The sequence below is a fragment of the Mus musculus genome, chromosome 17 (genome assembly GCF_000001635.26).
Source record: "Mus musculus strain C57BL/6J chromosome 17, GRCm38.p6 C57BL/6J".
NCBI lineage: Eukaryota > Metazoa > Chordata > Mammalia > Rodentia > Muridae > Mus > Mus musculus.
The window spans coordinates 15,382,554-15,445,594 of NC_000083.6; the positions used below are offsets into that span (position 1 = coordinate 15,382,554).

Consider the following 63,041-nt stretch of genomic DNA (forward strand, 5'->3'; position numbering starts at 1 on the left):
GAGGAAAGAAAGGGCACAGGCCACACTTTTTCACCTCCATCAGCACATTTTCTCCATCACAAAATGTAAAACATACTTCCTCGTGTTACATTTAAGTTCTTCTGTCTTCTCTTTTCGCTCTTCTGCATCCATCGAGGCACAGAAGGACAGCCATGGATCCACCATCAACATTTGTTTTCCAAGTGTGATATTTTCTTTTAGGAAAATGAGAACCGGGCCTGGGAGCATGCCCATCACCCAGAGCTCTCAGAATAAATGCTAGCCAGGAAGAACGTGGTGATGACTTCATGATCCCAACTGTGACCTGCGCCAGTGTGCACTGGGACTGTTCCTGTCCTCAGTGATACGTTAAGACTAGGAACATCATTGTTCTCCAGTTATGAAGGTCCTCATGGCCACTCATCGCCTGTTAGCTGGTGATCCCTCATTCTTCAGCGATGGACGGAGTCCCTTGACCGCTCACCAGGTCAATGGGAAATCAGAGTGACTCAGAGGCAGGGATGGGGCCAGGCATGGCAGGAAGTGGAAGACTCTTCATTTCCCGAGTCTCAAGGCTTAGAGTCCGTCTGAAACTAGACATACTGTCTGCTTCTCTAATAGCTATAAAATGAGTTCCAAAAGGCTGTGTGTGTGTGTGTGTGTGTGTGTGTATGTGCTCGTGTGTGCGTGTTTCTATTTCCTGAAAGGGTTTGTGCAAAATTATCATGCTTCCTCAAAAGCATGGCAGAATTTGCCAGTGAAGCCATCAATGTTCAGTATTGTTTTCCTCAGAAACGCTTTGCTCCGTTTCTTTAATACACATAGGGATACTCAGCTCTATTTTTAATTTGGTCAGTTATATGGCTCAAGAAATTTTGTCTAAAATTGTTCAAAGAGCTGGGGCTGGAGAGAGAACTGTTAAAAGCACTTGCTCTTTCAGTGGACTGGCATAAGATTCCTAGTATTCACTTGGCAGCTCACAATTGCCCTTAAGTCCAGATTCAAGGAACCTGACTCCCTCTTCTGGCCTCTGCAGGTACCAGTCACACACATGAGGCATACGCATACATGCAAGCAAAACATTCACGCACACACATGCACACACGCACAAATCTTTTAAGTTGTTACATATTCTTTATTCTCTTTACTACGATAATGTCTGTGGTAATACTGTGACATTGTTAGAAGGGTTCATCTATGTCTCTCTTTTTATCTCGGAGAACCAATCTTTTGTCACTAATTTTTTCTCTGTGGATCTAGGCAGCTATTGGGACAGCCATTAGTCTTAGTTTATTCGTTTTTTGATGTCTGAATATGGTAATTTCAAATTTTGTCAAGCTTTGTGGCAGTTTAAAGTGGGAGGAAAAGTTCTCTTGGAATTATGTCTTCATAGGCGGAAGCTGAAACAGATACTTTTGATGCAAGTAACAGAAAACCCTGGTTCCATACTTAGTGTATGAAGAGACTTTGTTTTATTCTACTAGGAGGGAGGGGAGGTCTAAGTGTGGATAAATTAATGGTTCAGCTTGTTACCCAACCAAGGCTTCCATCTGCCCTGTGTTGATGAGCTCCTACATCCTGGGGAATCTCTCACACAGCATGGTCTATCAGAAAGGAAGGGTGTTGTCTCCCTAGATGATACCTTTTACCAACTATAAAACATTCAAATAACAATGTTTCTCTATATAGCCCTGCCTGTTCTGGAACTTGCCCTGCAGATCAGACTGGCCTTGAACTCAGAGATCCACCTGTCCCCACCACCTGAGTACCAGGATTAAAGGCATTCATCACCAGGCCCAACTGTGTATAATAATTTTTGTAAGCTTTAGACAAGTTGGAGTTTGAGTAAGAGTGTACTACCTACTACTATTACTGCTGCTTATTCAATCACTTTAAAATGATCAAATGCTTTTCTTTTACCACATTAATCGATTAAACATTCAAGTAGTTCTTGATTGGTAACAAAAGTAGCCCTTTGTCCACACCATACTGCTCTGCTCCCAACACCCCCTCTCTTTTCTTTCTTTTGTTTTAAAAAATTTATTAATTCACTTTTCATCCCAATTGCTGCTCCCATCCTAGTTTCTCCATCCCATTCCTCCATCCTCTCTCCCCTTCTCTGAGAGACTGGAGGGGCCCCTAGATATCCCCCTCCCGACCCTGTTATATCACTCCCTGCAAGGCTAGGTGCATCCTTTTCCCCTGAGGCCAGAGAAGCAGCCCAACTAGAAGAACATACATGGTCCAGCCCATGTATGCTCTTGGTTGGTGCTTCAGTCTCTGAGAGCCTCAAGGGCTCAGGTTAGTTAAATCTGTTGGTCTTCCTGTGGAGTTCCTATCCCCTTTGGGTCCCACAGTCCTTCCCCCCAACTCTTTCATAAGGGTCCCCAAGCTCCATCCAAAGTTTGGCTGTCCAACTGCTCCTCTTACTCTAATCTCACATCTACCATTAGAATTTACTGTCATATTATATATACAGGATTGTGTGGTTGTGTATCCTTTCCTATTAAATTACAATTTAGTATTTACCTTATAACCATGTAATTAGGGCTGGAGAGATGGCTTAATGGGTAAGAGCACTGACTGCTCTTCCAAAGGTCCTGAGTTCAAATCGCAGCAACCACATGGTGGCTCACAACCACCCATAATGAGATCTGACACCCTCTTCTGATGCGTCTGAAGACAGCTACAGTGTACTTTTATATAATAATAAATAAATCTTTGGGCCAGAGCCAGCAGAGACTGAGCAAACGGGGCTGGCCAGAGTGAGCAGAGGTCCTAAGATTCAATTCCCACAACCACATGAAGGCTCACAACCATCTGTACAGCTACAGTGTACTCACATACATAAAATAAATAAATAAATAAATCTTTTTAAAAACCATGTAATTAGAATGTATGTGTAAGCATGGTTATAAGGGGTTTTTATTGTTTGTCTTTATTGTTCAATGCATATCTGGTTTATTTGCTTATTGATTGCCATTTGTAGCTATTACTACCAAAATCTGAAGATCCCCTTTAGTGTTCTAATGTATTGTGCATTCTGAGGACTCCATTAAATGTTCCTTTGTCTGGTTCATTTTGTTTTCAGCTGGGTTCAATATATTGGCTTTGCTTTCTTTAGAATTTTAAGGCTAATGCTCCACTGTATCCAACGTCGTAGGAGCTCAGGAAGAGTTTCTTTGTCCGCATGACTTCCCGTCTCTTAAATTGGAACTTTCTGTTTCTTCTTCTAGAGATTTTATTTGGTTGGCTGGTTTGTTTAGACAGAGTTATCGCTATGTAGATCAGACATTCTTAAAGTCGAAAAGATTCACCAGTCTCTGCCTCCATGTTCTAGAATTAAAGTCACGTGCCAACATACCCAACAACTCGAAATCCTTTATTTCTGCTGTTTAGAAGTCTTGTAAGGATGTAGCTTATATAGATCTTTTGAAGTTGCCTTTTGAGCACTGATTGTCATTTTCAACATGAAATCAAGTCTTCCAGATAGGAAAGGTTTTCCTGAGAGATTTCTAAAGTGTTTTTATTCCCTTCATTTAAAGTTTTCTCTTTTCCATTTTTGGATACCAGACCACACATTTTAATCTTGTTTTTTTTTTCAGTCTCTTTGTCTTCTATCATCTTAGAGATGGCATCCTACTTATCATTAATTTATTTACATATTAGTTTATTAATAAGTGTATTTATCATTTTAAATTTCAAGATTCCCCTTTGCCAGGAGGTAGTAACCTACACCTTTAATCCCAGCACTCGGGAGGCAGAGGCAGAGGCAGAGGCAGAGGCAGAGGCAGAGGCAGAGGCAGAGGCAGAGGCAGAGGCAGAGGCAGAGGCAGAGGCAGAGGCAGAGGCAGAGGCAGAGGCAGAGGCAGAGGCAGAGGCAGGTGGATCTCTTGAGTTAGAGGCCAGCCTAATAGCTCTGAATTCCAGAACAGCCCAGGCTGTCTTAGAAAAACCCTGTCTAGAAAACAAAAAAGAAAAATAACAACGAAAAAAAAATTCCCCTTATTTTAACTGTCACATTTCTACAATGGCAGATATAATTTTGCATAATAACATCTTTCTCTTCCTTGCTTGTTTTATTTTTCCTAATAACTTTATTTTTGTTCGTTTTTCTCTTTCTTGGTTGTGTATTTTTAGGAGACAAATGCTTTAGGAAGCTCTGGGTAGTACATGAGGACTCTCAGATTGACAGTTGCATGGGACTTTGGTCTGCCTACCTCCACAGTCTACTCATAATTCCCTCTTGCCTCTCATTGTGCACCACCCCTTCTTAGAGAATTTGTGCCCCCTTGGTTTCAGTCTCATAACACCCAAGGTTTTACCCTCAGCTCTTCCTTAGAATTATACCTTTTACTTATTGGTTCTTTCTTTTCTAATTCTCTCAAACCCTCCCACAACCCATCCACCCTTCCACTGTGTCCCTTTTCCTTCCTCAGCATGCCCTGGGTCCGGGGCTAGTCTAAGTACTGCAGACAGAACATAAGCTTTTCTCGAAGACCTTGCGTTGGAGTCTGAAATCAGAGTGCCAGTGTTCTGGTTAGATCTCTGTTTTATGTTGTTTGCCTTCACCTTGTTCCCTGAATGGTAGAAATAGGGCAAGAGGGCTCACAGGATCAAATCTACCATAAGGATCCATCCACTTCCAAAGCATGCCACTTCCAAAGCACCTCAGATAACATCACAGATTTCAAAGTCTGAACTATTTGGGGCACAAACATCATAAGCCTTACTGTGTGTTTCACTGTGTTCTGGTATCTGGTGTGTTTGCTTGTGTCCTCAACCATGGTAAACTCCTTAAGACTAGAGTCCACTTCACATATTTTTAGTGGAACCCAACCATCCCCTACCAGCAAGTTCTGAGCACTGTTTGTTGATTTTACTTGAAAGAAAACTTTCAGTAGGAAATGACACTTGATTATCAGAAAGTTGTCTTTCCAAACCCTCTAATGCATCCACTGTATAACTTGTATTTAATTATGTATTTTGAGTGCTTCATCCTACCATTGGTTCTAAAGGAAATAATAGACTGTTTTCCCTACTTTACTTCCTTGAGTGAGGCTTCATTAGTTCACAAGGGACCAGAAGGTTCCCACTGGGTGGAACACATGAGTTTGGGGTGTACCTTAATCAATTTGGTATAACAATCATTGAATTTTGTCAGGAGTCTACATTAAACAATCACATTGATTTCAAGCCCACTAGGTCTTTCAAGAGGCTGAACAAATACTCTCCTGATTGTCGAGAAGAAAGGTGAGATCAAAACTACAGAGATGAGCCGGGTGGTGGTGGCACAAGCCTTGCCTTTAATCCCAGCACTTGGGAGGCAGAGGCAAGTGGATTTCTGAGTTCGAGGCCAGCCTGGTCTACAGAGTGAGTTCCAGGACAGCCAGGGCTACACCGAGAAACCCTGTCTTGAAAAAACAAACAAACAAACAAACAAACAAACAAACAAACAACTACAGAAATGAGTGAACTTGTGTGTTATCAAGAACTCAGAGCAAGTGAAATGGATATGTCTGGGAATGTCCTGAGTGTACATGACCCCACTTAGATAGATCAGAAATCAGTCTTTCTTAAACTTATTGCATGATGGAAGCTAATAATTAAGGAAATGTCCACTGAAGAAAAATGTTAACCACATGTGAAATCTTTCTATAAAGTATGCTTTAGTGTTTGTGTCTTATTTAGGGTTTCTATTGCTGTAATAAAACACTGTGACCAAAAACAACTTGGGGAGGAAAAGGTTTATTTCATCTTATGACTCTCAGGGTATACTCCATTGTAGAGGAATTTTAACCTTACAACATGGATGCTCTCACAAGGGATCACATCCAAAAACCTTCCAGGTCTATATGATCTGGCTGGAATGCAAACCTTTAACTTCTAACAATCAAGGTAAGGCTAGTTTGTAAAAGGAAGCAGCCATGTTCAAACGTGACAAAGTGACCAATCAGAGAAAGATTTGATGAATGAGTCAGAGATACAATATGCCCAACTCACATGAGAGTATAGCATAGGAAGGAGAGGCTACTTAAGCTCAGAGAGAGGAGAATGGGGGTGTATGACAGTTTTATCAGGACAGTTTTACAAAAACAGGCCGGGAGAACAAGCTAAACACAGATGAAGACAGAATGAGCCAGAAAATGAGGAGCTAGAAGATTAGAATATATTGCCAAAGTTAGTATAGGGCCAAGCAGAGCAATCCAGGAAGGAGCAGAGAGAAGCCAGATTTAATCAGTCAGAATGGAAGATTCTGTACAGAGGTTGTACAGAGGCTACAAGCTTCCAGACCTAGGCCTAGAGATAGTTAGCAAAGAGGAGTCATTCTGAGCTCAGCCCAAGCTGTGTCTTTGCACACCTTGGGTACAGCTCTCATATCATTCCTCTATCTGAAGAAAACCTGGGCAGAAACTAAAAGTCAGAGCCTGGAGCCGTGGAGGAACTGGCTTTTTTTCCCATACCATGCTTAATCGGTTTTCTTATATAAGTCAGGAATTCCTACCCAGGGGTGGCCCTGCTGCAGGCCATGCTCCTGTACACGAATCATTAAGCAAAAACTTCCCTGTAGACTTGCCTACAGGCAGTCTATGAAAATATTTTCATAAATGAGGTTTCTCTTCCCGGATAACTCTAGCTTGTGTTAAGTTAGCAAACAAACAAAACCAATCAGGGTAATTGATCTCTTATCAATCTGACATACAAATGCATTACTCTTAAACCATAGACCTACCCTTTTTTGTTTATCCCCAAGATCTCCTGTTAATATCAATATCACAATATAAAACATAAATAACGTTACAAGTTCCACACCTTTATATTTTTCAACACTTTAAAAAGTTAAAGTTCCCTTTAAAAACACGACTCTTTAAAAGTCCAAAGTCTCTCAACTGTCTGCTCCTGTAAAATCGAAACTAGTTAAATATTTTCTTACTCCAAGAGCAAAAAAAAAAAAAAAAACCAGGGCGCAGTTACATTCAAATCACCACAAAATCGAGTCCAAAGGTGTAGCGATCAGTGATAGACGTGTGGGAGTCATGATCACCTGGGCTCTAAGGGTGTGACTCTAGCTCTGCCGGCCACAGCACACATAGTACACTTCTCATGCTCAGACTGGTTGCCTTACACAGCTGCTGTTGTCCTTGGTGGTCATATCTACCGTGCTGCCATCTCCAAAATGCTTGGGTTCTTGCTGGAACTGGGCTGCAACTTTACCTGTGCACTTCTCCTGGCTTCTCACAGTGCTAAGCCTTAGCTGTTCCCCATAACTCCTTCATACCTTCCAAACCAGTACCATGTGGAAGACTTTATTTTTTTTTGGGGGGGGAGGAGGGGGAGAGAATCTTAATGCTGATATTTTTCTTAATTTTTTTATTATTTAAATGCATTTTATACATCAAACATATTAATAATATTGACTATTTTGAGAATCAAATAATATATAAAAATGTGTTCAACTTTTATATTCATATCTTTCCATACCCTAAAAATATCATTAATGGACATTTAATACTATCCACAACTCAGGATCCTATATCTAATGATAAATACTAAATTGTTCCAAAACGTATAAAATATTCTTTGGGAATTAAGCATAGTAAAATAGCATAAAATATTAAAAATGAATCATTAAGAAATATATTCAAAGCCCTTATATGATATCACCTGACATAGTAAGAGCGGATTTAAAGTGCATTTTAGATCTGTGTACATTGTCTATGTTTACCTAAAAAAGATTATCAGTATTTCTAGGAGAGAAATTACTTTATCAGTAAGTATATTTTAAAATTTTCAAAATAAAAAATTTCAAAATAGCAAAAACTCTTTGAAATTAAACATTAAGAAAATGCTAGTTTCAATCATAGTGAGAAAAATTATCAATGTTTCCATGATGTTTGTAGAAATGATTTTAATATTTTCAACTGTTAATATTCAACAAACAGAATAATGATTTTAAGATATAGTTCATTGTTATGTCTCCCTTTTCATTTCTGACTTTATTAATTTGGATACTGTCTCTGTGCCCCCTGGTTAGACTGGCTAAGGATTTATCTATCTTGTTGATTTTCTCAAAGAACCAGCTCCTGGTTTTGTTGATTCTTTGTATAGTTCTTTTTGTTTCTATTTGGTTGATTTCAGCCCTGTGTGATTATTTCCTGCCATCTACTCCTCTTGGGTCTATTTGCTTCTTTTTGTTGTAGAGCTTTCAGGTGTGCTGTCAAGCTGCTAGTGTAAGCTCTCTCCAGTTTCTTTTTGGTGGCACTCAGAGCTCTGAGTTTTCCTCTTACCACTGCTTTCATTGTGTCCCATAAGTTTTGGTATGATGTGTCTTCATTTTCATTAAATTCTCAAAAGCCTTTAATTTTTTTCTTTATTTCTTCCTTGAACAAGTTATCATTGAGTAGAGCATTGCTCAGCTTCCATGTGTATGTGTGCTTTCTGTTGTTTTTGTTGGTATTTAAGACCAGCCTTAGTCTGTGGTGATCTGATAGGATGCATGGGATTATTTCAGTCTTCTTGTATCTGTTGAGGGCTGTTTTGTGACCAGTTATATGGTCAATTTTGGAGAAGGCACCCTGAGGTGCTGAGAAGAAGCTATATTCTTTTGCTAGAGGATGAAATGTTCTATAAATATCTGTTATTTGGTTCATAACTTCTGTTAGTTTCACTGTGTCTCTGTTTAGTTTCTGTTCCCATGATCTGTCCATTGCTGAGAGTGAGGTGTTGAAGTCTCCCAATATCATTGTGTGAGGTGCAATGTGTGCTTTGAGCTTTACTAAAGTTTCTTTTATGAATGTGGGTGCCTTTGCATTTGGAACATAGATGTTCAGAATTGAGAATTCATCTTGGTAGATTTTTCCTTTGACCAGTATGAAGTGTCCTTCCTTATCCTTTTTGACAACTTTTAGTTGAAAGTCAATTTTATTTGATATTAGAATGGCTACTCCAGCTTGTGTCTTGGGATCATTTGCTTGGAAAATTGTTTTCCAATCTTTTCACTCTGAGGTAGTGTCTGTCTTTGTCACTGGGGTGCTTTTCCTGTAAGCAGCAAAATGCTGGGTCCTGTTTACGTATCCAGTCTGTTAGTCTATGTCTTTTTATTGGGGAACTGAATCCATTGATGTTAAGAGATATTAAGGAAAAGTGATTGTTACTTCCTGTTATTTTTGTTGTTAGAGGTGGTATTAGGTTTGTAGGACTATCTTCTTTTGGGTTGTTGAAAGATTACTTTCTTGCTTTTTTTCTAGGGTGTAGTTTCCTTCCTTGTGTTGATGTTTTTATCTATTATCCTTTGTAGGGTTAGATTTATGGAAAGATACTGTGTAAATTTGGTTTTGTCATGAAATACTTGTTTTCTCCATCTATGGCAATTGAGAGTTTTGCTAGGTATAGTAGCCTGGGTTGGCATTTGTGTTCTCTTAGGGTCTGTATGACACCAGCCCAGATCTTCTAGCTTTCATAGTCTCTGGTGAGAAGTCTGGTGTAATTCTGATAGGCCTGCCCTTATATGTTACTTGACCATTCTCCCTTACTGGTTTTAATGTTCTTTGTTTAGTGCATTTGGTGCTTTGACTATTATGTGACGGGAGGAATTTATTTTCTGGTCTAATCTATTTGGAATTCTGTAGGCTTCTTGTATGTTCATGGGCATCTCTTTCTTTAGGTTAGGGAAGTTTTCTTCTATAATTTTTTGAAGATATTTACTGGCCCTTTAAGTTGATAATCTTCATCATCTATATCTATTATCCTTAGGTTTGGTTTTCTCATTGTGTCCTGGATTTCCTGGATCTTTTGGGTTAGGAGTGTTTTTTGCTTTTTGCATTTTCTTTGACTGTTGTGTCAATGTTTTCTATGGTATCTTCTGCACCTGAGATTCTCTCTTCTATCTCTTGTGTTCTGTTGGTGAGGCTTTCATCTATGATTCCTGATCTCTTTCCTATGTTTTCTAACTCCAGGGTGTCTCCCTTTGTGATTTCTTTATTGTTTCTACTTCCATTTTTAGATCTTGAATGGTTTTGTTCATTTCCTTCACCTGTTTGTGTTTTCCTGTGATTCTTTAAGGGATTTTTGTGTATTGTCTTTAAGGGCTTCTAGCTGTTTACCCGTGTTCTCCTGTATGTCTTTAAAAGGAGTTATTTATGTCCTTCTTAAAGTCCTCTATCATCATGAAAAGTGATTTTAGATCCGAATCTTGCTTTCCCGGTGTGATCGTGTATCCAGGACTTGCTATGGTGGGAGAATTAGTTATGATAATGCCAAGTAACCTTGGTTTCTGTTGCTTATGTTCTTACACTTGCCTCCCACCATCTGATTATCTCTAGAGCTACCTTCCCTCACTATATCTGACTGGAGCCTGTCCTTCCTGTGATCCTGATTGTGTCAGAACTCAGAATTCAGCTAGCTGTCTCTGGGATTCTGGGATCCTGAGATCCTGAGATCTTGGGTGTGTCAGGGCTCCTGGGAGTTAAGCTGCTTCTGGGACCCTGAGATCCTGGTGTGACAAAGCTCCTGGGATCCTGGGATCCTGGGCATGTTAGAGTGTCTGGGAGTGGAGCTTCTTCTGGGTATTGTGGGACCTGCTGCAGATGTAGCGCCCAAGGCCTGCTCAGGACACCTCTGATCCTATGATTCTGGGAGTGTTAGAGAGCCTGAGAGTGAAACTTCTTCTGGGTGTTGTAGGACTGGCTGTGGAGTTCATGCCCAAGGTCTGCTCAGGGCACTGGGCCATATTGGAAGGCTGGAAGACTCTTATATATCACCAAATTCAGCTGCCAGTACAAGGTACTTGGCCCCAGCTAGACAGCACTTCTATATGATGACACTGGTATATAACACATCCTAGGTCTTGCTTCAATTATGCTGGTCAATTCTTAATCATGGAGGATCCTTCAGCACCAGCTGGCCAGTATTTAATGTCCCAGCAAAGCAAGTTTCACTTTAATGGTTTTGGTCTCTTGTTAAACATAGCCTATTCGGTTTCTGCTGAACAGGACCACAGATTCTTTTATTACTTTATGTAAATGAGTGAATTTGGATGTGTGTGCACACGTGCCTGCCTGTCTGATGCCCTAGAAATTCATAAGAGGGCATCAAATCCCTTGGGACTGGAATTATAGATTGTGGTAAGTTTTCCTGTGTGTATTGGGTATCAAACTTAGGTCTCCTTCAATAGCAACAAGTGCTCTTAATCACTGAGCCAATTCTCTACACCTAGTTCTTAATTAAAAATATGGAATGGCCCTGACAGAATCCTAAAGAGACATTCAAACCTCCCTCTGAAAATTCACAAGCCAGACTTACATCATCTGCTCTGACCTCAGCATTATCTTCTAAGTTCCCACAATAGCCCAGCTCTGAGCATTCAATAGCTTTCCAGTCCAAAGTTCCAAAGTCCTTCCATCATCATTCCCTAAACGCAGTCAGGTCTGTCACAGCAATATCCCATGAGTCAATAACCCATCAGGGTTTCTACTATTATGATAAAACACCAAAATCAAAAGCAACTTGGGGAGGGATGGGTTCATTTGGCTTATATACCCTGGGTCACAGTCCATTGAGGGAAGCCATGAAGGAATCTGGAGGCAGGAACTGAATCAGAAGCCATGGAGGGATGCTACTTACTGCCTTGCTTCCTGTGGTTTGTTCAGCCTGCTTTCCTATACAACTCAGGACCCTCTGCCCAGGGGTGGCACTGCCACCAGTAAGCTGGGACCTTCACCATGAAATCATTGATCAAGAAAATATCCTACAGAGTTGAAGTTTCTCCTTCCAAATAACTTTAGCTTGCGTCAAGTGTACTAAATTCAACCAAGACATATTGAATAGTTTGGTTTCTATACTGTCAACTGTCATCAGGCTAGAGCATCAGTTGCCTGAGGGAGAAACTGAGTCTAGTGGTTTGGATGATTATGCCCCTAATAGGCTTAGATGTTTGAATACTTGGTCCTCAGTTGGTGACAGTTCTGGTAGATTTGATGGCTTGTTGGTGGAAGTTTGTCCCTGGGGAGGGGGTAGGCTTTGGTGTTTTAAAACCTTGAAACTATTCCCACTTCTCACTCTGCTTCCTGCATGTGGAGATGAGAACTCTCAGCTGCTCCAGTCACATTTCCTCACTGGGAAGGTGGCTGACTCTGTAGTCATGATGTTATAACACAGGGACAGAAAAGTAACTAAAATACTGAGACACTACCCCAAGACAGGCAGGGATGAAGGCTGAATTGGGAGCCATTGTATGGTTTTCGCCATTCCCAAACCTTCTAAGACTGAATGATATTGCTGCCACCCCTGAAGACCTGAGGCACTATAAGGGTGGTGGCAGTTGCAGGTTTAGTCTCACCTTTTGTGGAGACTTGAGACTTGTCAATCAAGTAGCTGCCCCTGAAGGTTCCTCAGCCTGTTGTCAGGGCAACTGTAATGATTACTGCTCTATTCTAGCTACCAATGTCCAGAGAAGACTTCACGGCAACTGTAGATGCCACAGAGACTTTGTTTCAGTCAGGGGAACCATTACAATCAACCACCACCCAGCAGTTTCATGGCCTTGGGAAACTGACCATGACACCTTGAGATGGCTCTTAGATCACCCTACTCAGTGACCCCAGCCCAATGGCAGTATACAGGAGAAAGTTTTTTGTTGTGGTTGTTTGCTTTGCTTTGTTTTTCTGCAAGTTGCCCCTGTGCTGCCAATAAAATTTACTCCAAGTGGTACTGATGCCTCCTTGTAGTCTTGATCCCGGGTAGGGTAGCTTGCGTCGGTTGCATAAAGAACAGGTACAGCACCCAACAGAAACCAATAGAGGGCTGTTGTAGAGGCCATGGAGTGCTAAGACTGTGAAGGACTACGGGAGTGTTGGGAAAGTATAGCATAGAGGAGAACAGAAACTGCAAAAGATAAAACACTACTGAATGCAAGCGCCAGCTGCTCTAAAGAGTCCCAGAAAGTCACCGAGTTGCTACCTCTGGCAGCTGAGGACGCATCCTGGAGCTGTAAAGCTAAAGGCAGAGAACCCCTCTACCATAAGGCTAGCACAAGCTGTGACTCAACAGCTAAAACTGTAATCTTGAGATCCAAATGTTTCCAGCACCCCAAGTTGGGGGCTACCGACACAAAGGATGCTTTAGCTTATTGGAGATTTCCATCCAAAATACTAGACAGCCTGAATGTAGCCCACAAGGATGGCCACTTCACCCAATAAAATGACCAGCATTATTGCCTATGACAACTCTGTAAGTGGACTCTCGGCCCTTGATGCTCCTTGTCCAAGCTGTGCCGCCTTTCAGTACTGGTACTCCTAAGGGGATTCAAGACCAAACCAGGATCCTCGCAGCTTCCCATACTCTGCGTGGTTGCAAGCTGTGGTCTGTGGCATTTAAAAGGGTTTCCAGTGACTATCCGCTGCAGCCTGTGTGCGTGCATTACCGGAGCAAGGCACCCAGTGCTAGTGCAGGCTGCCACTCAGCCTGAAGACTTAGCCTATGGGACAAACACACTTTTCCCAGTCCGGCTATCCAGCGGCGTGCAGGCGTCCTAGGCTATTCCCCGGTTGCTAGGCAACGGGTTAAAGCTTCCTTCTTCCTGGGTGCCACCCACTTCGCCTCCCGCTCTAGCGCTTGCGTACTACATCCCTTTCGTCTCTTCGTCCTTTACTTCCAGTTATATAAGCACAAGCTTCACTTTGTCTAACCAGACACTTCTCCGGGCGGAAGTTCAATAACGGAAGCGGAAGTGAGCACGCCGTAGACTGTGGGTCTGAAATCTGGTTGACGCAGTCTGCGGCCACTGCTGAGCTTTGGGTAGGCCAGGCTGGGGAATCGGCCCTGGATCTCTGCTGTCGCATCTCCCTACCCCAGACTCCTTCCAGCATCAAGTCCACTATCCTCGCCGTGGCCACGCCCCTCCGCATCCTGGCTTCTCTGCGTCCTGGCTGTTCCTCCCTGGGTGGAGGGGAGAGGCAGCCATCCACTTGCAGGTGGAGCGGGGTGGAGACTCTTCCTGAGCCCAGCTGCAGGACACTGAGGACCAGCGAGGTAGACTCTCAGACTCTGGTAGCGGCTGGGGAGGGAAGAACTGGTAACTGGAAACCAGGTTGGGAGGTTGTAGGACCTTAAGTGATGGAGAGGCGAAGGGGCTGGGCCTCAGCTGTGTTGAGTTCCTCTGGGGAGGGGACCATCCGTTTGATTTCGGCCTACATATGCTCTCAGATCTTTCCACCTTAGGGACTTGCTGTTACCCACGTCCAATGTCTCTCATCATTTTCCCTATCTCCCATCCATTAGAGGATAGCTCCTGACCTCGACTGACATTAGGTTAGTGTACGAACGCCTGGCTACTTTTTTCTTTACCTGTTTTTGAAAGGCACCAGCAACTGATGCGTTATTTCTCTTGCCCCCACCTTGACTATAGCACCTCCCAGTTTAAAAAAAATATCTGTTCAGCCAGTCTTCCAGACGTTTATATCTGTGAACACCTTTGGCCCCCCCCAAAAAACTTACGTGGAGAGCATTTGAAATCATTTATTTTCCACACTCAAAGACTCTACTCTTATCTCTGAACTGGAGTCTGGATATATTTATGGAACTGATAATGAAAAGTTCACGAATCCAAGCTTTGGCTTCGGAGTCCTTGATTTCAGTGTACTGTGAATACAACACCCCTCTGTTCATAATTATAGAGCCTTTACAACTTGCTATTTATCTTATGTTGCTGCTTTGCAAGTGTTCTTGTCCCAGTTTTCCCCTCCCCATTTCCACCATCTTCAAGGTGTGCTTGGTATTTGAAAGAAAGGCCTGGTCATTGGGTAGAGCATTGTAACTTCTGTGTTGCAGATACTAAACTAATTTCATTTACTTTCTGAGTTGACTCCACCTTGGTAAGAAGGATGCATTCCACATAATGCTATCAATTGTTGCTACAGAACTTAATACCAAGTATAAATAGTTTTAATTTTATTGTTAGGCATTATTTCTCTCCATCGCTCTCTCTGGCTATAATGGGAGTCTATAAACTGTGAATTGGTTCTTGATCTCACTTAATACATCCATCTGCCCCTGGTTTTATTCATTTATTTTTTCCAAATAAGCATTGATCCTAGCGTATGGGAGACATTTCAGGGTAGAAAAGCCCACCCTACTGCTTGGAATTCTCAGAGCTCTCAGGCTGTATTTTGAGCAGCCTACAAGGACGACTATGTTGTAGGAGTAGGAGTGAGCTATTTGGAGAGTTTCCTTGTCTCAGCATCTATTTACTTCTTATATGCCTATTAAGACTTAACCTGTTGTCTAGCTGTAAAATTCCTAATTTATTTGTATGTTGGTTTTTTTTTTTTCAGTCATCTTGTAATAACTCCTTTAGGGAACAAAGAACTTCATTACATGCTTTTAGCAATAAAGAAAAACAATAATAACTTAATATCCACAGCTGTCTTTTGGTGATTGATTGATTGATTGATTGAGAATGTACTAGTTGTGTGCTATGTGATAGATGATGCCTCAGGAAGCATAAAGAAATGCCTGTTCACCTCAGGTAGACCACTGACAGCAGACCAAGAAACAAAAAACAAAACAAAATAAAAAAAATAGATTCCAACTAAGTCTAGCTTAGCAAACCAGTATGTTTATTGAAGTTCTTTATGGGAACATGGGTAACTGAAAGCCCACTCTAGCATGAATAAGAACTCAAGAAAACTGCATCCATGAAGCTCTCTTCACAAACTCGCAGGCCCCCCAGGCTATTTGGAGAGCCTCCTTTCCTGAGCAGTTACTGCGTTTGTAATTTTGGGGCAGGTCCTTATGAATGTTATAAGTTTGGGGGACTTCCTGAACCTTATGAGGTTCCGTTTTCTTTCCAGGAAGGAATTGGGTGTTGTGGATATCTAGCAATTGAAGACCCTTTTGATACCGGATGTCTTCTAATGTCACAAGTCCCCACACCTTTTCTAAACGTGTTGTGTGCATGCCACTTTTCTGAGGTAGTTTGTGGTTCACAGTGTGAGAAATTAACAGGGTAAAAGCTAGGAAGAACTGGTCCCTGCTCTGTTAAAACAGCAGGCTTTCCATTATGGGGGGAAGGGAGGAGCAGAAACACTTGACTAAAGCCAAAGCAATATACTGAGCCTGGCTTCCTGGAAAATAAGAATATATCAAGAAACCCAGTGTCTTAGCAGCTTTAGTAGAAAATACTTGAAACAGAAAAAAAACAAAAAAACAAAAAAAACAGCCCCCATCTTAATGACAATAGAGGGCAGCAGCTCAAACATGGAAGACACCGATGCTGTGCCAGGCCAGAGGAGGAATGGAAGCTCCTGTCAGTCTGTCCACACATGTGTTGTTTTCTGTGTTGGGAGTGATGGGGAAGGCTTCTGTAATCGCTGGCATGAACCGTGTGGCTATTACTGGTATCATATTAGGACGAGTCTCTTGGATCCTAGCACACAGGGAAGAGCTGGGGGTGAAGTGTCATTTCTTCACTGAATAGAAATAGAGTCTCTGGGTGGGTAAGACTTACGCTTGTCTGTCCATCCCCAGTAAACTGCGAGAGTCCTGCTTAGTCCAGAGCTAGGCAGAGACTGACAGAGCCTCTGTGAGCTGTGTGCTCGCATCCGTCCGTATTGACTAGCCTTTGTCTTCATGGGTTCCCTTTACGAAGTCTGCCTTCTCCATACTGGGTTGTATCATATTAAGGCAAACCCACCCTGTTCAAGAGATGAATGTAAATTGTCAGGGTAGAGATGTCAGTCTGTGGCAGAATGTTTGCCCGCATGTTGGAGTCCCACACTACACTATAAAACAAGAGCAGCCGCAGAAAGTGTCAACTTCCTGAATGTGGGACCCAGACCCAGGAATCCAATCAATCGATCCCCTGATAGTCGATTCATGTAACCAGGCTCAGTACCGCAGTAACCCAAATATTGTCATTACAATTTGATGATACACAATGTATGTGTCTATCATATTTAATAATAATATGAGCAAGGCTTCGTTTAAATTTTAACACAAAATGTGTTATATTTGCATCCACCTAACTTTTGATGTCTAAATTGCTAAAGACAACTTCAAATTCTACCAGTAGGATCCAGTATCTATTAGTAACCAGTAAATTAAAACGATAGTCCTGTGGGGGTGCCTTTTTTTTTTATTATTAAGCCTGGAGTTTTTACAGCTTCTTCGTTGGTATGATGGTGCTTAAGGCTTTTACTACACATCAGAAAGTTTGTTTCACAGGTGTGTGTGTGTGTTTGTGCGTGCATCCGTGTGTGTGTGTGCACCTGACCAGTGAGTACACTCTAAAGATGAGATAATCTCTCTTTCCTAGGTCTTCAAGAGGCATTATTTTATGTTGCTTTTTGTATATTGAGGATTTGTTGTTGTTAATATTTTATCAAAGGACTTAGTGGGTTGATGCCATATTTAAAAAAAAAAAAAAAAGGAAAAATAGACCATTAAGATGCAAGGTTTCTTTTGGAATTCTTTTTACTATTGATGAACATTGTCTGCCTGAAGAGTGATTTTTATTTATGTACAGGGACTTAGGTAAGTACATCTTACTAAATAAAGAATTTCAGTGATACTTTCCCACATTCGGAATTCTGACTCTTCAATTATTTTGTATCTATATTTCAGTTTTTCATAGAGTCACTATCTCAAATGTTGCAACTATTTAGTATAGTACATTTTTAATGCAGTCTCTCTTTAACACCTTTATTGAGTGTGCTTGACACATTTACCTAGTTTGATAAGTTTTAACATTTACGTTAACTATATCTACCAGCATGGTTATAGGAGTATCCACTGTTAGGCCACAAACCCACCCCATGCTTTGTCTCATAGAAAGGAGCTCACCTCTCATGCCAAATCCCAAGAAAACCTTGAATAATAATTATACTTTTATTTGGTGCCTTCGTGCTTATGATTCCTGGCAAATAGAGTAGGTCACATGGTATGGAATTAACACCCCCCCCATACACACACATACACATATACACACAGAGCCACAAAATCGCAATCGGAAACTTCCTTTGTTTCTTGTAATCGGAAAGAATTCTGTCTTCCTGTAAGACCTCATCATACCGTCTATGGTTTGAGGCCATAGTTCTCTTACTCTTCTGGAAACTGAACAATCTGGTTCTTTGCTTCAGGCAACCCTGTCATGCTCTTCCTATTATTGAACCTCTTGTTTGGACCTGAAGCTCGCTTTCCTAGTCCATTGTCCCATCATATGGCTGCTTACAGCTGCCTTCCCGGCTATAACTTTAATAATGCTCCCATCTAAAGGGAAATCATGTCAGCCTCTTTTCTACAAAACAGTAACTTTTTATTATTATCATTATTACTATTATTATTACTATTATTTATGACACTCATTAGTCCACATTTATCACTGCAGATTTGCTCTCAGTGAACTAGAATTTTATGTGCATCAAGTCAGTATGCTCTTTATTTCCATGGGGGCAGGGAGGGTGTCTGGCTACATTTAGTTATCAAGAATAAGTCAAGCCAGATGTGACAGAATACTCCCTTAATCCCACCACTCACTAGAAAGAGGCAGGTGGGTTCTGTAAGTTCAAGGCTAGCCTGGTCTAGAACCAGAGTTACATGGCGAGACTCTATCAAAAAAACAAAAAGTTAGTATTTTGAAGGTTACCCATGCTTCTATATGCGATCTATATTTTTGATTTTAAAAATAACTTCTACTTAAGTCCTAGGTGGGAGATAATTACCCATTTAAAAACTTAGCTCAGGCTGATGAGATGACTTAGTGGGTGACAATGGCTGCTGCCAGGTCTAGTGGCTTGAGCTCTGCTCCTGGGACCCACATGGTAAAGGAGAGAACCTGCATACATGACTCATTCTCTGGCTTCCACACATGCACCATAGTGTGTATGTGTGCCACCTCCCACCTCCTCCCTCCCCCCAAAGAAAGAAATAAAATAAAAATCTTTACCTCTTTGTATTTAACTAAGAAATGCCTTGGCTAGTAAGTGAAATTTTAAAAGACTACTGTCCCATCTATTGTCTCTGTTAAAGTCCCACTGTAGAAATTAATATATGCTTCGTAAAATGTCTTCCACTGAAAACACCCCTAGTCTGTATGCCAGGTAGCTTGGTGACAAACATTTTTTTAGAACATTAAATATTGTCTGTGTTTGCTTTGATGAGTGTCTAGAAATAATGCCATAGTTACTAATCGTGGATTTATTTTATTCTATTTTGCAGATTCATAGGACCCAATTATGGGTGTAAGAGGTTTGCAGGGGTTTGTGGGGAGTACGTGCCCACACATATGTACCATAGTCAATATCCACGAGCTGGCAGAGCGTCACCGAAACAAGTACCCTGGATGTACGCCTACCATCGTGGTGGACGCCATGTGCTGTCTCCGATACTGGTACACAGCAGAGTCGTGGGTCTGCGGCGGCCAGTGGAGAGAATACTACTGTGCTTTGAGAAATTTTGTTGCAGCCTTCACCTCTGCCGGCATCAAGTTGATATTCTTCTTTGATGGCATGGTGGAGCCGGGGAAGCGAGATGAGTGGGTAAAGCGTAGACTCAAAAACAACCGGGAGATATCCAAGATTTTTCACTACATCAAGTCAAAAAGAGACCAGCCAGGCAGAAACATGTTCTTCATTCCCTCTGGGCTGGCCATATTCACACGGTTCGCCCTGAAGACACTGGGCCAGGAGACTTTCTGTTCATTACAGGAGGCAGACTACGAGGTGGCTTCTTATGGCCTCCAGCACAACTGTCTGGGGATCCTTGGGGAAGACACTGACTACTTAATTTATGACACTTGCCCCTACTTTTCAATTGGCGATCTCTGCCTAGAGAGTCTCCAAACCATCATGCTCTGTCGAGAGAAGCTCTGTGAGAGCCTGGGCCTCCGTGTGGCAGACCTTCCTCTTCTGGCCTGTCTGCTTGGCAATGACATCACTCCAGAGAGCATGTTTGAAAGCTTTCGGTACAAGTGCTTGTCATCCTATGCTTCTGTGAAAGAGAATGCTGGCAAAAAAGGAAATATTATCCTAGCTGTCTCAGACTATATCTCCAAAGTTCTTCATTTGTATCAAGGTGAGAAGAAGATAGAAGAGATGCTACCCTTGGGGCCAAACAAAGCTCTCTTTTATAAAGGAGTAACCTCATATCTTTTGCCAGGGCAGAAATCTCCATGGTTAGTTCAAAAACCCAAAGGCATGATAACAGACAAACAGCAAATGGTGAGTTTAAATCCCGAATCCAAGCAAGAAGTCCCTATGTGTATTGATCCTGAATTCAAGCAAGAAGTTCCTGTGTGCACTAATCCCGAGTCCATGCAAGAAGTTCCCATGTGTATGGATCCTGAGCCCAACCAGGAAGCTTCCATGTGCACAGATCCCGAATCCAAACAAGAAGTTCCCATGTGCACAGACTCCGAATCCAAGCCAGAAGTTTCCCAATATACAAACCCAGAGAGCAAGCAAAAATTACCTTCAGGAATAGACACTGAATTTAACCTAGAAGCACTCATGTGTACACACCCTGAATTTAAACAAGAAGATGTCATGGATATGGAACCTGAAATAAAGCAAGTAACCATGGTTTCCGAGTCTGAGATCTTAAAGGCAAGTGACTGTGCCTCCCCCACCTCGGTCCACAATGTCGTGATTGAAAGCGTACCTACTAACGGGTTTGATCGTGAGAAGAGGACTGTAGGAGGATGCAGACGAGAAACCTCTTGAGTCTAGTTAGGGATTTATGAAACCATTTCATAGGTACATCTGATACTGCCTTGTGAATAGGATGGGAAAGAGCTGTAGGATTCTAGGAGAGACTGTTAAGGGTTAAAGTGTAAAGAGAAGGCTTCCCCCATGGAGTCAGGCCCTTGGGAGGACAACATTTGCTTTGAATAAGTCAAATGTGGGGTTGTAGGAACCCTACAGATGCAGTGATTAAAATTAGTGTCACTGTGAGGCATACTGGTAAACTATCCAGGCAGGAGCCTAGGGATCAAGGAGAGGGAAACCTGGAAACAATATGGTGCAGCCACACTCTAAAAGCTGTAAATGCTAGGAGCTTGGGCGACTGTAAGTTAACATTACATAAGTATCAAAGAGCGCAGTTTCACACTAGACTCGGGCTTTATCTTTTTCTCAGTCGACTCTTACAACAGCCCTGTGAAATAGGTACTTTTGTAGTCATGCCTAACTCTGCCATCATGGCTTCACTCATGCTAAGCATATGCTTAACCCTTGAGCCGGATCCACAGTCCTGTTATCTTGGTCATACAGATAAGGTAGATATCCACAGGAGTGGCCAGAAAACAAAACCAAACAACAAAAAAGTCAGAAGTGAAAGAGGGAATTAAAAATTAGAAGTGGGGCTGGAAAGATGGTTCAGTGGTTAAAAGCACTGGCTACTCTTCCAGAGGACCTGTGTTCAATTCCCAGCACCTGTAGCAGCTCACAAGTCTCTGTAACTCCAGTTCCACCTGTGCACATGAAAAAAATAAATACATTTTCAAAAAAAATTAGAAGTAATTTTGCTGTTAAAAAATATCACCGAGAAATCCATGAACATTTATATTGGAGATTGCATTAAAAGTGTTTCTCATTCTTTTCTTTGTTTTTTTTATTTGTTTGTTTGTTTTGTTTGTTTTGTTTTGTTTTGTTTTTTTAAGACAGGGCCTCTCTATGTAGCCCTGCCTGTCCTGGAACTTACTCCATAGACCAGGCTAACTAACCTTGAACTCACAGAGATCTGCCTGCCTCTGCCTCCCGAGTGCTGAGATTAAAAGTGTGCACCACCACCATTCAGGCTGGCTTCTCATTTTCAAGGGAAAGGCACACCAATTGGTTGCTCAGTGCCAAATGGTCTCCCTGAAAACATACATGTAAGTATGGACTCAACAGGCAATATTTAGGAGTGTGCATGTATATGCAAATATATATATATATGCACCCAGTAGCAGTTAATGGAAGAACAGGCCTTATACTTGAAAGAGTTGGGAGGGTTGTATGGGAGGCTTTTGAAAGAGGGAAGAGAGAAACATGTTAATTATATTATAATCTCAAAAACAACCTGGTTGTAGGTTTGCTTTGATTTAAAGAAACCCTAGCAGCTAAGCAGGCCTATGTCATGTGTCTAGTAAGAAGAACCGGTGACTGACTAGGCTTGAGTCAACCATTGCTGTTTATTGATCATGTAGGGAGTCAGACATTTTAAGTCTTTCTGTGTACTAACTCGTTCAAACCTCTCTGTGATCTGGCGGCTTTTTAAATAAAGTGTGTGTTACAAAGAAAGCAACAATATGGTCATTAAGACTCCGATCTCAATGATGAGTCTGTATAATTAGGTCTACATAGGTGCATATAAATTAGGTCCAAAGATTTGATCGCCTAAGTCATCCTAACATGACATTTTAAATGCCTTTTGGTAGACAGTTTAGATTTAAAATTCTGGAGTAATACTGTAGACAGAGCATAACCTTTATTCCCACAATAATGAGATTTGTTCTTTTCAAGAAGAAAAAAAAAGACCCTACATGAATGAAGATCATTGTAGACCTTTTGATCTAAACTGCTTATTTAGTGAGCAAATTTAAATTGTGTCTGCTGTGTGATATGAAGAGAACAAATGCGTATGCTGGACCATGGCTTTTGCTAATAACTGAAGCCAGATGCAGTGAAACATAAGAGCAAAGGGAGGGAGGGAGAAAATTTGAGCACATGAATACAGCTTCTAACAACAGCCCACTCGGTAGAAGTAAAGGCTGAGGCTCGTGAGCAAAGAATCATCAGATGCGGTTGGGAAGGAGGGATAGGTTTGTAGATCAGGCAAGTCATGATTGAGGTGAGCCCAAGAGGGTAATGAAGTGGGACGTTAGAAAGCCGTGGAGTTGGAAGCTCAGTTAGGAGCCCTTTGTAACAGCCCTAATCTAAGGAACTCGGTGAGCATATGCCTGTTGGGAGAGCTGAGCCCTCCAGCAGACAGAATAATAAGGTACTGCACAGGTAAATATAGGATTGCTAGATTGGAGGACCCAGGAGAAGAGTAATATGAAGTGAAGGTTTGAACTTGTTAGCCCTAAAACAAAACATAAATGCCACTTGATGTCAGGTGTTTGAACTATACAGTCCCCTGTCTGGGTATTTTAAACTGATGAGTGGTGTTGACCGTTTCTCTGTAAAACTCAGAAGTTTGGTTTTTTTTTTCAAGGAGAAATGTGTTGCATTTGAATCCTTGAACAGGTTGCCAGGATGCATCACGTCCACTCAGAAAGCTACCTAGTGTACAACATTCTGAGCAGTGGGGAGATAGAATGCAGTAACACCCTGGAGGATGAGCTGGACCAAGCCCTCCCGAGCCAAGCCTTTATCTACCGCCCAGTCCGGCAGCGCGTCTACGCACTCCTACTCGGGGACTGGAAAGGTGAGGAGGCCAGTTGGTCTGATTCAGCGATGGTTCTCTCTGGAACTGGATTCTGAGACATGAAGGAGAGTGCTTTCTCTCAGGACAAGCAGACGACAGGTTCTGTTTGTCTGTCAAATCTACTTGAGAACACCATGAAAGGTTAATGCTAGGCTGGTGAGATGGCACAGACTGCTTTTCCGAAGGTCCTGAGTTCAAATCCCAGCAACCACATGGTGGCTCACAACAATCCGTAATGAGATCTGATGCCCTCTTCTGGGGAGTCTGAAGACAGCTACAGTGTACTTATATATAATAATAAATAAATCTTTGGGCCAGAGTGAGCGGGGGTTGGGGGTGGGGGTGGGTTGACAGGAGTGAGCAGAGGTCCTAAAAATTCAATTCCCAACAACCACATGAAGGCTCACAACCATCCATTCAGCTACAGTGTGCCCATATACATATACATAAAATAAAATTTTTTTAAAAAAATTAATGCCATGAAACATTACCATCTCTGCGAGTTTGAGGCCAGCTTAGTCTGCATAGCAAGCGTCAGGACAGCCAGCACCACAGAGAGAGACCCTGCCTCAACAAGCAAGCTAGGGGATGCCCTGCTCCTCCAAATGAACAAACCTGGATTACTCTCAGATTGGAGCATCCCAGCAATAATGGTTTAGAATCAACACTGCTCTTTGCTCCTGCCCAATGCCAGCCCCTTCCCAGGTAGTTGAAATCAATGTCTCTTCTCCCTGCCTGCATAAAGAGGCCAAACATCGTCTGGAAATATGTACACAAAACCGGAAATATAAACAGACTTACATATTTAAATAGTCCTAGGAAAAACAAGTGCAGGCTAAATAGGAAGAGTTTTCAAAGTGTAAATGCATTGCTGGGAGGGAGGTCCCTGAGGAGGGTCCATCCCCAAACTGAGGTTACTGTAGATACAGACAGCCTTGGTCTGTTCAGTGTAGGAAGTCAGGAAGGGTGATGTGAATGTCTGTTCCCAGGGCCCTGTGTGAACACATCTGTGTGAACACATCTGTGTGAACACATCTGTGTGAACACCCCGTTGTCTTCCCCCTTTGCTTCCTTCTCTCCCTTGCCACGGTGGTGAAAACATTTAGTAAGAACTGCTGCCAGGTTATGACAGTCCTTCCTGGTCTTTAAAAAAAGTATTTCAATTTTATATATGAATGTTTTGCTTGCATGTATATCTTTGCGCCATGTGTGTACCTAGTGCCTGTGGAGGTCAGAAGAGGGTGTCAGGTCCCCCTGAAAATGGAGCTTTGGGTGTTTGGGAGTGGCCATTTGAGTGCTGGGAATTGAACCCAGGTCCTCTGTAAGAACAAGTCCTTTTAACCACCAACTCATCTCTCCAGCTCATTCCTTCTGGTCTTGAACTCAGTATTTGAAGCCACTTATAAAACTTAACATTAGACTTTTAAAAATGAAAGTTGTTCTGTGTGTTTGGTGAGAATTACTGTAAAATTTCAGCTGACCCTGGGTTTTCTGTTTTTGTTGTTTACCTCTTTTCACAAAGCAGTGTGGCCTGGAAAATGCAGCAGCTGCTGTTGGCATGGTTGTGTTCATCCCTGGAGTGAGAGGAAAAGTCACAAGGCCAATGGTGTGCAAGGACTTTGTGTTCCACCTGTACTTACTGACCCATTGTCTTCACACAGATGGAGCCAGCACTGGCCCAGTGGTCAAGGAGTGGTTTGTGTACCCCGGTAACTCCCTGAAGCACCCAGACCTAGTTAGGCCTCTGCAGATGACCGTTCAAGGTATGTAGAGCTTTAAGCTATCCATTTTAGAATGTCAGCTCAAGAAAGAATACATTATATGACTTTCCGTTTGCAGAATTACATGTTGTTTTAGTTAGAGTTTCATTGCTGTGAAAAGAGACCATGACCAAGGCAGCCCCTTCAGTTGTGGCTGGCTTATACTTTCAGAGGTTTAGTCCATTATCATCACGGCAGGAAGCATGGCAGCATCCAGGGAGACATGATGCTGGATGAGCCAAGAGTTCTACACCTTGATCCGAAGGCAGCCAGAAGGAGACTGCCTCTGAAGGCAGCCAGGAGAAGGCCCTCTTCCATACTGGATAGAGCTTGAGCATAGGGACATAGGTGACATGAAAGCCCACCCTCACAGTGACATACTTTCTTCAACCAGGCCTCCTGATAGTGCCACTTTCCACAGGCCAAGCATATTCAAGCCACTACACATGTTGGCTGATGTTCCTTTTAATTCCTGTGCCCTGAAAGCCTCCATAGGCAGGGATGGGGGTAAGCAGAGGATCACCTTACCATCCGTAACAACATTGAGGATCTCCCTAAGTCCGTGTTGACTCTACTTTTTAAAGACAGAGTCTCTCACTGAACTTGGAACTCACTGATTTGACTAGACCTGCTGACCAGTGAGCGATAGAGACTGCCCAGTCTCCATGCCCCCAGCCCTGGGATTGCAGATGTATGCCGTTGCCTCTGGCTTTGGGGTGGGGGTGGGGGGTTCTGGAGGACTGAGCTCATGCCCTCCTGCTCAGGTAGCCATTAAGGCTCTGGCCTAATCGATGGCTTAGGCCATTGATAGAGTCATGATTTGACAATATTATTGGGAACTTAGGAGGTCGGACTTCAGGTTGGGGGAGGTGGCTACCTGAGGTATGCCTTTGAAGGTGTTCTCCTCACAGAGCATGTGACTCAGAGAGACCCTTTCAGCCATCCTTACCTGTCGTCATCAGGAAAAACGTAAAGATGCTGTGTCGTAGCCTGGAGCGTCTTGTCTCCATGTCAGATGTCAGTTTTCCTTTTCTTCAAAGGTAGCGTTCACTGGCTGCCTCATGGTGCTTCACTTTTCAGGGGGCCTCCCAAGACTATACTTTGAGGGGTCATCTCTATAGTTCTCTGAAGGCCTTTCCCTTTTTGCTTTCCCTAAATAAAAAAAAAAAAAAAGAAAAAAAGAAATTAGGTGTTTTCAGCAAAGTACAGGGAAATAGAGGACTACAGGGAAAAAAGTAAAAAAGAGATCCCTTAAAAATTAGGAAGGAGAGTTGGAGGTGATGGGCATGCCTGTGAGCTCAGTACCCCAAGAGGAGGAAGGGCCCCAGTCTAAGGCCAGCCTGGGCTGCATAAAGAGACATGGTCTCAAACGGGAAGAAAATCAAGAGGGAGTTCCGAAAGGATCGAGCAGACCAAAGGAAGGAAGGAGGAGGAATTAAATGTTGGCCAACAAGGAGACAGGAAAGGAATCGCATCCCAGCTCACTGTGTTCTAATATGTCCGCCAAACTCAGGTCCTGGAAGCAGAGCCAGGAACACGATGGTTCAAGACAGGCAGGGGCCTTTGGGAAATGAGTGGGTGGTTAAGTAGGATCGTGCCTTTATAAAAAGACACCACAGGCAGTTTCCTTGTTCTTTCCTCCACGGGGACACACTGTCTGCACCAGGAAACAGGCCCTCAGTACTTTGCTCTACGGCTTCCAGCTTGAGTCCTGAGAAACTGCTTTGCTGCTATAACCAGCCCAGTGTGTGGTATTTTGTTAAAGCGGCCCAAGTGGGCGAAGGCGTGGGTCTGCTGCTTCCATAGAGCTCACTGACAGTCTTCCCTCTTGGCCCTTGTGTCTCTATGTGCTCGCATGTGTGCGCACAGCATTCACGTGGCAATACCTTGTGAAAGGTGGCAACACAGAAAGGGATTTAGTTTTGTTCTCCAGCTTAAGGACTGTAAGGTTCCCCCACGAGCTGCCTCTCCAGCTTCTCCCCCACAAGCTGCCTCTCCAGCTTCTCCCCCACGAGCTGCCTCTCCAGCTTCTCCCCCACGAGCTGCCTCTCCAGCTTCTCCCCCACGAGCTGCCTCTCCAGCTTCTCCCCCAAGAGCTGCCTCTCCAGCTTCTCCCCCACGAGCTGCCTCTCCAGCTTCTCCCCCACGAGCTGCCTCTCCAGCTTCTTCCCCACGAGCTGCCTCTCCAGCTTCTCCCCCACGAGCTGCCTCTCCAGCTTCTCCCCCACGAGCTGCCTCTCCAGCTTCTCCCCCACAAGCTGCCTCTCCAGCTTCTCCTCACCTCATTTATGGTCTTCGAATCCTGGGTGTTGAGTCTGAGAATAGCCGTGCCTGTCTCCAGAACTAGACAACCTGAAATGCCGGCCGTTTCTTCTCGGTGTTGTTTTTGAATCATAAGTAAGTCTTTATTCCAGAAGCGTAGGGAAGCTGATTGAAGACACTGACATAGCTAGCTGTCTCTGGAACAACTGTTAGTGTCGTTTAGCACTTAGTAAGTAAACAGTGCTTTTTGGCTACCTGGGACATCGGACTTATCATGGGCTTAGTCTGAGAAGCCCACCATAGAGCAAAGAAAGGTAAAGCCATACATTTTGTGGAAAAGGCTCTGTTTTTTGGTTTTGGTTTTGGTTTTTGCGAGACAGAGTTTCTCTGTATAGCCCTGGCTGTCCTGGGGTGAATTGCTTTTGAGGTACTGAGTAGATGGCTTGGCAGTTAATCGAGCTATACAGCTGCTCTTACAGGAGACCTGACTTTGGCTCTCAGCACCTACATGGAAGCTCACAACATTCTGTAGCTTCAGTTCCAGAGAAGCTGATGGGCTCCTGCATGCAGTCACACAAGCACAGACACATACCTTAAAAATAATAATAATAATTTAAAAGGAGAGATTTGGTGTGTGCTCTTGCGCCCTGGTGGCTCTCTAATCTCTTACATTTCCAGGCTTCTCGAGCGCCAGTTTCTAATGGCCTGTACGTGGTGAAGGGGTTAAAGGATGCCAGGTGGTATTCAGACTTTACATGTATCAGAATCTCCTGGTATGAGCACAAAGACAAAACAAAACGAAATCAAAAACAAAATTGCTAGCTGACTGCCAAGATTTTCTAGGTGTGTAGAGCAGGATGGGCTGAGGACCGTACTTATGCATCACCAGTTTGTATTGTGGTTGCTACTCTTACAAAAAAGCCCAGGTCTGAGAGGAGAGAATGGAGCCCCATTCCATGCTTGTGTCTATTCCTTGCTGGTACCCCACCAGTGAGGCCACAGCCAGTGAAAACCAGGAACCACAGAGACAGCCTGTCCACTCATGCTCTGCTGCCTACAGTCCTGGCCCCTGGGACGGAGGCTCTACTGCACATGCATACTTGAAGGGGGCACCTCTGTTTGCCAGTGCAGAGAATGCCATCTCAGCTTCCCTTAGGGTTGCTGTGTCTGTCCCTCTCCCACCTCTGTCTCCTGTTTGATTTTTCAGCACTCCCACTTCAGCCAGAGTCCTCTTTCACAGATTACAAACCTCCCTTTGTGCTCACCTCCATTTCATTCCCAGGGCTCCACCCTAAAGGCCTGAGACATCTGCCATCCCTGAGTGTCTCTTCGCCCCAGCTGACTCCTCTGTCTTCAGTCTTAGCTCACATCTGTCTTCTTCACGGAACTCTCTTGTTAAGACTGCGATAGCAGCCATCATTTGGTCAGTTTCTGATGTTCCCCCTAGCCCATGCATGAGCTCGCTGAACGCTCACACTGGGTCAGTCTCGTTCCCAGCTTAGTACCCAGTGTCAGAAGCACATGTCACATGGACGGTCTGTAATTGCTTCTGAACATTCTCCACAGATCACATGTTATGACTTAAATCTGATGAAATTCCCTGCAGGCTCATATTTCCAACCGTTGGTCCTTGGATAGTGGTGCTGTGGTAAAGGCTGTGAGTACGTTAGGAGGTAGGGTCTGGCTGAAACAGTGGGTCTGTAACAGCGGGTCTCCCCTGCTTTGGGTTATGACATGTGTCTACAGCTTGTGGGTGGCAGTGTGAGTAAGCTGCTGCCTCGGGTCACTGTTGTAAGGCTGCGAACTCCTCTGAAACTGTGAGCTTAAATAACCCTTGTCATTTCAGTTGCTCTGTCATACAGCTGCTGTGATACTAGACTTCTGTGTGTGAGCAAAAAGAGCACCGGGTGATCCCATTGTGTCTGGACTCTCAGCAAAGGGAGCACCAGGTGATCTCCCTCTGTCAATGGACTCTCAGCAAAGGGAGCACCAGGTGATCTCCCTCTGTCAATGGACTCTCAGCAAAGGGAGCACCAGGTGATCCCACTGTGTCTGGACTCTCAGCAAAGGGAGCACCGGGTGATCCCACTGTGTCTGGACTCTCTGATCTCCTGCACATGATGTTTGGTTATAAGAGAAGGAAGGGACAGGGTCTTAGCTCGTGCTCATTGCTGTCTGCCTACAATTCCAGAAGCCATGTTATTCCAACAGCGCCCAGGCCGAATGAGCCTGCCTTTCCTCTTGAAACCTCCTCAGAGCCCCTTCCCCAGTTCTTTTCTCCATTTGACCTGAAGTAATTTATATTTCTTTTTCATAACTGAGATTTAACCTGGAGACTTCTGCATGTTAGGCACCTGTCTGCCAGAAGGCTAAACAATAGCCCTTAATCTTTGCATTCTTAAACTTCAATTTGCTTGCATAGTCTTTTTTCTGTTTTGAGACAGGCTCTCTCTGTAGCCCTGACTGTCTTGGACTCTCTATACTGTCCACACTAGCCTTGAACTCACAGAGATCCACCTCTCTCTGCTACTTCCCAAGTGCTGAGATTAAAAGCGTGAACCACTACACCTGAGGGAGAATCTGTTTGCTGCAAGCTCTTCCCAGGCAGCAGTCATTTTTATGGCTCTGCTCAGTATAAATGTACCAGTGGTTACACACATCAGTACATAGTGATCAGAAACTTCTGTGACAAGAAGTGAAAAAATTAAGAGTTGACTTGTTCTTATTTTAGTGCTGAGGCTCAAACCTAGGCCCTCTGGATGCTAGGCCAGCACTGTACCGCTGAGTAACCCCAGGGCACTCTCTTTTGTTAGCCGCTTTAAGTCTTCACCTCCGCTTCGAAAGCTGTCTCCTGGAGTTGAGTCCCTAAACTCCAGGGACTGAAGGCTGGGAGTGAAAAATGGTCACCACTCGCTCAGCCTGGGAGTCCCTTGCTCACCACTTCAGCTTATCTCCGATTCTGGATATATTTCACAAATCGCGGGGTTTCTTTAATATTAAACTCTGATGTATGCAGAAGTATCATTTTCATGAAGAAATGGCCTTTACCGTCTTGAACAGAAGTGAATCTCTCACTCTTTACTTCGGTGCTCCGGTGGGATAGACGATGGTCTCCATGCTGTTCTTCCTCTGTGTTTTAAATACTATAATGTCTGGGTGGAAAGGGGGAAGGGTTTTGCTTGCTTATTTGTTTTTTAGGAGTTTGTAACCTCTGACTTTTATAATTTAAAAGACTCTCTTCTAGGTACTTTAATATTTGAAATAACTATGATAGTAGAAATGCAGCATTTCGCTTATATCAGAGGCTGTTAGCAAGTCTTTTGTTTCTAATGTCTCACAGTAAGTGTGGTCGGCTTTGTGGGCCCCTGTGGCTCTCTGTTATTTATTACCTATGTCATCAAGTTGGAAGAAGTCACAGATAATGTGTGCACAAGGGTGCAGAGCAAGTTTCCAGTTAGACTAGACGAGCATTGAACTAACGTTGGGATTTTATATTTGCTTGTACCAGGAAATAGCAGTTTTCTTTTGATTCCCTTTCAACCATTTAAAACACAAAACAGTTCTTCGTTCACAGGCACCCAGGCAGCAACCCTTCACACACATTGGGAGCAGTTTCTAACAGGCTCTCAGACACCCATCCTGACCTTGGAGTCAGGGGGTCTTAAGTACCCATGTCTCAGAGGACAGTTGCATAAAGCATTTTCTTTCTCTCAGAGAAAATGGCCTTCTTTCCAAAATCAATAACAGAAGACGTGTTTGGTAAATGAAATACTTTCGCCTTTTCAGGACAGCAAGTGACTTACTATGTCCCTCTGCTTCTGAGGTGGGAAGAGGTGAGAAGGAGTTTCCTCCAAGTCCCTGGCTTCTGAGAGCATTTGGTTCTGTGCTTTGTTTTCATGGTGAACATGTGAGATGTCTCACCCTGGCTGCTCTGGACTTTCAATCAGTGCCCACAGCTGCCTGGAGAGGTGCTGCCTCAGTTCTTAGGGCCAGCACCTTCATGTTTGTGTGGAGTTGCCACTGTTTGTCACCCGTATTCGGGACGGTTTGTCATCGTCAAGTTAACAGGAAAGGGCATCTTTTTCAAAAGTTTAGTAATTGTTTCGATGGACCTGCATAATATAGCAATAGAACACTAAAAATTACCTTTTAGGCATTTTTGTTTGTTGGTTTTGGATCCGTGCATCTCAGGCTATAGGATCTTTGAATGTACAGTCACTGGCACATAGACCTCTCAGATCAGGAGCTTTATATACATCCCAGAGAATGCATCCCAGAGTCTCCACAACTGAGTCTTTTGTACATAAAAGTTTTGAAACCACCCATTTAAGAGGAGTTAGCTCTAACTAACTGACGGGGTAGGTGGATGGCCTTTCCCTGGAACATACCATCCTGTTACTAGATCCTTCCAGGGAAGGTTGCCTTTTCTGAAAAACATTCCTCAGTGTGCTCTGTAGCGTGAGCACAGGTGAAAACCCCATTTCCTACACACACACACACACACACACACACACACACACACACACACACTAGTTATCAGCCGGGTCTTGAGTGGGTCTGTGCTGGCACTTAAGGTCTCTTTTCTTTGAAACTGAGAAGCTGCCCTCTGGTTCTGTTAACCCTTGAGTGCCCAAGTAAATCAGGTAGGGAAGAGATGACGCATTCTTCACTGTACTTCCAAAAGTGTATTACGATCATGCTGCATGGATTTCTCGTTTTAGGGGGAACACCTAGCTTGGAAGTTCTGTGGCTGAGCCAAGAGCCAGCAGTGCAGGCCCAGCGCCTGGACACCTTGCTAGCCTGCTTCAACCTTTCCTCCTCAAGAGAAGAGCTGCAAGCAGTTGAGAGCCCGTTGAGAGCGCTGTGCTGCCTCCTGATCTACCTCTTTGTCCAGGTACACGCTGAGCTTACAGTTCTGTATGATATAGAGAGCCCTTTGTCTCTGGCCTTACCTTCCCGGAGTGCTGTGCGTGTTTCTATGGCCAGGTCCCGTGGTCTCTTTCCACAGAACACAATTAGTCCTTCAAGGTGCTCATGGAGATGACAAGTCAGGACTTTTCACAGCAAGGGATTAGTGTATCGATAAGTAAGTGGTGTACATGTTTGTTCACAGTGTTGACTTTTCTCAGAAACTGTGGCAAGCCTAGAAGTATAGATCATAAAATATAATTTTATATAGTTGAACTTAAATTGCCTTTTTAAAAATATTTCATTTTAAGTATATGAGTATTTTGTTCCACCCATCCCATGTTTGTGTGCACTGCCTATGTGCCTGGTACCCATGGAGGTCAGAAGAGGGGTTTAGATTCTCTGGAACTGGAGATACGGTTGGATGTGAGCCACCATGTGGGTGTGTCTGATTTGAGGAAATCTTGGACATGCATTATAGTTTTTACTTTGATTATTGGTACAGTAAAATCCCTGGCCAAAGCCACACTAGGAAAGACATTACTGTGGCTCAGAGTTTGAGGGGACAATCCATCATGACAGGGAGAACAGCAAGGCCATGGTAGCATGGGCTCAAGGCAGTTGATCCTATTCATGGGCAGAATAATAAATGCTGGTGCTATGCATATTTTCTTGTTTTTATTCAGCCTGGGACTGTTGCCCACAAAATGGTTCCACCTACATTGGGGTTGGTTCTTCCATTTTGGCTAACCCAGTTTAGAGACTCCCAACAGCCATGTCCAGATGTTTGTTTCAATGGTGAATTCTAAATCCCATCAAATTAACACTCATGCTTAGTTAACTGTGAGAAAAGACACATGAGAGTTGGGCTAGTGTCATGCCGGGCATGGTGGTGCACACCTTTAATCCCAGCACTTGGGAGGCAGAGGCAGGCAGATTTTTTAGTTCGAGGCCAGCCTGGTCTACAGAGTAAGTTCCAGGACAGCCAGGGCTAAATAGAGAAACAAAAAAAAAAAAAAAAAAAAAAGATGAGGCTCCAAACTCGACTAATTGTGGGTAAAATTACATACCAGTGGACCTCAGTCTAAGCAGAGATGGCAGCTCATGGATTTTATAATCTATATGTGTGCTTGGCCTTGTCATAAGTCCTACATCTTCATGTTTTGTCTAATAATGGTGCATCCTTTGAAATAAACATGGAACAGGAGAGTGGCAGGTCTGAATTTCCAGATCTCCATGACTCGTGACCTGTGACTGGTAGCTCGTACCTGGGTCAAGCCCTGTACAGTATCTTTCCAGGGGGGTTTCAGGGTGAGGGTGGTATAAAGCCCATATTCTTTATGGTTTATAGGGACCATTTTATCCGACAGAGGCATGCAAGCATTTTATTTCCCAGGTGATCTTGGCTTAATTTTACCAGTGGGTTGTCACTGTTGTTTCCCCCCTGGTTTTTGCTGCCACCGTGTACTCCTCCCTCTGAAGAGCTCTTGTGTAAGAGTAGAATTGCGGGAGTGATTAGCATATTGCTCCTAATTGATTACCAGTGCGGTCACTGTGCTGGCCACTTATATGTCAGTTTGACAGAAGCCAGAGTCATTTCGGAAGAAGGAACCTTGGTTGAGAAAATGCCCCCATCAAGTTGGTGTGTGGGAAAGCCCATGGTGCGTTTTCTTGATTGATGCGGGAGGGGGCGGAGGTCTAGCTCACTGTTGGTGATGCCATTCCTGGGGGTGATCTTGTATGCTATGTGAAAGCAGGCAGAGCAAGCCATAGGAACAAGCGAGTAAGCAGCACCCTCCATGGTTTCCACTTCCTGGCTGCCAGTGGATGCTTTGGCTTCCTTTGATGATACCCCGTGATTTAGAAATTTCAGCAAAATGCCCTGCCACCACCCCACGCTGCTTCTGGTGACACAGTTTCATCACAGCACTGGACAGCTAACTAGACACGTGGGTCAGTCGCCTTTCTCATTGCCACGATCAGACACCTGACAGAAGCAGTGCTAAGCGAGGAAGGGTTTATTCTGGTTTGTACAGTTTGAGGATGTGTAGTTCATTATGGTGGGGATGTCAGAGACAGCGGGTCACATTGCTGAAGCACCCTCATAGACACACCCACAAGCATGTTTCCAGGGTGACCCAAAGTCCAGTAGAGTTGGCACTGAAGACTACTATCATCGTGGCTAAGCGCAGGCAGTGTCAGCATCAGGAGTGCGTGAAACTGAGTGGGCAGAGACACCATGTCTTTGGGTCTCCTCATCACATAACTTACTTTAAAGGCCGAGTTAATCTCTCTCTGTCTCCATTTGGGTTTTCCCCCCACACTTTGACTTTTTGATTCCACAGAGTGGGAGGGCCCTGAGTTATGTTGCTGAGATCCAAGGATGAAGGCTACATCCAGGATTGTCGAAGTGGGTGTTCCGATAGTCGTGGGTGTTCCGATACTCGTGGGTACCCCACCTCAGCCTCTGAGCCATCTGTTTTGTACATTTTACAGAGAAGTGTTTGCCCCACTTGAGAGCTTTGTGGCCTAGAGTTGTGGATGACGAGAGCAGAGACTTGCTCTCCCCATCTTCCCATGCCACTGGTTCACTCACTGCACAGCTGTATGTACACCCATACGTTTTCCTCTGTGTGTGTGTGTGTGTGTGTGAGTGTGTGTGTGTGTGTGTGTGTAAACACACCCATATTTGGCAACTGAGACCCACTTATAAAAAGTGTTGCTTGTTTTCAGTATACTCACGCTGGCCCTTTCCTGTGCTTTTCAGGTGGACACTCTTTCCCTGGAAGATCTGCATGCATTTATCGCTCAGGCCTTGTGCCTCCAAGGAAAATCAACCTCCCAGCTCATGCACTTACAGGTATAGTCACGGTCAGTCACCACAGCCATGGATGTGACCATGCTGTGATCACGTAGTCACGGTCAGTCACCACAGCCATGGCTGTAACCGTGCTGTGATCACGTGGTCAATACTCTTTCTAGCCTTTCTGCTGTTGTAGTTGGTACTCCATAGGATGGTCAAGGCGGGCATGTTCGGTGAGGGTGTCTCCACATAGTATTGTCATCCTCTGTCAGTAACTCCAAGATGGCTGTCCTTTCCAACACAGACAGCTATTATACCCTGCTTCTCAGGAGCAGGTTGTTTCACCTCCTGGCCTGGTCATCTCACAGTTTGAGAAGCCTTTGTCAGCCTTGTTGGTGTCAGAGAAACAGTTCCTTTTCTGGTCCAGCCCACCCTCACATCCACTGGTTCACAGCAAGGTGAAGCCAGGCTGCCCTTCCTGTATCCTCACCCAGCATGCAATGCTTTGCATCTGCTTTGTGGCTCTGTTGAAGAAAGTGGAGTCCCAGAGGCCACGTACAGCAGAGTGTGGTAGCTGTAGGGTCTCTGATAGAGAGTGTTTGGAGAGGCCAGGGAATGTCACAGAGGAATAGAGGTGGCCTAGAAGGAAAGGCTGAAGAGGGCAGTGGGTAGGAAGTAGGTCTGCACCGAGAGGTGGAGTGAGTCCTCAGGGGTGAGAGGAAGGGCTCCTGCTGCAGACTTCAGCAGGGCTGAAGGAGCTCTGGAGAGGCTGCAGTGGAGGACAGGTAGGATAGTCAAGGTTGCCTCCTGGGCCCCAGATTGGTGCGGGCACTGGGACTCCCTCGTAGAAAGTGGTACTGTGGATCTGTGAATGTCACAGAGGAGTGGAGATGGGCTAGAAGAAAGATTGAAAGGGAGGGGCACTGGGAGAAATCTAGGGGGATCCTGGGTCCACACCAAGGAGCAGAGTTCGTACCTTGATATTCTGTGTCTTTGTGATCCATTCTATTGCTGACGCCCCCCTGGACTTTGATTTCCTATTGTGTTTTTCATTCCATTACCATTCTGGTTTAGGTTTTCTTCAGTATTTATCTTACTCTCCTTTCATGTTGTGTATTGGCGTCTTAATCCTTTCTGTTGCCTGTTTGTGTTCTCAGAAAATACTGGAGTCCTCCTGATAATATTTACCATATTTATAGTCATTCTCTTCAATCATACATCCAGAGTTTCATCTAAATAACAGTAGTTATCAGTCATTAGTATGCAGTTGATGACGTCTGGAAATGAGTTGCCTTGGTTTTTCATGTTCCTTGTGGTCTTGCCCTGGGATTTGCCAATCTGTGGTTAGAGTACAGGTAAAGATAAGATGTGTTGGCTGTTTTCTGTGAATTCAGCTTGCCTCTCTTCTCCGAGTGGTCATATTTGCAGTATTTGGAAGAGACGAGGTTGTACTATAGCTACATTTTCATCTCTTAGACTGTTGTTCTAAGCGCCAGGTTCAATCTATGCTCTGCCCCTGTGGGTTGGGGACTATAGTTCCAGTAGTTACCCCACTCCAGTAATGGAGTTGCAGGTAACTGCAGAACACACTTGCTAAGTCGGGATTAGTGTAGAAAGTAAATGGACCCTGGCAGTACTATGAATACTAATAATGCTAGGATGGATGCAAAGTAGAAAAGAGCTGGACAGTCACCATGAACCTAGCAGTAAGCTTGGGCCACTAGGTGGGAAGCAGAGGGGAGGGGCATGAATAGGCCTGGTGATAGTCAGGGCCAAGGGGGAGTGGGGTGGATATGCGGGGCTTTGGATTAGTTGTAGACTAAGAAAAGGTAAAGATAGATACTCAGTGGTTGCAAACCAAGTCAGCCTCTCGGCTCTCAGAGGTGTAGAATCAAGTGGAATAAGCATCAGAAGAGAGAAAGGAAGATTTAAAAGAAAAGAAAAGGTTAAGAAAGAAGAGTGTAAGAATGTGTAATATGAACAGTAGGGGACAGCATTGGCCTGTTACAGTGCCTCCCCGTGCTATGTAGGGGACAGAGTTGGCCTATAACTGTGCCTTCCTGGGCTATGTAGGAGACAGCCTTGGCCTGTTACAGTGTCTCTCTGTGCTATGTAGTGGACAGCATTGACCTGTTACCGTGCCTCCCCGTCCTACGTAGGGGCCAGTGTTGGCCTGTTACCGTGCCTCCCTGTGCTATGTAGATAAGGAATAGCTGTCGTGGGGAAGGAGAGCTGGGTGGTCGGTCATAAAAGAAAATGTGAGCAGAGCCCGAGTGTTGGCTTCTTCTCCTTGGCTGCTCTGCCACTCTGTCTCCTTGGTTCTGGTCTAGGCTGTGTTCCCTTTGGTTTTAAATGGCCCCATTTTCTCTGCTGTGGGCTTCCAGCTCCCCTTGCAAATGGAGTTTTCTTAACTGTTTTGTTGGCTGTGGAGAGCTGAGGTAAACTTGGTGCTGCTAAAGTTCTGCCCTCCCACAGGACAGGGAGCTGTACCCAAAGCACTGTGAGAGTTTGTGTTTAGCTCCCTCGGAAATTTTGTGTTTCCTCATTTGGAGTGTTGACAGTGTTCCCGGTAGCAACCACCAGGACCCGCTTATGTGACATTTTTACCACAGCATGTTTGGTAGATTTCCTGGTAGGAGTTTTCCAGCCCATTTTGCTTACAGGGAATGCTGCTTTGGAAGGAAGGGGTAGGAGTCGCTGTCTGAGTGGCAGCTGCAAATTCATTCATAGTAGCCCACGGGTCCTACGGCTCCCATGGTAGAGAGGTTGGTTGAGGTGTTGATCAAATCTATTTCAGGCTTGGAAAAGTAGCAGATGGAGTGATAAAATATTCATATTCCCCTTAATTCCCAAATTGTAATCAGTGACTGCATCCAACGTGGCTTCTGTTGTGCCGTCTTATCCAGAAGTCCTCTAAAAGGAAAGTCTTGAGGGAATTGCAAAACCAAAACAAAACAGGATGACAGCCCCGCATACAGAATTCAGTCAGTGTCCATATATTACCAGTGAGCACATAGAAACTGAGCTGTGAAGGCAATGCCCTCAAAACTATTTTACTAAACTGAATTGCCTAGGTACAAGTTAAATGTAAGTGTGATCTGTAGGTCCAGACTTGCCCTGGTGCTAGGTGTGGTGGTGCATGCCTTTAATCCCAGCTCCTGGGACAGAGGCAGGCAGAGGCAGGATCTACATAGCAAGATCCAGGGCAGCCAGGGCTACATAGAGAGCCCTACCCACCTCCCCCAGAGAATGTACCCTTGATTAAAAAAAAAAAAAAAAAACACATGAAAGAAAGAAGACTTTATGCCTCTGGACGTCTGCTCACTTTACTCATAGAGTCGATGAAAGGAAAATAGGGTGGTATTAATGGGCTTTGAGAATAGTTCGTTAAGTTCAGTTCTGCTCATAGTAGACTCTGCAGCCCATGCATAGAAAGTTTGCACTAGTGCAGAGCCCCGTCAGAGCCTACAAAGTATCCCCCAGTGGCTCTGGAATGAGCTTCTCAGAGCCAGACCTCTATATAAACAGCCTATGGAGCTGAAGCTGAGCCCTTAGGATTAAAGGCTGAGTCTGCAGTGATCCAGGCTCACAGTAAGCAACTTTTTATTTAGAGAGACAGGGTCTCACACTGTATCCCCTGCTGGACTGGAACTCACCATGCAGACCTGGGGAGTCATGAGCTTTGTGACAGTCAGCATGCCTCAGCCTCCACCATTCTGGAACTACAGACATGCACCACTGTATTTCTGATAGTTTTTTAAATAATTGTCAAATTCATTTAAGTGCGGCCTTGTGTATAAAATGGTTGAAACAACGATCACCTCTCTAACCTTTTTTTCACTTTTATTAACTCTTAGATATGTCATGGTGTTCAAGGTAGCATTGGTCAGTGTGAGCAAAACAGATGCCCAGAGGTGGCTGGCTTACTTGTGCTCCCCTTTCAATGGGGTTTCTTGGACATCTGCAGTGTTGATGCCTGCAGCACGGTCAGCATCACAGATCCATGGGAATACGCGTGGCTTCCTGTGGGATGTGGAACCTTATGCCGCATAAAGAACAACAACAAAGAAAGTTGGATGTACAGATGGAATTTACAAAGAAAAGAAGTATTTCATGGTAGCAAGAGATTCTCCTTTTTGAGATTTTTTTTATTCATCTATTTTAATTTTATGTGTATGAGTCTTTTGCCTGCATGTGTGTCTGTGCACCATGCGCACCTCTGTACTCTACCTTTAAAAGCCAGATGAGGGCATTGGACCCTCTATAGCTGAGGTTATAGACAGTTGCCATGTGGGTGCTGGGATTCTCAGGAGCAGCCACTTAACCACTGAACCATCTCTCCAGAGCTCAGGCAAGACATTCTTAATTTGTAAAAACCCGGGCACCTTTTGAGATTTTACCATGTGGCATTTTATTCTTAATGGTATTCAACTGAAATGAGATGACGTATGATTTTTAAAAACAGGGGACTTCTCTCCCTGTGTTTTTCAGGAGAATAAACCTAACAATAAATGATCTTGTAAGTTTGACTTAGTGGCCACATCTTGTGATAGCCCATATTTTCCTACGGCAGTGTCTCAGTTACTTTTCTGTCACTGAGACAAGACAGATGTGTCCTTGATGATCATGATGGGGAGCTCGGCAGCAGGCAGGGAGCACGGCAGCAGGCAGGGAGCACGGCACAAGAGCAGTCACTAAGGACTCATACGATCCACAAGGCCAAGGCAGGCAGGCAGCTGTGGGGAGAGACTGGGAATGGTATGGGCTATTGAAACTTCAAAGCCCACTCCCAATGACACACCTCCTCCTCCAACAAGGCCACACCTCCTAATCCCTTTCAAACAGTTCCACCAACTGAGGATCAAGCTTTCAAATTTAAAGAGTCCATGGGAACTGGTCCCATTCAAACCATTACAACCAGAATGACTGTTCTGGGTCTGTGTAACGAGAGAGCCCTTGTGAGTACCTGCTGCCCTAGTGGGTGAATGGTGAACAGAGGTGTGTTCGTGGGCGATGGGAGGGGCTCCTGTCATCCTTCTCTGGTGTAGCTTGCTTGTCAGGCCTCTTTCATTCAGAAGCTCTCAGGAGGCCGAGCGTCCTATTCAGGACTTTGCAAGCATCGACCCTTGAGTTATCTTTTTGTTTCTCACATTTGACTTCTACCTTGAGCTCTCTGCTTTGAGCTATTGGTGCACATCTGTCTCCACAGCTGGATTACATTAACTCCAGAGCTGTGCAGCTGGGATCCCTCCTCGTCCGTGGCCTCACCACATTGGTACTAGTCAATAGCGCATGTGGCTTCCCCTGGACAACAAGTGAGTTTATGCCCTGGAATGTGTTTGATGGCAAGCTTTTCCATCAGAAGTACCTGCAGTCTGAAAAGGGATATGCCGTGGAAGTTCTTTTGGAACAAAATGTGAGTCCTGGTTCTTGTATAGTGGAACAAGTACGTTTGAAGTCAGTCACTGTAATGAGCCTAGAAGGTCTGCCCATCTCACTGTAGGAAGCTTTAGGAAAGCAGGCATGTTCTCCGGCATCACCCCCATCACCTCACACAGCTGCTAGAACCATGCTTACATTTCCATAACTGTTCTCCACACATGAGGTTGGCGTGCTCAGCAGCAGCACTTGGTGTTCACCTAGCTAGTGGCTCCTGTAGGGAGAATGAGCTGAGAGGAAGGCTTGCACCATCTATAGAGGGGTTCCCCCAGACAGCAGACTAGCTGGGGAAGACCCTTCTGCTATGAAAGGCTGCCCATGGCCTGGGGACCCCGACTACTGACTCAGCCCTCCTCAGTAGAATTGCTTCATGATTCCTGGAAGATTTCCAAATGAGGCCTCCCGCCAAGCTCATTTGGAATGTTTTCTTACCCACAGGGATGAGAAGGCGGTGTGATTGTGAGAGAACATGCTGATCTGTTAGATAAAACACTCCCAAGTTTTCACACCACAGGGAAAACATTTGGCAATGTGTCGCTGTCACCATTTCTCACCAAAGTTCCAGGGTGTTGCAGGGTTTGTGAGTGTTTAGAACTTAGAGGAGCAGAACAAGTGGGCAGCCCTTCCCTCAGATCTGGATGTTACTCTGGCAGCGGTGGCAGAAGAAAATGCAGCCCTGGAACACCGCTGCCAGTTATCCTTGTCTATGTACCTCAAAATACACAATTGAGCACTCCATCTCACACCAAGCCCACTTAAAAGAATTATCTAAGATGAAATTTGACTAGTAATTCAAGAAGCTACCAGAACAGCTAATAATCAGACCCCCGTCTGCTGCTGGCGTTTGACCCCAACACCTCCACTAAGTGTTCATAGATTGTCAGGAGAGTAGTTTTTAGCTATGACTGTTTAATCTACACAAGATAGAGGCAGACATCATAGGTATTTGCTGCCATTTCCAGGGGACTCATGAGGGGAACAGTCATCTAAGACCCTCTTCAGATCATGGTAATGGAGAGGCGCAGAGCCTCTTCGCCTGGTGCAGAGCATGACCCTACACTGTTTGATGTGGGGACAGAGACCACTAGTAGGTTGAATCCCACCCCTGCCACCTCACACCCTGCTCTGTTCAATCCCACTCTTTCATCTGGTCTGTTTGCAGAGATCGTGGCTCACCAAGTTCCACAACCTGAAGGCAGTGGTCTGCAAGGCCTGCTCCAAGGAGAACCGGCGCATCGTAGGCAGAACGCATTGGGACTCTCCTTACACAGGTGGGCAAGGGCTGGCTGCTTCCCTCTTCCTGTCACTTAATGTGCTGGGGCCCAGGTAGACTTACCTGAAAAGAGAAGGATTATGACAGATGAAGATGACTGGACTGTCGTCGGGTAACCTAAATTCTGGTCCCATAAGGAAAAACATTTCAAAAAGGATTCATTTGTTAATTGAATAAAGAACTCTTTCACTAATGTCTCCCTAGGAGAATTCCCACAATTCCCCCAGTTAAAGACTATATGGGTAGTATTTGTCTACTTGACAAAAGTTAAGGTTTACTTTTTCTCATAACAAAGGGACATAACAAAGAAAAATTCAGTATGTTCTATACATATATTGCAGAATAACAGTGGAAAAAAAAAGGTCATGAATTTGAATGCAAGTAGGGAGGGGGAAATGGGAGGAACTTGAAGGAAGGGAGAAATGTCACAATTAAAATATCTTAAAAGGAAAGCATTTCAAAAGAACTGTGAAATGACTTACAGCTCTGTGACCTAAAATGAGACCTGCTGAAAGATGTTAAATTTCTGATATGCCTTTCAAGGTTCTCACTCAGCCGTCTCCCCAGCACTTCCCACCATGCTGAACAGTGGACAGTCTTCTTTCACTGTTGTCCATGACACATGTCCATGTCTCTGAGGGTCATATCAAACATCTATTGTACTTGGGAGTTCCTGCAAAGTTCCACACTGCCAGTGGACTCTAAGCATCCAAGGCGCCCTGCAGTGAGGGTGTCAGTAACGGGCATCCCAATAGGCCGATTGTCAGTAGCCACAGTCAGGAGGCCTTGCTCAGTGAGTAAGGTCTGGGGAGGACTGGGTATTGATTTGGGTGAACTACAACAGTAGGAAGAGCAAGGAAGGTCAATTGGAGTTGGGTACAGAATTCTTAATACTATATTGAAAAGAGTTGATATCTATATTCATTACAAATTGGGGCGCTTTTAAAGGTTTTGAAGTGCTCTTATCAGGATAGCGACTGCTCTGACAGTGGAAGAAAATGGGATCAGGAGATGGCCCATGGATTGTCCCGGGCCCCAGGCAAGAGGTGGCCCTGGGGAAAGTGCCAGCATCCTTGGGGCCTCTCAGGCATCAGTCTGTTGTGCTGTGATCTTCTTGGTCACTGCTGGGTGAATTTAGTGGTATGGGCGCGTGGCTCCTTATCCTTTCTGGCCACAGTGCCTCCAAACAGAAGAGGCGTTTAGTCTCTGAAGGTCATATCATACATGTGTCGTGCTTGGGGTTCCTGACCAAATGCAGTGACCAGACCCACCCTGGAGTCGGTGATTGGCACTTATGGCAGGAACTCATCGTCCTGTGGACCACATGAAACAACGATGCCTTACGTGCAAGGTCGTGCACATGAGTGGAAATTAGTGATCCAAGGGAGACGTCAGAGTGTAAAAGGAATGTGTTCATGCAGTTGTGGGGAGTGTAGAAGAGCGCACCACATCCCAGGAATATGTTCAAGGGAGAAGCACCCATATCATTGTGTTACCTAAAGCAACTGTAAGTGGGCCTCCCTGCTGGAGGAATGGTCTTTGACAATTGTTGCCTCTGGGGAGGAGGCTGGGTGAGAAACAAGATCCCAGAGGCACATGGTAAGCTAGTTCTTAGTACTGTCATAGGCTGCCATTTGGCTCCCAGTACAGATTGACTGCATCTCTTCTGCGACCTTTGGAGGTCCTCCAGGTCCACTCTGCTGCTGTGAACACACTGAGCGTCCCCTGGCTTGCTGTCACTTGCTGCACCATTAAGTGTGAGACAGAGTGAGTGGCCATGTGCTGATGTGTTGCCCATGTTCCCACAGGGAGGCAAGGGAGACAGGGCTACAGCTCCTACAGGACAGACTCCACACATGGCCATTCTGGGCAGTCATGGAGAAACCAGGGTTCAGGTAAGAGGCTACCATGTCCATCAGCCATTGCCTGCTCCAGGCACCGCATCCCTTCATACTAGGCGTGTGCTGAAGACCCTTCCCTGTGTTTCAAACAGTTACAATCAGAAAACAAACCAGCATGTCGGCGTACCTAATTCCGTGTTTAATGGAATAGAGATAAATACTGATCTCGCTCAGTGGTGCTACGTCTCTCCTTGCTGCTTTATTTTCTGCCCATTCGTTCATCTCTTAAAAACTCATTTTTTTATACAATTTATTCAAAGATTTTTTTCAAAAGGTTGTGGATAGAGGGCTTAAATAGTAATGTTATCTTCCATGCTCCATCTTCCATGTCGTGGATTACATTTATAATGTTGGAAGTACAGCTTCTTATGTGTCGTGCAGATGTATTGAAAATCACACTATATTTATTTTAATATGTAATTATTTACATTTAAATATATAGAGAACCTCTCATCAGTATTTAAATTCAAATCCCTTATAGATTTCAGAGCTAAACTTGGTAATTGACTGAAATTACCTAAGATTTATGGTTTTGTCCTTTTATGGAAATGCAAATGTGATTTAACTTTTGTAAACTGTGTGCAGCTTTACACGTTGCTCAGATTGCTGAGAAAGGACCTCATCAGGCTGTTGACAGCACGTGTTTCCAGTGCCCAGGCCGTAGACAACAGTACGCATGTACAGTGCCCAGGCCGTAGACAACAGTACACATGTACAGTACCCAGGCTGTAGACAACAGTACACATGTACAGTACCCAGGCTGTAGACAACAGTACACATGTACAGTGCCCAGGCTGTAGACAACAGTACACATGTCCAGTGCCCAGGCTGTAGACAACAGTATGCATGTCCAGTGCCCAGGCTGTAGACAGAACATGAGCAAATGTTGAAGCTGCTGTGTCATTTCCAATAGTTCAGTTCCTGTGGACACCTTTAAGAGGCTCCTCCCTGGAGAGGGGAGGGGAGGGGGCAAGGGGCAGGGGAGAGAGACTCTGTCACTGCACACTTGGATTAGCTTTTCCGTTTCCTTGAACTAGCTACAGAGTGTACTCTCCACATCCTACCTCTGACTGACTTCTAGGGCCTGTGGTGGCCCAGCTGAAATTCCCTGAACTCTCCAGGACAAACCGTTCCTGGGGCTCCCTGTCACGACTGGGCTCCCTGTCACAGCTGCCCCACAACTCTGAGCTGACCCAGACAGATGCTTGTCCAGAAAAATGGCAAGGGGAAAGACTACCTATCTGACTAGATAGCTATCCATTAAGGCTAACAGCCACCAAAAGTAATGAACATCTATAGGTCTTCTCATAACGCCGACTGTAACACTGGTCATGGCTTTAGTCACTTGAGTTACCTGTAGGATCCAGGCCTAGGCCTGGCCATCTGCATGTTCCACCCTGGTAATGTTTGGGCAGCCTGAATTCTGACGCAAGGCATCAGGCTGAAAGTCAGGCTACTGCCCTTGTGCTGAGGGGAACGTTGCTGGCCCCTCTAAGGCAGCCAATCTCTAGTGGTGGTTCTCCCCTGCACACGTCACTGTTTCCTCAGCCTGCCCTTCCCTGCCAGCAGCAGGCCAGCTTGTCCTCTCTGGCTTGCCATTGTCCCATTCCCATGTCCAGAACCTCAGAGCTAGACCAGATGACAACTGCACACTTGTGAGCAGTAAGAGGCAATAGCTCTCTAGGGAACCTAGCATCCTCACCAGCTACAGGAGAATATCACCAGTGTTCTCAAATCTTCACACTCAGACTGTGTCTGATGACTGTGTCCAGTCACTGTCCTGTCTCCTTGTTCTCTGTCAGGCAGATGCTGGCATCAGTGAGTCTGTGTACGTGTAGCTCTATAAGGTTATAATTCTTTGATTCATGGTTGGTGGTTGAGAAAGGTGCTATTTACAGAGGTGCCATAGAGCCAAGCCCATGCCAGTCTTCCCTGGGTAGCCTGAGTCTCAGTCACTTCACCTGCCACTCTTAGGACAGTGACCACCATCTCATAGCCCACACCAGTCCTACAAAGATCTGTTCATACCGCAGAGTCCTGTCCCAGAAAAAGTGTCACAAGAATTTGATTAGTCTCACTGTTAGTACCGTGGCAGAAGTTACAGGGATATATACATTTCAGATACACTGGGGGAATCAGTCCTCCTTTGGGTTGTTGGTCATAAGGGTATTCATTTCTTCACATTCTCTGGAGAGCATTGAGCATGTCATCATAGATGAAAATAATACAGTTGCTCCCTAGGACAGATGTTCTCTGAGTCCTGAGTCTCTGCCAGAGGTCTGTCCATCCTGGATCCCACATCACTCAGCATTTCCAATAGCCTAGAGACGTCATGGCATCTGTCCCACTCCTATCTTCATGGCACCAGGATGCATGTGACAGTATCCTTGTGGCCAGTGATATAAGGCCAGCAGCCTTTAGCCACATGTAGGGTGGATACAGGTCTTAGGGCAGTAAGACTGAGGTGACAGAACGGTGGTAACCTGCTGGGCCTGTCCCTGAGAAGGAAACCACAGGTCAGGAGAAGTCAGAATTCTAAGATGAGAATTCCCATGGGTGAGCTGGAAGGCTGGTCGTCAGTGGTCCCCAGAACAGCTAGCTCCTCAGAGGTAATCCTATCCAAGCTGTAGGTGTCTTCAAGGGCACTGCTCCATTCATGTTTGTAAAAGCACCAAGGAGGACTGGGAGCATAATGAAGAACCCAGGGCAGCAGCCACCACTCTTCTAGTTCTTTATATGCATGTCACACATCTTCTGATTTCCTAGTTTTCAACCCAGCTGGTCTGCAGCTTTCGCACACACATCAATGGTCTCAGCCGTGGCCTGGCCTGGGAAGATACACTTCTTTCTGGATCTTTTGCACCTTCAGGACTTGGTCCTCCCTGAGCCATGGACTCTTATGTCCTCAGTATCCTACATGAGGCTATTTCCTGGCCCTTTATCTGCATTCTGGGCCACAGTCCTGTAGCCCAGCATTGTCATGCCTTTTTGGAACCCTGGAACTCACCAGCTTAATGAAACAGGCTGATTGTATGCACTCTGCATTGGTTCACTTTGCATGCATGTTAGATGCATGCATGTTGGGTGGTTCTTCAGTTCCATAGAGCAGTAAAAACGCAGGTCTTACTCCTGGACTCAGTGAGTGATGTCGCACTTCCCATCAGATGCCCTAGTGTTATTGTTCTAAATCCAGTGACCACATCCATAACGACCAAGGCTTTGATATTTCACTTCTGACACACACGTCTTAAAGCCTTTGTTTATACATATAAAGAAAAGGCCACATAGTCAAAACCAATAAGCAGTTCTTCTGACCCAGAAAAGAACAGTATGAGGTCATCATCACAGTTCCAGATGTGCAGCCCTGGGGGCGGGGCACACAGATCCTGTCCAATGAGTGAATGAACAGGAGCGCAAATCTCTTTACACAACTGGCCGATTCACAGGCTGGAAATTTCCAGGAGTGGCTGCTACCCTCCACCTATGTGGCCACATTAAACGTGACACATTGGGAGTATTATCTAGCTTCAGGACCAGAGAATCCCATTTGAAATGTGGCACTGGCCACATTAGTTAAGGCCCAAAAAACTACATAGACATTGGGCCCTGGTTTGAGATTTGGAACTTTGAAGGACATTGCAACTTTATTGGCGGGGGGGGGGGGGGGGGGCTTATAATAGAAACAGAATCACAGTCCTGATTGTGAAGGTTGGGTTAGAAAAAGTTCTAGGGACCTGAGACAAAAAGGCCAGTTTGAGTGGCCTTGTGCTGGATTGATGTCAGACTCAATGGCTAGAGGTGAGTCTAGAAGCAGCTAGGGGCAGTGTGTGTGCAAGGACAGAGCTTCCTTGGCACCTTGCCCGTGTGGAAGAAAGTCCACAGGCCACCTGCTGCTACTGCTGTGTCACAGTTTGCTTATGTGCTCTTTTGTACAGTTGGTCCTTAATTGGAGCTTTTTGTTGTTGTTTTAAAGATGAAGCAATCTACTTTTTTGGTGACATGACTGGGCTTGTGTTTTGGGCCAGCACATTTTCCTAGTGGGGTTTTCCTAACTTTAATACTTTTCATCTCTACAACATATAAAGTAGAAAGGTGTTACTATTTCAAGATTAGAAAAAAAAATAGACAAAACTCTTCATGTTAGAAAAGGCTCAAAATGCTTATGTTCAAATTGGCAGTGTTCATCATGGGCATAGTCGCCACACGTTCACAACATGCAATAATAACATAACTTCGTGAATGTGAGCCGTCAGGGTCACTGCAGGGACTATGGCCTGGCAGATGGGGTGGGGTACACCCCACAGGTAGCCAACATCAAAGTCTAGGGCCGATTCAGTCACCCTGTGAACAAATGGCGCCTGAGTTGAAGCTTTGGCCTGCCCCTGGCTATCATTCAGCCCAGCTGGTGAGGAGAAATGTGTTACATTCCACTAAGAGCTGTAAACTTCATGAGACTCTTCACTCTCCCTCTTCTCAGGGTGACTGAGAGGGGCCTGCACACTAGGAAACCACAGGGGTGAGAGCTTCGATGGCAGGGGTGCTGAAGGTTGTGTTCATCTGGACACCTGTTTGGGTTGTCACCCTCACACTTTAGGGGTCATTAGGCAGTGCATGCTAAAGCCATCACTTCCAGGTACCAAAGAAAGCCCAGAGCAAGACTTACAGAAAAGCGTGGTGGTGGTGTTGAGACAGGATCTCACTATGTGGCATTATCCTGCCTGGGACTCACAGAGATCCACCTGCCTGAGAGTCCTGAGTTCCACCATGCCCAACCAAAAAAGGGTTGTTTTTAAGATGTGGAAACTCTGTTTCCTTCAAGGCTAGTTCTGCTCCAAGCCCCTTCCCAACCCCCCGTGTCTGTCAGAGGCAGGAAGTGGCCAGCTACACTGTGGGGTTGGGGCACTTGTGTGCTCAGCCCTGGAAAAGCCACACGTCGCTTTTTCTGTGCTTGGCAGGAAGTCCTCTGAGAGCCATCTGCATATGAATTTCCATTTCCAAAGTCATTAGCAGTAATAAACATCTAGATGTCCTGCAGATGGTCAGAACTGGCACCAAGAGAAACAATTTTGACAGTTTCCTTCTACTAATAGCAATGCCTCCTAATTAATTGCTTCCACTCTAATGGAATAATTATAGAGCAAAATTTAATGACAGGTGGTCACAACTGAAAAATGTTCTGTCTTCCAGTACAGCTCAGCAATTCGTCTTTATGTGTGCTTAGAGCCATGCCGCTTCTTTGAGTTGGTGTGTGGAGACATTTCTTCTTACTCTGGTGTTCATCTCTGTTTGGTACAGGGGGCAGACAGCATGAGCGTAACCACTGGAGAAGATACTAGATGCTGTACAGGTAAAGTACTTCCCAGCCTCTCAGTGAACCAGTAGATGTTCTGTCTTTAAAGCTGAGGGCCAAGTGGTTAATATGTCACATGGGCCAGCTTCCCGATTGGGATCTACCAACCTAATCGAAGATGTTTGCTTCTTCCAGAAGAGTGTGGAAACAGGATCAATGTCCAGACTCTGCCCTCCGGTCTCAGCAACAAGGACAGCAACTGGGGCAACCCTTTAAAGGAAGGAAAATTGCTTTTCAGAGGTTTCTCCTACACAAACTATAAAAATATCCCATTGGTTTGTTTCAGAGGTTGCTCCTGACTCCATGATCCAGAACACTTGACACTATCATTGAGAATGCTCTCCTGACCTTAGCAGGAGTCTAACTCCAAACATTTTCTTACTATTAAATTGTGAAAATGTTTCCTCAAGTCATTAGTCTTTGAACTCATGATGTCTTCTTATTTTCCTGTTACTGTGAAAAGGCACTGTGAACAAAGCAACTTACAGAAGAGAGCATTTGATTTGGGTCTTAGAGTTCCATAGGGTGGTAGAGCCTCGGACCATCATGTTGGGGTATGTGACAGGAGCCAGGCGAGGACGAGCCAACTGGGAATGGCTCAGGGTTTTGAAACTTCAAAGCCCACCCCCCAAGTGACACACCTCCATCAGCAAAGCCACACCTCCTCCAGTAAGGCCACTCCTCCTAGTCCTTCCCACCAACTGGAGACCAAGCTTTCAAACATACTAGCTTATGGGGCCATTCTCATTCAGACCACCAACCATGATATCTAATAGCTATGCAATCTGTCAGAAATTACTTTTTCATTAGAAAATCTAACAAAAGTAAGTATTCATCTATTTTTTTTTCTTGATCCACAAAGTATTTGGATAGAAAAAAAAAAGCAACTAAATAAATTCTTGCTCTCTTGTGGGCGAGTTGGTTCTGCTTGGAGGAAACCTGGCTCAGCGGTTAAGAACAGGGTCTGCTCTTCCAGATTCCCCTCACCCACACGGTGGCTCACAACTAACTGTCTGAAACTCCAGTTCCAGGGGATCGAAAGCCTCTTCTGGCCTCTGTGAGAGGCAGACACACAGTGATGCCCAGACATGCACACAGGCAAAACACCCATAAAGATGAAATAAATAAGTTTAAAAAAAAAAAGAATTTTTTTTTTTAAAAGAAGCATAGTGGGTTAAGCTTAAAAAGTAAGATCCTCTTTGAGGTTCTTATCCATCTCCACTGGGGATCCAAGAGTATCTGTGCCTGTCCAGGGCCCTTATGGCCCTGCCGTATCTCTGGGGACACTGAGTTCCGTCAGGAGATGCAAGCACTTTGGTCACTGGAAGATGTATCCTTTCAGTGCTCCTGTCTAAGATTTTAATAACGCTTCTAAAAATGTACCTTGTCACCTTTACGCTGACAGTTTTCCAGACCACTGGCTCAACCATGCTGTGCAGAGAGAGGCCTTGCGTTTCTCCTTGAGATTCTTGTGTTTACCAGAAAGGTATCTCGCCTGCATTTGAACATGGTTGTATTTGTTCAGCTTCCTTCTGCTCCTGCAGGACTTAAGCATAGTGTGTCTGCAGAGCTTGTAGCTGCCATGACTTTGCTGCCTAGTTTGGCTCTTCTGGTCCTTCCCTCGAATACCGTCCTCTTCAAACACTGCTGCCGTTAGAAATCCTGTTTCCTTGCTGTCTACTTGTGTAACTTTTAATTCAGATTCTGATCTCTTAAGTTGAAAGTCTATTTCTATGAAAGTTGTTTTCCGTCATGGAAACTGCATCCTGACACTTGTCAATAAAATGCATGAGTACGTCAGTCACAAGTTTAAATAGGCCACTGTGTTGATGGAATATTTATCACCTTTAGAGCTTTCCCAGTGACAGCATTGCTTACGCTGTTTCCCAGTCAAGTCTTGGGATAGAATTTCCACATATACAATAAAATAAAAATACATTTTTAAACTCATACTTCACTTTTTTTTTCTTTAAGACAAAGTCCTGTTCTGTGGCCCAGACAGCCCTCTGCATGATATCTGCCTTTTATGTCAAGCCTTTTTCAGCAGGCGTATCCCATTAGAGAAAAATAATGTTGAGTCCAGAATCCTATAATCAGTGTTCCTAGAGTAGGGGAAAAAATCAACACAATTTCAGGAATCAAAAATTTGACCCATATATCCTTTCTAAGAGGAAATGGGTGTGCTCAGCTTGAAGCTCCATCCCATGGAACGCAGAGACTGTATGACCCAGCATTGGGCAAAGAAATCTGTGAAATTTGCAGGTGCCACTAAGCAGTTCTGAACTGTAAAAGCAAATAAACCGGCAAGCAATAGACTGACTGTTACAAGGAAAGTGACAGGCCTCTGAGTAAGACAAAGAAAAGGCACACTGCCTTTTCTTGCTTAGAAAACGATATATTATCTGTCAATGTTTTGTAATATGAACTAGAAAGAGGGTGAGAAGAAAAGCCACTTACATTCTATGCTGGAATCAATTTCAAAACACAAGTAAAATGCAAGATAAATATAGCACATTCATTCCAGAAATGAACAGGTCAGTTACAACAAAAGCAATGACATTCATTTGAACACGTTAATAAGTAAGTGTGTTCTAATAGAAACAGAGGAGTGACTGTCTCTTGGTTTATATTCTTTTTGAACACATGTGGATAGTTCATAGGATAACTATGATTTAGGCCCCAAAGCAAACCTCAGACAAAATAATAAAAAAAGCTAATTTACTAAAATCACATGTTCTGCCTATAAGAACATAGCATAAACAGCAGCAAAAAGATAAAAACAAGTCTTTGCTCATATCAATTATCTGGCCATTCTAAAATATTATCAAAGAAATCACTTGCAAATTTATTTTGGACTAATAAAGGTATTACATTTAAAAAGTCATTGCAGGGCTGGAGAGATGGCTCAGTGGTTAAAAGCACTGGCTGTTCTTCCAAAGGACCTGGGTTCAATTCCTAGCACATGGCAGTTCACAACTGTCTGTAACTCCAGTTCCAGGGGATCTGACACACACACACACACACACACACACACACACACACACAGGCAAAACACGGATGCACATAAAGATTAATAAATAAAACTCATTGGGGAGCAGTGATAGCACAGACGATAAATGGGGTCACTCTGGATGTCCCTACCTCCAGTTGAGAGCAATCATACTTGTCAAAACGTTGAAGCTGGCTGCCAAGGTAAGCTTGCTTGGTACACTGCGGTTAATTTCTACTTACTTCAGTTACTCAGCCAGTGACAGCCCCGTGTACATTTCTGGTTCACACCACCAGGGCCAAACAAACAGAACACTTTGCCCTCCAGATAGTGGGGTGCTGTGTGGCAACTGCTGTTTTGGTTTCCTGAGAAGCAGGCACAGAGGCTGGCCATCATGTGTCAACTCCCCTAGCTTAAGTAACTTCCACAAAGTTTAAAACAACCTGTAGATAAAGATTAGTTAGGGGTTGGAGAGATGTCTCAATAGTTAAGAGCACTGGATGCTCTCCCAGAGACCCAGGTTTGTTCCTGGCACCCACGGAGTAGCCAGCAAGACATACACACAGGCAGAATACCCATGCATATAAAATAAGGATCATAACATTCAACCTAGTGTTAAAAAAAAAAAAGTAACCTAGTGTAAGGGCAAATTTAGAAGTCAGTCGTGCATGGTCAGGAAAAGGAGGAGACCCAAAGGAATATAGAAGGCTCTGGGGCCTGGCAGTGTTGGCATACGCCTTTAATCCCAGCACTTGGGAGGCAGAGGCAGGCTGATTTCTGAGTTTGAGGCCAGCCAGGTCTCCAGAGTGAGTTCCAGGACAGCCAGGGCTACACAGAGAAACCCTGTCTCAAAAAAACCAAAAAGTAAAAAAAATAAAATAAAAGGCTCTGGGCTTTTCATTCAGATTGACTCGTAGCACCAAGATACCTTTCAGTCATCAAAAATGGCTCAGCGGGTCAGAGCACTGACTGCTCTTCCAAAGATCCTGAGTTCAAATCCCAGCAACCACATAGTGGCTCACAACCACCTGTAATGAGATCTGACACCCTCTTCTGGTGCGTCTGAAGACAGCTACAGTGTACTTACATATAATAATAAATCTTTTGGCTGGAGCAAGCAGGCCAGACCAGAAAGGCGGGGTTGACCAGAGTGAGCAGAGGTCCTAAAAATTCAATTCCCAACAACCACATGAAGGCCCACAACTATCTATACAGCTACAATGTACTCACATACATGAAATAAATCTTAAAAAAAAAAAAGACTGATTCTCAGAGGTGTAATTTCATGACTCAACATTTTTAATTTCCATCAACAAAGTTACACATACAAAGAATCAGGAAAATGTAGTGTATTCAAAAGATAAATAAAGTGTCCCAGTAGAAATCAACACATCAGAGTCATTGGACAAGACTTCCTTAAAGATGCTTACATCTCCAAAAGAGGCATGAATAACATCTATTAAGAAATGTATGAATAAAACCAAGATCATATATATATAATATATATACATATATATATATATATATATGAATGATGTGTGTGTGTACGTGTGTGTATCAAAAAGAAGTATAATAACAGAAATGAGAAATTCCCCAGAGGCATGCTGGAGTAGATTTGAATAGACAAATAGCAAATTTGGAAGTTATTAAGCCTTAGAAATGTAAGGTATAACAGGAAACAATGTAAGGAGCCCATGGAACCCCATATCCATTACTTTTTGGTTGCTGTGATAAAACACCATAACCAAGGAGACTTATAGAAGAGTTCATTTTGGCTTCTGGCTCCAGAGGGGTGAGGCTGATGGCTGAGTAGAGGCATGGCAGCTGGAATGGAAGCAAAAAGCTCACAGACTTGACAGTAAGCACGGGTAGAGCAAACTCGGAGCTGGGCAAGGCTTTAAGCTCTCAAAGCCTCCCAAACTCCACCACCAAATGGGGACCAAGAGCTCAAGTGTCTGAGGCTGTGAGGGACATCTCATTCAAACCACCAGAGGCTCCACTGTGCTGTAAGATTGTTGCACAACTTAGAACACAAATTGAGAAGAAGCACAGAGCACAGAAAATGTTCAAAGCTCCCCAAAATAAGAATGTGTGTGTCCAAGAAAACAGGACAGCCAGGCAGTGGTGGCACATGCCTTTAATCCCAGCACTTGGGAGGCAGAGGCAGACGGATTTCTGAGTTCAAGGCCAGCCTGGTCTACAGAGTGAGTTCCAGAACAGCCAGGGCTATAGAGAAACCCTGTCTTGAAAAAACAAAAACAAAACAAACAAAAAACAACAACAACAACAACAACAAAAGAAAACAGGACACGTCTAGAGAGACTTAGGAGGGCCAGCAACATAGAATCTTAAAATAGCAAGTGAGAAATAACTTCTCAGATACATGGGACTCCCAAGATTATCACTGATTTTTTTTTAAGAAGTCTTGGGAATAGATGATACATTTATATATTCAAAATGCAAAAGAGAGACTGGAGAGGTGGCACAGCAGTCAATACCCACATAAGGCATCTCATAACTGCCTGTGACAACATCAGTACCAAGGAGATCCAGTGCCTTCGGCCCCATGGGCACTTCATGGTGCACATGCAGACAAGCGGGCCCATTCACACAAATCACTTTTTAAAGTTATTGCAAAAGAAAACTGGTCAACTGAGAATTTTTTATCAGGCAAACCTATCTTCCTAGAAATAAGGACAAAGTTAAGGTATTCCCAGTAAGCATAAGCTAAAGAGATTCCTTTATCATCATAATAATTAGCCTTGTAGGAAATGCAAAAAGAGCCAGTGAGCTGACTAAGCAGGTAAAGCTATCTGGTGCAAGCCTGAGAACGTATGTCAGATGCCCACGCAGGCACAGTGGAAGGAGAGCCAACTCAGGCAAGGATGCGCTGTCTTCAGATACACACACAAACACACACACACACACACACACACACACGTAATAAAAAAATGATAAACAGCTTAAAATCTTTAAAGGAAGAAGCACAAAAAAAAAGTCCCCCAGATTGAAAAGCCCAGCCGTAACAAAACCAAATGAAGAAATATAGACCCCCAGTAAAGGTAGTTACATGGACAGTTAAAAAGCTAAATTTATTGTAATTTTGATTTACAGCTCTGCTTTTCCTATAGGCTTTGACAGACAAGTGCAGTCTGTTACTGGCCATGTGATGTTTGAAGAAATAATTTACAGGGCACATTCTGACTGGGTTGTTATGATTTTGGGAAGATAAATGTAATTTCTACAGAAACCAGATAAATTAGCTGCAGAGTACACATAAGAGGAAATGATAAAGGAATCAAAACATCACTCTAAAAATATTGGAGGAAGTGAAGAGATAATGACAGGCCATTTTGTGGGGATTCTGTCTTAGTTAGGGTTTCTATTCCTGCACAAACATCATGACCAAGAAGCAAGTTGGGGAGCAAAGGGTTTATTCGGCTTACACTTCCATACTGCTGTTCATCACCAAGGAAGCCAGGACTGGAACTCAAGCAGGTCAGGAAGCAGGAGCTGATGCAGAGGCCATGGAGGGATGTTCTTTACTGGCTTGCCTCACCTGGCTTGCTCAGCCTACTCTCTTATAGAACCCAAGACTACCAGTCCAGAGATGGTCCCACCCACAAGGGGCCTTTCCCCCTTGATCACTAATTGAGAAAATGCCTTACAATTGGATCTCATGGAGGCATTTCCTCAACTGAAGCTCCTTTCTCTATAATAACTCCAGCTGTGTCAAGTTGACACAAAACTAGCCAGTAACGATACAAAATGTAAATTTTTGCTTATTTTTATAATCCTTGGCCAGAGGCCAATCAAACTCACAGTGCTCTTTCCTCAGCCTCCTGATAGGATTCCAGGTGTGCAATACCATATCCAGTAAAGTGGGTTCGTTTTTGGTAAGGGTGAACTTATTTTTGTTTTACTTGTCTGTACGTCTGTATTGCTTGCATGCCTGGTGCCCAGAGACCAGAAGAGGGCATCAACTCACCTAAGACTGGATAAAAAGGCAGGTATTTAGTTTTTGGTTGGGTTTGGGGGAGAAGGTATTTATTTATTTTGTGTATATGAGTACATTGTAGCTGTCTTCAGACACACCAGAAGGGGGCATCGGATCCCATTACCGATGGTTGTGAGCCACCATGTGGTTGCTGGGAATTGAACTTATGACCTCTGAAGGAGCAGTTAGTGCTTTTAACTGCTGAGCCATCTCTCCAGCCCTAAAAGACAGTTTTAAACAGCCATGTGGGTGTTAGAAATTGAACCCATATATATGCTGAGCCTGGTGGTACAGGTCTGTAATTATAATTAGTTAGAGGGCTGAAGCAGAAGGATTGCAAATTCACCATCTGCCTGGGCTCTGGAGGGAGTTCAAGACCAGCCTGGGGAACTTAGTAAAACCATTTCTCAAAAAGGAGGAAGGGGTCAGCGGTGAGTGCTTGCCTAGCTTACACACAGCTCTGTTCAGTCCCCAATACTGGGCAGGAGGGGTGGTGGTGTTAAAGGACGTGCATATATCCCAACTGACACAGAATGTTTGTCCCTGCCAAGTAACTAAAATGAGTTAGTCCCCCTGACCCCTTTTCCACATGATCTTCATGGAAAGTACTATTGAGAGTTCTTCGTCTATCTCCTGATAACATCTTCATGCAGGTTTTTTTTCTATCGTGTGTTGAGAAACAGAAATCTGAAGGCATATTAACAGGTTATCAGGCCCTTCTCAAGCCTGATAACTACTGTTGACATTCCTGCAGTGGGCGAGAGACAGTGGATATTGCCTAAGGGTCCCGGCCAGCTTTTTATGTCAATTTAACACAAGTTAAGAGTTATCTGAGATGAGGGAACCTCAACTGAGAAAATACCTCTATAAGATCAGCCTGTAGGCAAGCCTGTAATTAGTGATTGGTGTGGCATCCTCAGGCTGGTGGCCCTGGGTTCTATAAGAAAGCAGGCTGACCAAGCCAAGAAGAACAAACCAGGAGATAACGGCACCTGCTTCCAGGTACCCACATGGTGTGCATTCTGCTTCGGTGTCCCTCAGTGGACTCTATGATTCAGGATACATAAGCTAAATAAACCCTTTCCTCCTCAAGTTGCTTTTGGTCATGGTATTTCATCACAGCAATAGTAACCCAACTAATATACCAGGTCACTAGAGAAAACGTCCTGCAGGTATTGGTTTCAAATGAGCAGGAAATACATGGATGCAGTCAATGTTACAATAGACCTGAGAGTAGAGACCAGGGACAGAATGAAGTCATAGGGACACTGCCCACTGAGCTTTGTTAGGTCAAGAGCTAGGAGATTCTACAGTAATGAGCCCAAGGAGAAAGTTCCACCTCTAGTGGCTGCTGAGCCCCATGTCCAATCCTTCACCAACCCTGATGGATACATAGAGACTCTTGGCCCAGTGTCTGTGAGAGCTGGCTAGCTGGTGGCTGTGGGAACCTAGAGATGTATCCTTGAAGGCTCGGCGGAGTACACCAGTATGAAATAGCCGTACAATAGTACCTGTATTACTGATTCTTTACCAAGACCCCTTGAACAAATCCCATATTCAAGATGATGGAGAGAAACATTTAACATCTCATTTGGCCATTATGAAAGTCAGCATTTGCAGAGAGTGCCTGAGCCACCGGAAGCTGAGGTCACTGAGTCATACTAGCCGGTACTCAACAATCATGAGACCTTATTTCCAACTTTTAAGTTCTTGCCACCTCTCAGGACACCGTTAATTCTCCCTTGATCCTATTCACAAAGGAAAGTGTGATTTCTGCTGTAAACAGCCACATAAACTGGAAGCTGGAAACGCAGACAGGCAAAGCAACAGCTGCTAAATGAGGCGGGGGTGGCTCCCGTGGCTACTGATGTGGCCTCTGGTTAAGCAAGACCAAAGCTGCACTGGGGTGTTGGTAGCCATACAGCAGCCCCAGAACGCTAATTTCAGTCAGTGCCCTCTGACAATGCACCCCAATGAGAAGGGAGACAAGGAAATGTCAGGTTATGTCCCAGGCCCACCTCCTGCCCACCCTCCATCTGTGCCTGTGTCAGGGCTCACGGGAACATATGCTGCCTGTTGCTCACTGGCCATCTGTTCACAGAGCTGTGAAGTGTGCCCGTTACCTTGGTGATGGGACCCTTGATTGGCGCAACACCACAAACATTTGCTGCTCAGGTTCCACTTTTATCTGTGCTCTGGAATGGGGTTGGGGGAGGCCGAGGGGACGGGGGCAAGCTGGAGGGACATGTGAGCTGAGAGGCCAGGCAAAGGGGAACAGGCTGGAGGAGGGGCGGGGTCCACGGTGAGCTTCTTTCCTAAGCATTCCTGTTTGTTCTCCCCAGCACCCCACCCACTGTCCCCGCCCCCACTCAGGCACAGCTGGGGGTGGGGCTGATGAATCTGAAAGCAGGGGTCTGCCTCTCTTTCCCAAGGGCTCACTGGGCCTGGCTCCAGCACTGGCCTGTTTCTGTGAAGTCTCGGCCTTCCATCCCAGCTCTGCCTCATGATAGGACATCTGTCTTTCCCCACCCTGTTGGATCTGGCGTGAGGGGGGACAAACAAGCTGTTATTAACAACAGTCAGTCCTGGGAAACATCCCTTGCTTAGTTTGAGTGATGGAGGGGGCTCTGCTATGGTCCTAGCAGTTCCAGGCCTCTGTCAAGGGTCAGGAAATTGGAACCACACCTTATAACAAGCCACCCCATTCATATTGCAGCCATCCCAGCATAGGACTGTCACCTTAGCACACGGTCAGAGTCAAAGTGGACTCTCTCTGTTCTTTTCTTATTAGAAATTTGGGGAATCAAGGGTCACAAAGTCTCAAGTCTATTTTCCTCTGCCATTGCACAGTCTGATAGCAAACTGGCCAATATGTAGGGTACATTTAAGCACATAGGGCCATGGGGACCACTTTGGTGTTTCATCTCAATGGGCAAAATTTGTTGGCATCTCCATCAGAAGGAAAGGCTAGACAGCTGTGGTCTAATTGCCCAGCTTCCCACATAACTGGACACAGACTGGTCCAAGCTCTGCTTGGGGTCTCTGGAGCCTCTTTGCCCAGTGTTTTCCATTCGTCCCCAGTAAGTACCCATTTAAGGATGAGGAGAAGCCATGTCTCAGAATGGAATCCTTCCTTCACTGCCTGAAGCCTCATATTCCTAAAGTATCTCCCTGTGATCACAGCTTCCAGAATCTTGATAAGTCTATTTTAAAAGGCTTCTTTGTGGCATTTGAAAATGCCCAGATCTCAATCAGGGCCTGGGCCTCACAGACCATATTATCAGTTTGTCCTTCCCCAGTTTAGTAGAGGCCTGCCTTTTCTCCTATCCTGAGTCCTCCAAGGCCAAAGGACCTCTTCTGACCTTAACACCACCCTTCGTGTCTTCAGTGTTCCTTCCTCCATGGCCAGACGTCTATTCAGCGCCTAGCTAAGCCTGTAAGAACCTTATTTCGTAATATGTCAATCACCTTCCTCAAAGACTGTGCATATTTAGTCAAGTCCCTTATCATTGCAACTGTTGAACCTAAATAGCATCATTTAAATTAAAATATGATCTTTAAACAACTTTCAAAAAACAAATGTGTCGGGCACCAAATGGTTGTGAGAATAAGTCAAACTTGGAATTTTTACCAACTCCTAGTTTACACATTATCACAACTAGACTAGGACAAATTTCTTCATGTCATTTACACTTTAATTTCTGTAGGTATTAACAAAAGATCCATCTCCAAGGCAGAGAGGGAGGGTGAGTACAGGATAATCTTGGCTGTATAGTAAGGTTGAAGCCAGTCTGGGTCACATGATACCCTGTATTTTCAAACAAACAAATAAACAATACTCACTCTCCGATCATCAGTATGAGGAATGAGAAATCTCAGTTTTCATGTTATCTCTTCTGATTCCACTCCTGGTATTTCTGACACAGACAAAAAGCCTCAAGTTTTCTTATGGAGCTAGCATGGCATTTCTACCCAAGAGATGAGTTTAAAAGACACCTTCTAAAAGCCCTTGTCTCAATAGCCATGTAAAATCCTGCATAAGGCCTTGGCAAAGCGCATCTCACAGCTGAAAGCCAGACAACCTACTGGTAAAAGCTTGTAGAATCACTATTTAATAGGACAAGCAAGAGCAACAGCATGAACGTTCAGAGTTAGACACTGAAAGACAAGATGAAGTCAGGGTCTACCCAGTCTCTGTGTTTGCTGCTGCTGCTGCTGCTGCTGCTGCTAAGGATTTAAGGATATGCTGTGGGATCCTGGCATATGCTCTCATGTGAAGGGGACACCGGGGTGTGCTCTCCTTGGGGGAAAAAGGATGAAGAAAGGGCAAAGGTGGAAAATGGGAAAAGTGAGGGTCCTTTGAAGACTATTGCACTGTGTATCTGGATAATTCCAGGGAGGCAACTGTAAAAAAAAAAAATACATGAGAGAATTAGCAGGTGTAAAATTAGAATAGAAAAGTCAGAAGTGTTCTGGCTCAGAAATGGAATATCCACTGATCTTAAAGGGATAAGACTAAGTCTATAACTAAGAAGAAGTGTTGGAGACCCACAGGCCAGACTTGAAGTATTTCTAAGGGACACACAGAGTTAGGATACAAGACAACTTAGCCATTTTTGCAACATCCTTTGGCATAACTAATACAACCCCTGTTAAGGGATTTTTTTTTTTCCTTAAGCAGACAGACTAAATCTAAGTGTCTGAGAAGAAATATCCAAGAATAAATATGACAGCCCTATAAACAGGAGAAAGTAATAGAGGAATTTATTCTATCAGATATTAACTTTCTCTGATGTGCCATTTAAAATGATATGCTAGTAGCAAACAAGTAACTGGAAAATACAGAATTTTCGAATTATGTAAGGAAGATATTTAACGTACTGCAGGATTTTCCTTGCCATGGTGTTAAGCTGATAATTTTCTAAAAATATGACAAAGCTTGACTGAGCTCAATCAGAATTAATTCTAGGAAGATCACAGGTTTAAATCCTATGGGCACAGTGGGGGCAGGTAGCAACCTAGAGGGCTAGAAAAGAAAGGGCAGAAGTTTTTGTTGTGCAGAGTCATATGGCATACGGTCTAAATATAATACAACCAGAAGCTACAATAATAATAAATAGTATTGCACATGTTAAAAATATTTCTGCCTACTGCAAAAAAGGAAAGGAGCGCAACAGCTTATGGAAGAAACACAAGATGCTCAGCACCTGTGGAAAGCCGAGTGGCCGCACACAGCCCCACAGAGGCTACGTTTGTGGCCCACAGATTTAAGCTGGTTCTCTCCAGCACTTCATCCCTTTTCAGAGGAAGAAACTTTGTCCTTATCCATCAGAATTAAACATACACAGAATTCTCTCACAAGTTCGATCTCTCTAAATTGATTCTTGTCCTTGATCCCTAGCAACCGCCTCTCTCCTCAACGGCTCCACAGAGGCTCATCTCCTGCCTGAATGTGAAATGTCATTTTCTCATCCACTCTGTTCTTTACCCTCTGTATTAAGCAGCTCCTCACAGAGTATTCAGAGTTCCTCCCTGCTGTGGCCAGACATTCAAGGGAACAAACTATGACCTGGGAGCGCCCTGCCCCTGCCCCCTCCCCGCCCCTGCCAAGGCTTGCTTCAGCCAGCCCTTCATACTTCATTAGTGAAAAGGGAAGCCATGTTATACAGATACATGAACAACTATAAGCACACATCACACATTTGTACCTCATGTCATGTGTCCACACACCATGCATAAAAACATTCAGTACATGTATGTATTCATGCTCACCACACGGCCCACACGCACATACCCCACATAGTTGACATGGACATGACACATGTTTTTCACACATGCCACACACGTACAAATACACATCGATATGAGGTGCTCCCAGGAGCCTAGCCTCTTCTACCTCCATTCCTTTGGTACCACAGTGGGTTCCTAGTTATTGACTAACTCCTGCTGTTACTTCTAAATCTGTCATATCCTGACCTCTTCTCTCCCCACCTCAGTTCTAATATCCAAGCTTTACCAGGAGTTATGAGTCAGGACAATGGGCTCTGATCTCCTGCTCACCGACATAAACACAACCAACTGAAGGATCCCAGGGCGAGCACAGCCTGGGGCTAGCGTTCTGCTTAACCATTCTCCATACCTGGGGATGGAGTCAGAGATCAGAGGCCAGTGAGGTCTTACCACTGGACTTCTCCAGGCCCAAACTACTCTCTATGAGAGCTCCCATTCCTGTTGACCACACCTTCTGCGCTGGACCACGTACATCTAACATCAGGACATCTACTGTGGTTGTGAGCCTGTTTCCTGCGGCAGAGTGACACAGGGATCCACACATATCAATGTATAGGGCCCTCCTATACCTACCTGGCAGTTCCTGGCTCAAGGATAGCAAGGAAGACTGCTGCTGCTTCCGTGTAGTTCTAATGAGCTGCCTACAATCTGTCTTCTATACACTCTACAAGTGCAGCCCAGGCAACTTGTTGCATAATGAGGATCAAGACAAAATGAAGAGCGGGATATGTGTAACACATGAATGGATGCTGGCCTAATGGTTTGTGCACATGAAAGGCTGCTGGCCTAATGGTACATGATTGAGTGCAGGCAGGGAGCTGCATGTGAGCGGGAAAAGGCAGCTGAGAGAGTCCACCCAGATGACAGACAGCAGGCCATCAGACCTGTCCTTTGGCATCTCTTGTGTGGAGTGGTGGAACAGGGACACATTTCTTCACTCTTATTGACTGATTTTTCTATAAGCTCACTTGGCTTTTATGAGTAAAAGACAAGCTTAGGTATAAGTCAAACAGAGGGGGCCCATAGGTCCATTTCTACCTATGTCCACCTATGTTCTGCTCCCTATCTCTTGGCAAAAATATTGTTTCCCCCATGAAAATTCCAAAGATTAAGGACATGCTGTGAAAGGAGGGAGGCCTGGTTGTACAGTGTCATCTGGTGGGTGTTCCAGCCTGCCTTTGTGCAAC

The 63,041-nt window shown here is 44.5% G+C and overlaps 1 protein-coding gene and 1 long non-coding RNA gene across 7 annotated transcripts; one reads left to right on the plus strand and one right to left on the minus strand.

The window, feature by feature from the left end:
• The first annotated feature begins 13,648 nt into the window (after nt 1–13,648).
• On the plus strand, nt 13,649–51,028 carry Fam120b (family with sequence similarity 120, member B). Of its 3 annotated transcripts, none has more exons than NR_033586.1 (11): nt 13,649–14,007; nt 19,192–21,844; nt 23,202–23,382; nt 25,044–25,145; nt 32,126–32,298; nt 35,080–35,172; nt 40,325–40,531; nt 41,717–41,825; nt 43,636–43,722; nt 49,024–49,075; nt 49,214–51,028. NR_033586.1 is itself a non-coding variant. In NM_001357822.1 (11 exons), the coding sequence occupies exons 2-10, from the start codon at nt 19,209–19,211 to the stop codon at nt 49,062–49,064; spliced, it is 2,361 nt and encodes a 786-aa protein (NP_001344751.1). In that variant the 5' UTR covers nt 13,649–14,007; nt 19,192–19,208; the 3' UTR covers nt 49,065–49,075; nt 49,217–51,028. The 3 variants fall into 3 exon arrangements, 2 of the variants coding, with proteins under 2 accessions (NP_001344751.1, NP_077165.2); NM_001357822.1 differs by having other exon boundaries at nt 19,192–20,576; nt 49,217–51,028; NM_024203.3 differs by having other exon boundaries at nt 13,693–14,007; nt 19,192–20,576.
• Gm49668 lies at nt 37,535–58,719 on the minus strand. 4 transcript variants are annotated; one of them, XR_003952352.1, is made up of 3 exons: nt 52,220–53,577; nt 49,187–49,288; nt 37,535–41,890 (listed from the first exon to the last, which is right to left on the minus strand). It is a non-coding gene; the product is annotated as a predicted gene, 49668 (long non-coding RNA). The 4 variants fall into 4 exon arrangements; XR_003952354.1 differs by lacking the exons at nt 37,535–41,890; nt 52,220–53,577 and adding an exon at nt 58,188–58,719 and having other exon boundaries at nt 43,909–49,288; XR_003952353.1 differs by lacking the exon at nt 37,535–41,890 and having other exon boundaries at nt 43,909–49,288; nt 52,310–53,582.
• Between the last annotated feature and the right edge of the window lie 4,322 nt (nt 58,720–63,041).

Coding starts and splice junctions, on each gene's coding strand:
- Fam120b (NM_001357822.1), top strand. CDS start 19,209: ATGGGTGTAAGAGGTTTGCAGGGGTTTGTGGGGAGTACGTGCCCACAC. Junction 23,383..25,043: donor CCTACTCGGGGACTGGAAAG/GTGAGGAGGCCA, acceptor GTCTTCACACAG/ATGGAGCCAGCACTGGCCCA. Junction 32,299..35,079: donor TGATCTACCTCTTTGTCCAG/GTACACGCTGAG, acceptor TGTGCTTTTCAG/GTGGACACTCTTTCCCTGGA.